The sequence below is a fragment of the Vigna umbellata genome, chromosome 3 (assembly GCF_029865625.1).
Source record: "Vigna umbellata cultivar VRB3 chromosome 3, Vumbellata_1.0, whole genome shotgun sequence".
Taxonomy (NCBI): Eukaryota; Viridiplantae; Streptophyta; class Magnoliopsida; order Fabales; family Fabaceae; genus Vigna; species Vigna umbellata.
The window spans coordinates 30608492-30680580 of NC_142167.1; the positions used below are offsets into that span (position 1 = coordinate 30608492).

Sequence of the window (72089 nt, forward strand, 5' to 3'; positions counted from 1 at the left end):
TTTTAGTTCAGGGTCAGCGTTCGTCCTTCAATCCTGTATAGCGTTCGGTTTTGTTCTGTTGAGCATTCGGTTGTAGTTTTCAATCTGATTGTGAGCGTTCGGCCTTAATTCAATTTCCAATCTTAAACGCTCGTCCAATCGGCCTGCTATGCGTTCGTCCAAATGCCTAAGAACGTTCGTCCAAGTTGGGCGTTCGGTCTCATATTGTTAGGAGTTCGTTAGCGTTCGTTCTTGTTGAGTTTTAGTGATATTAGCGTTCGGTCTTAGTAGATTTTGTTTCTGTATGTGTAAATAGTCAGTGTTCGGTCTTGCTTTCACTGAGCGTTCGGCTTGATGAGGTTAAGTGAGTGTTCGGCCTTGGCTTCTACACGAGCGTTCGTCCAGATTACTCAATAATGAGCGTTCGACCAAACAAGCGTTCGTCCATTCGAAAATAGCGTTCGTCCTGTTCGTTTAAATAGCGTTCGTCCAACGCGCAGAGGACTGCTGTTGCGCGTTCGTCCTTTCATATGAGATTATCGTTCGTCCTTCCATTTCGAAATTAGCGTTCGTCCAAATTACTCAATAGCGTTCGTCCAGATATGTGAATAGCGTTCGTCCAGATTTGTGAATAGCGTTAGTACAGCTCGCTTAAGAGCGTTCGTCCAAAAATGGGTAGTGAATAGTGTCCGTCCAAATGCTGTTCTGCAAAGGGTGATGGGTTCTAAGTTCATTTGCTCTTGTTTTGGGTTGAATTAAATATGTAAAATGTTGAAAGTATGGTATGATGTGATTTATTTGAAAGTATTACCTTGCATAGTGTTCGGGAGTGCCAGCTGAACTATGCGAGTGTAAAGAAGAGTCGGGTGTATTTACCTTGCATAGTGTTGGGGAGTGCCAGCTGAACTATGCGAGTGTAAAGATGAGTCGTATGTATGGATTTACCTTGCATAGTGTTGGGGAGTGCCAGCTGAACTATGCGAGTGTAAAGATGAGTCTTGTGATGTCAATTTACCATGTTTGGAGGACTTTTGCATGACGTGTTAGTGTGTGATTTGTGGTTTAACGAGTATATCTTATTTGTTCTATGTATGATAACATAAATTAACTGTGCTATATGTATAACATGCTTTTTACATCTAGCTCACCCTTGCATTGTTTGTGTTGTGTGCTGTTTGGGTATGTTTCTCTGGCGATGATCATCCACTTGGATGGGAGCAAACGTTGTTGAGGAGATCTCTTTGGAGCAAGAGCTGGAGGATACTAAGGTTGACATCTTTATTATGTAATATTTGTTATTATATAATCGGGATGTTACATTTGCTCCCAATGTTGTTTCTGCACAATGAGTTTTACAGAAAATGGTTCCTTGAGCATGAAGTTTGATATAAATGTGATAATAAATGCCTGAATATCACTTGTATGTCCAATAAATCTTAAAAAAATTGGTTCACTTAAAAATCAATGTCATTTTCACAATTGACCTGTGTGTGCAAAATCTTTGCCTGAACTCCCCACTTATTTGGCCTTTGCTCCCAGTGTTGTTTCTTCATAATGAGTTTTACAAAGAGTAGTTCCTTGGACATAGATTTCAATATAAATATCATAATCATTGCCTAAACATCACTTGTATGTCCAATAACGATTAAAAAAAATTTGCACTTAAAAACTAACGGTATTTTCTTTGTTGACCTGACTATGCAAAACCTTTGCCTTAAGTCCCCAGTTATTTAGCCATTGGTACCAATGCAATTTTGCATGAAGAGTTATGCAAAAAATGGTTCCTTGGGATGAACTTCGATATAAATATCATAATATTTTTGCCTAATATTTCACATTATCATGCTTATATTTGTGATTCCATTCATCAACAGGCCGAAACACTTCTCTGACGAACGTCATAACTCGTTAATAATGCCGAACGTTATACCATTTGGAAGGACGAACGCTACACTCATAGGAAAGGACGAACGCTACACTCATAGGAAAGGACGAACGTTACAGTCATAGGAAAGGACGAACGCTACACTCATAGGAAAGGACGAACGCTACACTTTAAGGACGAACGCACATACAGTCAAAAACCGTACGTTCATAGACGATTACAATCGAAACAAGATATATAAGCACCGTCTGGAACGAACGTACATAGATAACGAAACTCAATAGGTAAACAGTGTTTGGGACGAACGCACATACAGTCAATATTGAGAAACCGAACGCTCATCATTTCTCTTACATCAAAACCGAACGTTTAAAAGGCTGAGGTGGAGTACTGTTTGGACGAGCGCTAACACACACGAAACCGAACGTCTAATATTACTATTTCTCAAAAGACCGAACGCTCTTAGCGAATGGGACGAACGTCCCATTTTCACTCCAAAAATTTTAACGAACGCGCGAATCTGCAGAATTCTGCAGATTTCGCAGGTTTTCCAGAAATCCAGAAAATCCCAACTTTCAAAATGACATTCATTTTTTAATGAATTTTTTTTAACACTTATTGGACATGCAAATGATCTTCAACCATTGATTATGTCATTTATTGAACATTTCTTTGATGATTTGTAACAAAAAATATGTACATTCAAACCTAATCATCACAATTTCAAAGAGTGATAAGAAATCCATAAATGACATTCGTACTATCCATTTTGTAACAACCCTAAATGTTGCAACACTTCATTCCTCCACACAATATGGCGTCCGATGAAGATTGACTAACTGTATTATTTTCATCTGTAGATGGCTTACTGTTATCATCCTCGTCAGCAAACATATCATAATCACCTTCACCAGTGCTAGAGGCTTCTCCACTAGCCAAATGTTGATTTGATGGGCCTTCTTTTGCCCGGGCTAACTTCTCATATCCTTCTGAAAAGGGGAGAATGTAGAAGGCATAAGCATTAAGCAGTTAATACCACGAAACAGGCACCCTTCACTCCTTCTCATAAACCTAAATATCGACAACATCATAGAAAGAAGAAAGAAGAGCCAAGGAAAAATTGACAATTAATAACCTGCCCCAAAATCCAACACTTAACTAATATGGAGGCCCAAAGATAGTTTCTCCAAACACTAAGAATAAACAAACACCATGTATGATATTGATAATAGAACAATAAGTTCTATCTTGCATCATGACCATAATAACAACATAAGTTGAACAGTATTATAATAGTAAAACCAAGTAGTTAAATCAAATAAATTATAAAATCAAACAGCATATTACATCATGTTGTTAACAATGTAAACATAATGAAACAACAAAACATAATATAAGTAGAATAAAGCATAGTGTATAACACTAACCCGCTTCACGATCAAAAACCTCTCGCTTTTCATGATAAACATCTGCGAAAAAGGTCAAGGAGCCAAAGTTAAGCATAATGTAGGCATAGCAACTAAAGAAACAGTGAATCAAAACAAGCCGCATGACATAGAGTCTCATCAGCCTATCTAAATGATTACATGTTTACACAATGCATAATATCTACAAAGCCCGGAGGGATTAACTCAACTGTATTCAACATTCTCCATCAGCTTCATAGCATCCTCAGTTAGCTGGTCAAATACAACCTTAGTCTCAGCAGACATTTTTGCCTTTCTGTCACTGTTACCTTTTAGCCTTCTCAAGGCTTGCAAAACCTATTGGAAGAATATCGGTTAATACTACCCAACTAATGAACCTCAAAAAACTCTTAACGAAGTAGATATATGATATATAATTCCAGCCTAGTCAAGTATAAAGATTTACAAGATATAAAGAGAACATGTAAATGAACATGATATAAAATTAATAATTGCAGTTAGATACAAGCCAAATATAACTTTAAATATTGTTTCTTATATTTTTATCTTTATGAACACCATTAATCCTTTATTTTGAAAAAATGGCAATTAACAGGCTTTCTCTGATAACGGTTTAGGGTTGCCATACTCAACTCAAGTTAAAAGTAAATTTGCATACGCAACTATGGAGTCAACAGCAGATTCGGGTTCTCTTATTTTCTGTATTTATTTGTTCCAACTTGAAAAGCACAATGTCAAAATTACACATTCCTTACACGTTCAGATTTGAGAGTAAAATATTTTTAACTGGATAATATTTTTTAAGGATATGAACTACCCTTAGCAAGAAATTCCACAACTCCTTGGCCACATAAAAAACCAATGATTGCCTAAACAAATGGATGATCTACAACTACTCTGGAGTGAATTGGAAAATAAATATTGTATTTTACAATGATACTTCAGTAGAACAAAGAAATAAAAAATCAGAAAATTAAGAATGATAAAATACATACATACCGTTTCCCCAAGTTCAAGAACATTTGCAATCCGCCTCTTCATGACGGCAATATCTTTAGAAGAAAGGTCCGGCGCCAGCTGGGACGAAGCGACACCTTCAACGCCTCCCTAAGTCGCTGGGCCGGAACGGACGGAACATGATGTCGTGTTCGCTTCGACCGGTCGACGTCGGACCTGCGGCGCCCCTGAAACGGAACGGGCTGGAGGCGTTCGATCTCTCCGACACGGCCTTCGACAGTGAACGGCGGCACTCCGGCAAGCACTCCGTCTCTCTCTCGCTCGTGAACCCTTTCTCCAACTCTCTCGTCTCTCTGTCTAGGTCACAGCATCCGTCCCCAATGTTCGCGCGGCTTCTCTCTACGAAGTTCGAAAATGAATTTCAAATTTGAAACGCAACTTTTACTCTGCCCGTGCCCGTCCCTCGCCACGTCACAATTGAAGCAGGTTTTCTCAGATTTCAGCAGCTTTTTCCCTCAAAACGTGGACCGCTCATATGCTGACACGTAGGCTGTGTCGAAATGTTGTCAAAATTTGTTGTCTGAGTATCGTTTTCCTTTTTATTTTATTGGAAACTTTAGATGTCGAAAATCACTTCCCCTTGTTACGGCAAAACCACTAGAATCAGCTTACTGAAAATTCTAGCTAATATTCGTTATTGTTGTCATGGTACAAAGATAAAATTGCGAAAACCCAGATTTAGGTTAAGAAAAGAAATTGCACACTTGGACAAACTTGAATTTAATTACACGTTGGTTAAAAACAAGGGTCCCCCAATTCAACGGAAACTACAATCATGAGTGAGATGCCCCATTTCCAGGACCACATTTGTCAGCAAACTAGCTTATGTAATCTGACAAAAAAATTTACAAAAGGTGGGAATAGCACGCAAAACAGGAATAGAAAATAATTATGGAGAAAATGATATTTACACACATTTACGACGATTGACATTATTTGCCGAAGCCTCCAATCAATAAGCATGATTTTCTTCCAGTCGAGTGCAACCCTCTAACCATGGAGGCTAATGAATATCTTGCATACACTATCAGCAGAATATACCCCTACCAATATTTTCAGATGTATTCACAGCGGAGAGGGATTAAAGCATCATGACAGGATTACCCAACTGCAAGAAATATGCGTGGCGTTCCTGAGTGATGTTTGATGCACTCTTCTGAGCTGGAGACAACCGATGAAATCATGGGAAAAAAATGCAGATTCATCTTGCTTGAGTGTTGTCGTCAGCATAGATACAAACGCATGCATCTGCAGCACCAGCAGCAAGTAACACCTGGTATGGATGGAAATTTAGACAACTTACAGAACCAATTTTCTGGGCCATTAGTGTAGGATAGTAACGAATGGTGCCTAGTTGATCACCCTCCAGACTAAAAACTTTAATGAGTTGTTTCGCTGAACCACTAGCAATAATTGGAGCATGTCTATGTACAGCTAATGCTGTGAGTGATCCCCTATGAGCTTCGATTGTAAGATAGGTGCTCCTAACATTTCTTATATCAAGAAATTGGATGTCCCCAGCCTGAGAAGCACTGATAATCTGAAGAAAACCAACAGTGTGACATAATTGATTAATCAACTTCAAATCAAATTCACAAATTTAAGAATGACAACTCAAAAGAAAAAACATATCAAACTATGAAGATGCTCTTTTTACCTTTCCTTGGTCTAATCCAGGTTGAAAGCCAATCCCCACAACTTTTTCTACTCTTTGCGTATGAGGTCTTAACTCACAGACGAGCCTAAGAAGCATTATTGCCATTAGTGATTACAGAGACAGAGACTTCTAAATTGGACCTTAAAAGCTTTATACTTACGATAAAACTTAAAACACTAGTATTGATTGAGGAAATTAAATCATAAATTCATTATTAGATGCATGCATGACCATATCAAAACATGTAGGTGATAAACAACAATGATGCTGGATTCAATCACATCAATAAAAGTTAACAAAGAACCATGCTATTATTTGCATCATGATGGAAGAAATTCATCTGAGGTGCTTACATTTCAGGTATTCTGACATCATAAAGTCTGACAGAACCATCAACAAAACCAGCAGCAAAATGTCCCCCGTGAACTTGAGATGCAGCCTGAACCACATGACAAAATGTGTAAAAATCAAAGGACAATTGCTTTGTTACGTAGTTAAGGAACGAGTAAAATAATACTAAAAGGGGGCAGTCATGATTGATGATTCGTGCATATCATCAATATGGGGAATCAATATCGGTTAGGTTTAATTATTATTTAATGTTTGACAAAACTTGAGAATAGTGAAAATAACACTAGCCCTTAGCAGATTCGGGGGCGGCCACTGCATTATTATTTGAGATAGACAACTATCTATGGCAAAGGCAAATACAATAAGATCAACAAAGGTGCTTCAGTCTTCACGTTCAAAAACAATCATGTACCTTGAAGAGGCCCCAGAAAAAGGGGCACGGGGGCATTTCAACAGTAAGAAGCCATCGATCATTATTAAAAAAAAGGCTTTATAAAACACGACTTATCAGTAAAGAAACCTGTTCTAAATGAGGTTGGCAAGCAAAAACTCACGAATTCAGCTCAATTACCTTGGAAAATTTAGTAAATCCTCATAAGGTAAAACAACTGCTTAACTGTCTATATCAAGCAAAATTACTGACAAAGCATTCTCGCATAGCTGAAGCTTACCAACGCTGAGACACTGCAATCTGATGATGAAGGTATAGTATTAACAAGCTGCTCTTTATCAACATCCCATAACAAAGTAGATGATATCTCACCCGATGCATACTGTTAAATGTAAAAATGTAACAAAGAACACCATAAGAAAATCATTAGCTTCACAATACGAGGAAATAATTAGATATTCAATTTAACACATGGGGGAAGAGAAATATTTCCAACACTTCCAAGAATGATTAAAAAAATAATCTTACCAGATAACCACATTGTTGTTGCCAATCAACAACTGCATTGAGACTCCTCACACCAGGTTTATGACCATGAATTGAAGAGAATGCAGTGACAAGTTTTTGTTTACCCTTCAGAGTATAATCTTTCCAAATCCGTATGTTTCCATCAGCTGTACCATAAGATTCACCGATAAGATTAAAGTACTAACAAGTAGAGAATGAAATGTATAATAATATTAAACAGGCGAGAAAAGTACATGAAGCAGCAAGGAGCAAACTATCATCAAGCTCATTTACAAGGCAGAGCTTAGAAATCCCTTTGTCAGGAAAATCATGATTATCAAAACTGTTAAGCAGTGCTGCCTCCTCATGGTTCCATATCCTGCAGAGAACTCCAAAGATCATTATACTCTAACCAGGTTAAAAGTCTGAATTCCTACTGTGTATAAATTATGCTAGGTAATTGTCATTCAGTTGTCAAGTCCTCATAACTAATAAACGTCACTCAGTCTTCCAAGTGCTACCAACCCTGAATATATTTGGAAATATATTACTTCTAGAAATTCACCACAGATGATTTTTATAGGCCTGTAAACAATTGTCCTAACATTACCTAAACTAAAAAAGCTATGCCCAGCTTCATAACAGTCCCAGTTTAACTTATAAAGTTATGGATTAGCTTCACATACCTGATACGTTCATTCTCATCAGCAGCTATTACTATAGGGGAGAAAGGTTGCAGCAATGCTGTTTGTGTACCCTTGATGTCCCACTTAGCAATTGGATTTGTAAGCCTGCTAACATCTGCAACGAAAAAATAGAATGTCAGCCATACATCTGTAAGCAACACACCTAATAAAAATAAAAAGAGAAATCCAAACCAGAGTGCTGGCATTTTGCTATGTGCTCCAGTGCAAGCTTTTCCTTCTCCTCTCTTCTGGCCGATACTTCTTCACTATCATCTGCAGCAGTTAATAGTGGTTTGGAAAAGTGCCCACAACTCCAACTATAGATAGTTGACTGTGGAAGAAAGCTTCTATCTGAAGTTCCAGAAGCTCCACCAGAACCTAAAAGTGGATCAGCCAATCCAGAGTCCGGAGAATTCATTAGGTGGGGCCTAAACTCCAATGAACAGACTCTACGCATTCCAGTTATATAACTTGGGCGAGGAGGACTGACCGGAGGAGTTCTGAAGGTCAGTGGTAAATGTCCTGTCAGAGCAACAAGCAATAATTAGCAGAAAGGCTTGCAACAATGCAGCAGGGATTATAACAAATAAAATTGGAGATAAACTTCATGAAACTGCTTTGGAAGTTATTATCCAAGAGGATCAACCATTAAGTAAAACTGAAAAAGAGATCTACCTCCATTCATATCAAACCAAGATGAGGATCGAGCCAGTCCAGCAAGAGCTGGAGAAGCTGTAGATTCAGCAGTTCGAACACCACTAGACTTCATTGGTTTTGCAACCACTTGTTCAATACCTATGATGGACAGTACTCGACGACCAAGATTTGCAATGCGTGGAGATGGATCTTTGGCTAAAGTACACATAGCAAGTACACATTGTGAATACAATGCATTGTCCAAGGGCTTTGGTCCAGTGTGGTTAACCACTCCATTGCTGAAACCATCATTTAGAATTCCTGAATCAGAATGATGAGATGAATCATCAGACAATGGGGACCCATGCATGATTCCCGAACTAGTAAGAGGACTGCTAGAAGAGACCCGTCCATCTCGAACCACAGGAGAATTGTCACTTCCAACCCTGATAGGACCAATTTGAGGGGAAACAATACTTCCATGAGGTATATGTTGGTTCTGTTTAGGATATCCACCAACTGAACCTTTTATATTAGCCAATGAAGGTAAGGAATTAATCAAAGAATTAGGTTGGGGCTTCCAATATGCAGCAGCAATAGACTTCAGGTGCTTGTTGTGGCCAAAAGCAAATCGTGCTAAAGCTGACAGTTGAAAAAAAAAAAGTCAGCAACATGCCTCAGATCCATTTCTAAAGTATAGCAGCTCTCCTATACTCTATTGACAACATTAAGTTGTCTTAGACTACAAACTGATTAACAGCATTGCAATAAAATTAGAAGCTACAATAGAAACACAAATAAAAATATGTTTTTAGATGCAAGTTTGATGACTTTTTCTGCAGATATTTTCTTTCTTATTCACCAGTAACAGTTACTTTGTTTTAAGGCTTGTCATCTTTCTCTAAGTTCAAAAACAACCAGCTGTTAGGAACTTGTTTGCAAATAATTAAAAAATTGCAATGATGATATATATTAAAAACAACAACCTCCTGTCTGAGCTCTACCAATCTAATCACAAGAAAATTAAATGTATTCACAAATTCAAAACAAAAAATAGGATCAGATGCTTAATCACCTACCTACTGCTACCTCTGCCCTCACCAATGGACTCCCATCTGAAGCAACACCTAACATACTCTTAACTATACTAACTTCAGCCCTAAACTTTTCATCATCGTCGCATTCTTCATCGCCACCAACACTTCTACATGTATCAAATCCCACATCAAGAAGGGTACCCAGTGCAAAAACAGCAGATGCCCTAACCTGTAAAACAATAAATTGAATGACTGAATTTATTTGATTAATTCATCAAAAATTGTAATCATCTGGCAACTGGAAATAGAACCAATAAGTAGGGCATAAACCTCTGGCTGGGGTTCAGACAATAGAGGAGCAAATATAGTAGTTGCATCGTCCTGTAAACCAATTGTTTGTGCCTCTGAGAAGTCTTCCCACAATTTCCCCAGACACAGGCAAAGCCACTGAAGGAAAAGGGGTTCAGTTTGTGAATCAATAGGACATGAACTCTGAAGGTGCTTTAAGCAGACATGAATCAAACCAGCTTCCATACAAGCTTCTTGGCCGCGTCTATGACCGTCCACAATCACAGCCAAAACAAAAGCAGCCATTGCCCGTTGCTCTGGATATGCTTCCATGCTATCAAGAAACTTAATGAAATAGATATGACCACCATCCTTCACTAGATCAACCTGACATGACTACAACACAGAAAATGGAACAAAGTCATACCAGACACAGCAGACATTAAATAAGGTCAGCAAAAAACAGAATATTCATAACTATGATAATGGAGTTTATTGAGCTGAAACTGTATGTTTCTAAGACAATAAGGATGCCTCATTCATATTGAGAAAAAGGAATCAATACAAAAGAAACAGAGATTCAATATCCTCTCCAATAAAGAATGATAGGATATACACTTTATTTTTACAATTATAACCCTCCCCTTAAAGCTGAAGCATATAAGGATATATGAGAATAAATAAAGACACTGTTGATATATATATATATATATATATATATATATATATATATATATATATATAAAGAGAGAGAGAGAGAGAGAGAGAGAGAGAGAATTTATTTCTTATTCTATAATTATAACATTCTCCCTCAAGTTGGAGCTTATAAATCACATGTGCATGGCTTGATGCAATTTTGATCAATCTTTGGTCCTCTTAACCACGTGGTGAATATGCTAGCCTACTGTTCACTACAGCTGAAAAATTTAGGGGTGATATTTTCACACTTCACTTATTCCCTTTTGAAATGACAATTTACTTCAATGAATTTGGTCCTCTCATGAAAGACAAGATTAGAAGCATTGTGTAATGGTGCCCAGTTGTCACATATAAGGTGCATTTGGGAATCTTCTCCAAATTCAAGCTGAGTTTTTTTAGCTATATGAGCTCATAAATGACTAATGTCATTATTATCTTGTATTATGCTTCTAAACTTCATCTTGCCATGACATTTCGTTTCTTACTTTTCCATGATATTAAATTGCCTCCAACAAGAACACAATATATTGAAGTAAAGTGTCTATCACACGGTGACCCTACCAAGTTAGCATCATAATAACCAACAACTTGACTAGGAAGAGTTGAAAAATTAATTTACTACACTCACTACAAAGGCAATGTTAGGACAAGTTACAACAAAATAATTTAGCTTACCAACTAACTTGTATCTCCCAAGATCAAAATACGGTTCTCCCTAATCAGGTACAAGTTTGACACTGAGATCCATTGATATCCCATAAGCTTAGCATTTAACATCCCTGTTTCTTCCAAAATGTCGGCAGCATATTCTTTTTGTTAGTTTGATCAAACCATCCTTGGACTATACAACCTCTAGACCAAGTCAAGATCTTTTGAATGAAACTTTTAAGATATCGTTTTAGTTGGACAATACCCTTTTTATCACCACTACCTATGATAACAATGTTGTCCATGAGAAATACATACATCCTTAGGGAGAATGACAATAAAACATTGAATGATCAACATCACTACGTCATTCCAAATTTTTGGATGATAATTCAAAACTGCCCAAACTGTGCATGGGATGATTGCTTTAGGCCATATCACTCCCCTTGAGCACCAAATCCAAAAGGTTTCTCATGTTGCTATCAAGATCACCATGCAAAAATGTATTCTTGATGTCAAGCCGAGACATAGTCCAATGGTGAATATTTGAATTATAAAAAAGATGTCTCATATATGTCATTTTTGCAACAAGAGAAGTGCTAAAATAACCTTGCCCATAGATTTTTGTGTATTCTTTGGCAAGCAAGAAATCTTTGTAGCAATCAAATTCGCCATTAAGTTATACTTTAAGAGTGTATAACAAATAACACGCAACAGAAAATAATAAAAACAATTTAAATCAGAAAACAAATATATGTATATAATATGTATCTGACATTGCGCGGAGGGAGAAAGAAAAGGCTACGAGAGAGTGAGTGAGCCCACTCAAACCAAAGAAGAGGAAGCGAAAGTCTGCATCGGCGAACTGGACCAGGCACTCACCATAGAACTGGACCCAGGTACATTTGTAATAATCATCAATAAAGCAATAAGATATTTAGAACCAAAAGGAACAACAATACAAGATGAACTAGAAAAAAATGAGATGAATCTTGTTTAATGGGACTATCATGAAACAACCAACAAACATGTTTTCTTAAATGACATGACTCGTATATCTAACGCCAATCATCATGCCAAATATTTGGCCTTACAAGGTAACATTAATTTTAGTGAAAGTGAAGATGATGTCATGGGATTTCGATTTCAGTGAAAGTAAACTAAAAGGGAATTTAGGAACACAAAGAACAATGTTAGCAATGGATGAGAGGGGTTGGATATTACCCATGCTGCAAGCTTGTGTTTGTGAACCATTGCTAGTAGTTATAAAAGGAAAATTGGCCGTAGTTGTAAAGGATAAGAAAAAAAACGGTTATCAGATATATGAACATTTACACTAGTGTCAATGACCCGAATACTGGAGATTGATATGGACAAGCAGATTAATGCCAATATGCCACCAAAATATTGTTACTAGTAGATTGAGGTGTCTCTCACCATTCAATTAAGTCTTCATATGTTGTCAAAGACATACAAGATAAACCAATTGGTAGTGTAGGAGCAACAGGTGGCTCAACATTAGATGCATGGGTAATATTGGTTGAACAATGTGGTTCCCATGTAGCTTCCAACACTTATCACTGTTATGTCTATTGAATATAGTAAAAACTATATGGGATTAATCTCCCTTGTGTAGAAAAATCCACCTAAGGTACTGTATTTATAATAAGAAAAATATGAACTAAACCCAAAATACAAATAAAGAATAATAACAAAATAACTAAAAATAAAAGATAAAGATAAGATATCTATCTAGGATATCTAATAATATAATATATTGAACAATATCCATTGTGAAATATGTATGTATGTTTATTTTATAAGACATGGGGAACCGGAAATGATGTAGAAGTCATAGTAGGGTATATCATGATCCCAAAATCAAATCATGTGTACCAAAATACTCTTGTGGCAAACCTTACAAGCCTAAGGTCATAAACATTGTGATTCTTAAATTCCTTCTTTAAATATGCATATGGGGGAAGGAGCTCGCTAAAATCATGTAAGGCAGCATGAAGTTGCATAACACAGACATAGGGCTCTTTGCACACTTTGTATGGGCAGAGTGTCGTTGCTATAAAGGGAAGCACAATCCTCACTCCAAATAGAAGTGCACATATCATGGGGACAAAAAAAATAGGTTTAAGCGAAGTGTGAATTATAGATGTAATACGCTACATAGTTGAGCATGGATTTATCCATTGTTTACACTGTTCTATAGGAACAAATTCAGGAATTGTCGTACGATAGGATTTGTTGTGCAACCTACTTAATCATAACCCAATTTTGGAAGCCTAAGTTGAATAGTTAAACTCATCTATCTTTTCAATACTAACAATATGGTTAGGAAAAGATATGAAAATTTGTTCTAAATGATGATATGGAGCTGGAAGACATTTTTTTCCTTGGTGAAGAAGTAGACTGGACCAGCAAACCAACTCTAATGGATCTGCCACTACTATAGGTAGGAGCACATAAAGGACGTGACCTGGGCACAGGTTGGTCAACTGTCTGGCACCACTACACATGCTGCCATGCACCAACAGGAGTTGTGGTCAGAACAAGAGATAAGACGCTCGTCTAAGCATGTTCATGGGTGGTTTGCATCGGCTTTAGGATGGTTGGATAGGTTGGCACAGCGCAATCCCAACCTTATGTTTGCCAAAGCTAAATGATGGTCATCAAAAACTCATCAGAGGCAGCACTAGAATAGTGCAAGCTAACCTAAGAAAAAGGTTTCCCCAAGAAAGTATCATTATAAGGCACAGTGCAATCCCAACCTTATGTTTGCTGAAGCTAATGATGGTCATCAAAAACTCATCAGAGGCAGCACTAGAATAGTGCATGCAAACCTAAGAAAAAGGTTTCCCCAAGAAATTACCATCCTAAGGCAGGGGGTCAAGCCAACATAGTTTTGAAAAAGACTCTAGATACCATATTAAACTATAGGAAAGAAAGAAATATTGATCTGAAATGGTATGATTTTTAGACATGGATGTTTTATTTATATTGAACGTGATATATCCTCTAAAAATAAAGACATGATATAGATATATATTATAACGTCCCTAATAATATATATATGTGTGTGTGTGTGATCTATATATTCTTCATTATATAGGTTTTGTTCCTTATTCTATAGTTATAACAAGTAGGATATGGGATGATTGAGTAATAGCATTATGGCCATACATATGTTTGGTTTGAAAAAAAAAAAGTATGACGTGTATTTAAATTTGAAAGTTTTATTGCAGAAGATAAAAATAGGGTTTAGAGGGCGCAAATAAAGTTCATGAAAAAGAACTTCAAGAAACCAAAATCTTCCAAAGTTTTCCCTCAATTAAAATTTTTAAAACTTCCTCCTCCCTTAATTTATCCTCTTTTCTAGTCAAAACAAAGGTTAAATGCTTCTTTCCCTATTTTCCTTATCTTCTTCTTCCTCAATCTTTCTACTTTTCTTGGCTTGTCCAGCCCCATGCAAAGCTAATGTATATAGTGCAATACTAGATTAAAAACCTTCAGTGAGTAAGACAAAATTTCAACCTGATTTAATGCATGCTTGGTTCAGATTAATTTTGGATAAAAAAAAAACTATATCTTTTTCAAATGTTCTCATATTCAACTTTTCTTGGCACATCCAGCACCATGCAAAGCAAGCGAATATACTGCAATAACTACCACAGTAAAAGTAACCTTCACTGACCAAGACAAAATTTCAACATGATTTAACACATGTTTGGTCGAATATAATATTGAAAAAAAAAATCACATACTTTTCAATGCCTACCATAATAAACAACTACTTCTCTAAAATAACTAAAAACCAACATGTAATTGACATTTACATCAAGAATTTATTTTCCACCGAATCTACCTTGTCAAGTGCAAGAATCTTTGTCCATATGAATACAAGGATCTGACGTAGTTCTGGTGTTGTTGTTTGTAATAGCTTTAGAACATAAGGAAATATTCCAACAGATAATGCCTACATTAAAAACTAGGTATTAAGTTCTCGTAAACCTTTACAGATAAATAAATAAATAAATAGGTAAAACAAATGGAACAATAGTTAATGAATCTAGAGAAAAACTACCAGATCAACCGCCCATGGCCCCATATCAAGGAACCTTCCAAGCAGCACTAAGGCCCGATAGCGATGGCATTGACTAAGTAAAACCTGATACAGGAACAATGCATGGAAAAGGTATAAACATCTGGCAATCGATTTTCCCAGAAGTATAAAGTATACTTATTGTGAAAAAAAGGAAAAACTAATTCAAGTCAATAGCGTGTAAGAAAGATTGAAAGGTGATTTTGCAAATGATCCAAGGGTGAAATTTCTGAACCTACATAGAATCAAGAAATAGGAAGATGATTGCCAAGTCAAACAAATTGCAAGAAAGTTCCTTAAATAAATGAATAGTAAATAATTGAGACAAGAATTGACCATAACACACTTTCAGAAAAACATTTTAGGACAATTAGAGTAATGTATGTTGAATGAACAAAACAGAAAATGTCCATTGCTATTACAGCTAGATATGGCTAGACCCATTGTTAAGAGAGTGGATGCTCACTACAAATACATCATTTAGACAAATGTCTATCATAAGGATAATAATAAGAAACACTTACCCATCAAAAGGTTAATAAGGAACAGGAACAGACAGTTGATTTCATAAAAATCAAGTAACATACCTAACAAGAGTATTATAAAGCAACACAATGGCTCGAAAAGAAACAAAGACAAAAACATAAATCGCACCTGAAGAACTATAGGCAACTGCTCTGGTGGTTTCTTATGTTCAGAACCATGGTCAAGCCATACCTCAAATGCTGTCAACTGCTCAGTGAAAAATGTACTAGGCTGATAGAGAACAATAACATACTTCGTCAGGTAAGCTCAAAACTCATACATAATCCTTCGTATTGCAATTATTCCTTGACAAATCAGAATACCTTAGCTAATTGTTACTAGTTAATATTCAATACCAGAACGAACTCTACATTAAAGCTATTACAAAAAATAAATCCAGAATTCAAGATACCTGAAATTCAGCATTAGGATCCTCAACTAAAGATGGAAGTTGAGAGAGGCACAGCTCAGCAGCCATGTCCCATGCATCCCTGAAGTATGGAGAAAAAACATAAACTGTCTAAAAAATTTCGCAACACAAAAAAATATCATAACAATAATCACCAACAATACCACATATGATGCTGGTGGGTTGGAGGTAACATTGGGTGAGAAACAGGAGAACAATTTGCAGATCGCATGATTCTCTCAGCAAGTAGAAAATTTCGAAACAGACTAGCAACAAGCAAATCCTGTCTGAACAGTCTTTGAAAAAGATCTGCAGGACAAAATAATTATCAATATAAGATAAAAAGATACCAACTAAAATTGCTTGCTAAATAACTGGAATTTAGAAAGAAACTGTTGCAATTTAGTAAGTCAGAGAAAATGAAAATGAGGGTTGAGACCCACCATGGGGAAGAACATTCCAGGCAATCGTATCAGTTACTGCTGTAAAGATCCAATTCAATTCACCTAGAAGTGTCTTTCGATCATTAGGACGGCCAGGTATCTTGTCTATAAGTGAATAATCAAGTGATTCACGAAGTAATGATCGCGTACAAAACCTAGAGAAAATTTACATCACACAAAAGGTATCAAGAGCCAGTTTGCTGAGATATACAATTGTCACTTGCCAACACTTGAAAGTTCAGGAGCTAGAGAAAATGAGGACAGTTAAGTTAGTAATGCAAATGTAGATGTTGGGCATATAATCAATTTCATAGTAAAAATAAACATTTTTATCACTGGCTTTTTTCTCCTATAACTAATGTACTGCAAAAGTTACATTGAAGATAATAAATCAGTTAAACGCAATAATACTCCTAAGGAGAAACTGTATGATAAAAACTGACATTTATGATTCTGGATTATGATGAATACAATCTGCCATCATGAAATGCTATTAGATAAAAGTAGTTAAGTAAGGGTCACATATAGGAAAGTATAATCAGATTAAAGATTGGGAGGGTAATGTAAAACAATTCATGTAACAAAAATGTTCATTATTTAGAACTCCATGCACAATGCATTCAAAATTCATGCATAATGCTAATGTTTAAACAAAAATAATAATAATGTATGCTAAACCTACGTCAATGTTTCATATTAAACATTCTAAACAAGATAAACTAAGTAGGAATTAATGAGAAGTTTCACCATCGTAATGCCATCTTTATAGGCGTTGTAAGGCATGATGTAAACACATCAGCAGGGAATTCTGCACTCTGAGGCAAAGTCTCGTGTGCTTCACATGCTGCAAGCAGAATGCAATCCCTTTGGGACACAGTGGAGTTGGAAGCACTCCACTCATGAAGCTTATCAATAACAAGTCCAGTAACAAATTTGGCAGTCCAAAAAAGACAAAATCAGTAGCAATACATTTGGGTTTTTTTTATAAGTATTTAATAACATGGTTTTGTGTGGATACCTCAATGAAGGAATTCACAATCAACCCAGCTGCAGAGCAATCAAAAACATAAATTGATGGGGTCTTCAGCCAAGAATCAAGTTCATTGATGGGTAATGGGATATACTGCGTATAACTCTGCATAACATATGATGAAAATGAGAATAGGAATGCCTTATAGTTATTCTCATCATGATATTGTAACTGAGGGCTTTATACTCAATTGGAACCCATGATATCTAGTAGCAAAAGTTAAACTAATAAGGCATTTGCGATAGGATACAATTCCAGTTTAGTTTTAACCTTTTATCAGTTATTATCGATGTAAGGTCAGGAGTAAAAACTTTTGCCTTTTCTAACAAAATGATTATTGTGAACTCTTCTCATGTACAAAATAAATACCATTTATATTTATTTACTTTTTTTATGAATACTTAATATACCCCTTGTTGCACTTGCTGACAAAAATCTGAGCAAAGGCATGAAAGTAAAATAAGTAAAATACAATATATTCATCATGCCTAAATAGTGAATGGCTTTGTTACCCATTTTATTCTCATACTTTTGCCACCTTATTTTGCTTCTATTCATGGCTTTGTCTCATACATACAGAATCATTCATTTTCCATTCTCCCATTTTTATCTTTTATACTATTTTCTCTATTGGTAACGGCATATTTTTAAAGAGGTGAGAACCTATACACACAAGGTAGTCAAACTCCAAAGTTTATGTAAACTCACGAAAGCTTCACAAAGTAGCAAGATTTTACTTCAAGCAATAAAAAACTTACAAATAACATAATAATTCAATATTATATGATGTTATAAATAACGCTTTTATATTTTTACTGTAATATTATCATTAGTTGATCATATTACATACTTTTTTAAAGTTTTTTATACTTTTTCAATATTATTGTCCTTTATCCTTCTCTAGTTGATTATATAAGATCCTATGCTTTACATAAAAAATAAGTTGATGGTCTTAAACTGAGGTCCAATTGTCCAAAATAGCAAGAGAGGACCAAAAAAATCAAGCCCTAATGACACAACCCACTAATTTGTAGTTTGCACCAGCCCTGTATATGAAACTGAACAAGGGAAAGAAAATGGTACAGAAGTGAGATTGCAAAGTGTCCAGGAGAATCAGAAACACAAAATGGAGCAGAGCTGAGCAAGACACCAAGAGAGATTTGTTCTTGCAATAGAACACAACATCAGCACCTAAAACAGGCAGAAACTTGCAAGAGAGAACCAGTGAACCATAAAATTGTTCCATAGATGCGTTTAGCATAAAATATGACCTAGAAACAAACAAATCCAGTGTCATTATGGCTTTTTTCTAATGTTCAACTATCTTGCTGAATCAACTCTAAACTCATGATTTTACACTAGTTTGAGCAAGTATGCTCGTGTTTACATGAGTTAACTAGGTTTGAGGGTGTAGGAAAATAAATTCAGATGAGTTAACAAGTTGACTGGCAATTTTTGTAACCAACCACGCCAACTTTTTTTCAACTAGGCTTACATTGCTAGGATGAAGAGAACAATATCTGATTTATCAAGTAACTACCTTGCATCAAGAACTAAAAATACAACATTGACCTTATTGAAGACCCATATTTCACCATTAGCTGTTGGTTTTGGGACACCATGCCCATTGTAATGGAATAAAACCCTTTCTGACTTTGCATATCTCCGACAAGTAGTACAAAGTTTCTTCACCTCATCCACTGTCGGGTCAAGTTGACATTTATAGCGAGCCTATAAAGATCCCAAAAAGGTTAACTACAAAACAATTTCAAACATAACATGAGAACAAGCAGTTTAAACATTCCCACCTTTGGTTGCCATCTTTCATACTGACTGCTCAAAGTTTTTCCAATTGATTCCAATGCCTTTTGTGGTGCCATAGAAAATGGGTCTGCGGTATTGAACAAGGTAAGCATCAAAAACTGTTTGCAGCTTAATCATGGTCGCAAGCCTCCAAAGTTTTGATGTATCACAAAGATTCTACTCAACCCATTCAGCTACATTTTTTATCAACAAGTTGCAAACAACTCTAAATAACAAGGCTGGGGATCAAAAAGTTAATGGCTGGATAAAAAGCTGAAGACAAGAATGAATCAAAGAGTTCATCCATAAAATATAAATGCAAAACAGCACACATCAGAAATACGAACTTGTAAAAACAAATAGTTAATAACAAAAACAAGTCATATAATATTATTAAGAAGCCCGATGCTATTTCCAAACATGAAATGAGCAAAGTAATGCAAAAGATATCAAATCCAGGAAACAACTTGAGAGTACAAACTACAGAAAACAATTAAATAAAATGAGATGAAAGGTAACAAGAGACCTATCCAGCACTCCATTCTAGCACAAGGAGATATCTTTATTACATCTGGTGGGTCCACACTAATGTTCAAACATAATACTAGAGCTACACATCCTGTCTTCATCTGCACCACAAAATTAGAGTTAAAATGGAGCATAAATCTTACAACAGATATAACATAAACATCTTCAAGAAGTATTTAAAACATCTGAGAGAAAGAAACAGACAATTCGATAAAAAATATATTTTGATTATGAAGAAAAATGTTAAAATATCAATATAATTTACACCAGAAATCCATTGCAAAGGTAGACTACTATTCAAGAAATCCTATATAAATAGAAGAAATGTTATCTTTAAAAATAAGCTCCACCCGACCCTCTCCCCAAAAAAGTATCGAACCAACAGTATAAAACTTATCAAAAAAGTAAACCACATTTATACATTTCACACTTCGTCATGCCTTATTTCAAATGCAGAAAGAAATTATATGTTATTGAGTAGAGCACAACCCCTTCGTTCAATCTTCATTCCAAAGTTATATCCACAGCTGTAATAAGACAGATTGAAAAATAGCAAATGCCGGACAGCCAGAATATCCAAAATTGACATGCTATCTATACCTTTAGAAGATTAATTGTCAAGCAACTACTCATGTTGAAGAAGCTTCGACTTTTTCTTTTAACAAAATGCAATTGCACTAGTTGCCAAAAACGAACAAGAAGGGAATAATTAAAGATCATTGGCAAACTGCTAACACAATTTAAAATTGAAAGAATCAGACTACGCAAAAGGTGACCTGCTTATTTCACACTTTTAAAAAGGGTTGGAATTTAACAATGCTCCTTATAAAAAATCATATACTTAATTTTACATGCGTACACTTAGACCAAAATCCACCTCTGTCAAGAGTAAAGCAATTTCAACCAATATAAGAAGCTAGCAACCTTCATTTAATGTAAACAAGCCACTTCATAATGCAAGCTACCAGGATTTACACAAGTCCCCTAAAAAGAGACATGTAAACAATCTTCCCCACCTCCATTAGGAAATCATTAATTCAGTCAAGCAAATTCCAGGATAGTTCATCCACTTTTACAGCCAAATCTTTAGCAAAATAAGAATTCATCAAACACCAAGCACACAAGTAATAGAAGAAATTTCCCCAATGCAAGTATCAATTAGGTCCACTACAATAACGTTATCATTATTTTGAATTGATCAAATTCAAGATCCGCTGAAGTACACAGTGCACTCTGGGTAGTAAAGAAAGAAGCCGCATCAAAACCCACAAACATCACAGAACTCACTCGATTTTCTCATTAATCATTGGTTCTTTTTCACTCAGCATTTCACTTTTGCACTTCAAAGGATCTAGACCTGTCTTAACAAGACTGAATGTTTAACAGGTCAAACATTTTACGTCCTTGACAAGTCCCGAACAACATTATCACATACACAAACATAGTAAAACAAAGCCATCCATTCACACTCACCAATGCTGCCACTGCATTGACCTACACGCCCTTTTTCTCTACATTTCCCAAATTTATGTACGCAGTACGACACACTACTCACAATTTTCCAATATCTATTTAACGAAAATCGTAAATCACCGATTCATCATAACAAAATGCATATAATACAAACAAGGTTAACAAACAACAACTGAATCCAACTTTTCAGAGCGATTGAACTGACCCTATCCTTGGGTCGCCACTTGGAGACTAGGCCGCTGTCGGCGGGGCCGGCGGGGACGGCGGCCTCGAAGGCTTCGTGGCGGAGCTCGCAGAGGACCACAGTCTGCGGCAGGTAGGCCATGCTGGTGGCGCCATTCCCGGTGTAATTGCCGCTGCTGCTAGCGATGGCGGCTTCAGAGTCGCCGCGGTTCGCGAAATCGGCATCTTCAGTGTTGTTACTGGCTGTGACGACGGCGACGGAGGAGGAGGAAGAGGAGGCGGTGGAATCGTCGTGGTGGTTTTGGCTGGGAACGACGAGAACAGTGGATTGTGAAAAGCGAGAGGCCATCAAATCTCCCAATGCCATCCAAATCAGAAACCCTCCTCAGTGATCGTACATGGAATAGCGGAGGGTTTTGACACGGAGGGAACCCTAGCTTTTCGCAGGATGAAGAATATGAAGATGGTGATGGTGACGTTGAAGACTATGATAGTGATGGTTATGGTGGCGGTGGTGTTGATGATGATGGTAGAGAAGGTGATGATGGCGATGATGAAGAAGAAGGGGGCGCATAGAACAGTGGCGGCAGGCACTGTCTCTCCACGAAGGGAAACGGAAACGAGTGATACAAATTGCGATTTTGTGAAACCAAACCGAGAAAAAAAATATTGGGGGAATTTAATAAACTTTTCTTTTTTGGAACGGGAAAAAAAATAAATTGAAAATTTGCATGAGACAGCCTATTCTTCCCTTTATTTTAAAAACAACAGTTAACTATATTGTAATATTTTATTACATAAGCCTAACGTCACTAATGATGATAATAGAAAAATAATTGGATGTGGGAGCATTACAATTAGAATCACGGAAAAATATGGTGTGATTTATCAGCATTTTACAAATTAATGTAACACTGATGGCTGTTATAAAAAGTTAAAAAAAATAATATAATATATATATATATATATATATATATATATATATGTTTGTATCAAGTTATCTGACATTTCATTTTTAAAATACTTTTTATTATTTCTACTTTATTAAGGTTATTCTTTAAATCGGTGATATATTTTGAATTTGGTGATGATACATGTGTAATGTAATACAAATACAGTGGGAGAAAGCCGTTGGAATTTGGTCATGTATGCTATAATACAAGAAGATGGAACAATTTCAATGTAATGTAAAAATAGGATAAAACCTCTTATTACAATTATATGTTATTTCGGTAGTGGATAGATGTCAATTGTCTTTAACATTAAAATCTAAATAACATTTCATTGTTTAGCAATCTAAGTCTTTACTCAAATACTTCTTCATAGCATGGAAGGACACTTTAATACTTAAATTAGTAGATGATTGTTTGATTATCAAAGTCAATTCTCAACCGTGTAATAAATATGATTACGTACTTTTTTTACTTTAAACTTGTATTTATAAGTTTCGGAATGGGCTATTAATTAACATCGACATAATCACGTCCCAATAGTTGATAAACATGTTTTACCTATAAACGTATTTAATTTGCATCCCTGGTCAACCATTAGGTGACTTATTGATCGGTGACTGACTCTCCAATAAAGATCGTTCGAATTTTGGAAGCTAACTAAAAATGTTAGGAAGTTGACCACCCAGTCAACCACTGATCAGACATTCATACGACACACAGGCCCCTCAAGCCCAAGCTTGGAATAATTGGCAAAGGGGTTTGTGAAAATGGGCGACCACAAGTACTTGATCTAGTGTGTATTAGTGGCGTTTAAGATCGTTCGTCCTTTTGTAGAAAATGATCGTTGGAAAAGAGGCCTGAAACACTTCTTGATTCGCGCTTGGCAGAATGCATAGGGTTGCATGATTTGGGTCGTGGGATCTCACTTTATTTAACGACGGATATCGCTCGAGGGTAGGAGGTGGTTGGTTATAAATAGGGGTGGGTCTTCCCTGTCATTTTCATCATTCTCTTCAACCTTCTCTACCTACCGAGCGGTATTCTTTCCTTCATGTAATAATATCAATTGTTAACTTGTATTTGTCTGAGGAGTTTTTGGGGAGGGGCGATCGGGGATGATGATGCCTCATCTTCATTGGTGTCGAGATCTATTTCTTCGTCTATCTTTGGGTTAACCAAGTGGGATGAGGGTCTAGTTGATAGCAATGTCAACATAGATGATAATAAGACCACTTGATTTGGGGTTAAAAGTTTCATTTTTGGTGGCGTGGAGATCGATGCAACCAATCAGGGTGTGGAGCTTGTCCAAACTCTCCCCATTATCTCTAGTTATGAATGGGCGTCCCACGAAATAGGTGATTTCTTGACATTCTTCCACATGAAGAACCAACTAGAGTATTGGGTCGAACAAAGTTGCATCTTAAAGGCTTTTGGGGATGGCTCCTTCATAAGTTGATGGTGTACAAGGGGAACGAACGAGTGTTCCAAGGGAAGGGAGACAATCATGATGACTTCTTTATCATGTTTAACTTTCTGTTCAACAAGATGTACATTCAAATCTCACTCAAAGACTTTCAGAGGGGTGTGCTAAGGGAGTTGAACATGGCATCATCACAACTTCACCTGAACGGGTGGGCATACACACAAGCATTCGCGATTATTTGCGTCACCCTCGACCTCACTCCCACTCCAACCATCTTTCTTCACTATTTCTGCACACGCCCGAATATCAAGCGGGGGTGGACCTCCTTGATATTCGAGTAGGGGAAGTGGTTGTTCAAGTTGTTCTCGGTCTCCTATAAGGAGTTTAAGAATAAATTTTTTATTTAATCATTCTTGTAGTCCTTATTTATGTTGGATTTTTTCAAATAGATCTCTTTCTTATCTTTTTTTTTCCAGTTGGGTCCCTAAAAGTGAAAAAATGAAGTAATTGGCTCCTTACCGTTAAATTGGGCTAACGGAGTTAACTTTCAGGTGAAGTGTTAGTGTGAGGTGGATTAATTTAAAGACGTGGCATATGCAGAGCGTCTTAGGTGAAAAATGTTTAATTAAAAGATTAAAAAAAGGTTATGCAATTAAGCTTGCATCTTCTTCCTGCAAAGAAGACTTGATGGTTTTGGATGAGCAAAATCCAAAGGGAAAACCTGCACATTCAAGCTCCCTCAAATTGAGGAGTAAGTAGAGCATAATGACGACAAAAAACCCTAAAGCAACATTTGAACTAGTGAGTGAAACAGCAGCACAAATGAGCATAACGAAGGACTCTTTTTTAGTCTTCATGTCTCTTGCATGATGGTTAATTCAATCCATGCAAACAACAAAAGCACCCAAGAATCTCAATCGGAACCAACTTTAAAATCGTCTTCAGTAATCTTAACCAAGGAAATCTTCGAAGGCCCAACCCTAAGATCTTCGAAAATGGAAGGGTCGTGAATGAAAGAGAAGATGATGGCCATGGAAGATGGTCGTGTGAATTGGATTTCGCAATTAGGGTTCATCCCGATAGAGGTTGTGATTTTAATATGGGTTTCTATTTTGATATTTTGTAGGTTGCTTGCGATTGACAAAGGAGGAGAAGATGCAGCATCACACATCATGGTGAAGTTGGTTCGTGAATCGCAACGACGCTAATGGGTTTACATCGCAAAGATGGTGGAGGTGCGAATCAGTAAGGTTGAAGGCGAATGCGAATTTGGGTTTTCTGTTGGGCAAATCGCAATGGCTCGCGTCTAGGTTTCGCAATGGTGCATGGAGATTCAAATTAGGTGATTTGGGGTAGATTGCGATTAGGGTTCCAAAGTTTGTGAAATTTGGGATTTCTCTATAGTTTTGTTGTGAGGTGCGATTCATCGTAATTTGGGGTTGATTTTTGGGTTTCCTTTTACAAGCTTGATGCACATGGAAAAAGATTTTTGGGTGATGCACAGGAAAGAAGATTTCTGGGTGGTGCTTCATCGTAATGGATGATAATTCTTTTTTTAATCTTTTTTTATTAAACATTTTCCATCTAAGAGGCTCTACTTATTAAATTAATTCACCTCACACTGACACGTCACTTGAAAGTTAACCTTGTTAACCCAATTTAACTGCAAGGAGCCAATTGTTACAATTTTTCACTTTTAGGGACCCAATTGGAAAACAAATATTAAAGTGACCTATTTGAAAAAACCCAACATAAATAGGAATTACGAGAATGATTAAACTTAAGTTTTTCAAGGTTCTAATAATGGAAGCCGATTGGTCAAAGTTTTTCAATGAGGATGATCGATTTAAGTTTCCTCTGTATTGGACCAAAGATCTCGTAAGGTTAACCTCGTGGCATAAGACTCGAATAACGTCGGCTGAGTTGGAGGTGATGGCGTGATCAACAACCAGATCGACCATGACCACTCTAACCATTTGACCTTCCTCAATGGAACATAAGGTTCCATTCTCAGCCCAACTACATAACATGTTTTGGTAGTCTTATGGTCCACGTGGACCATATAGACCGTTCCTCTCTCTGTAGGGAACTTCATGGCGAGGTGGGGGTGAAGATGATTGCCTTGAAAGCGTTGAGGCATAACTGTCTGATCAACATGTTGTAGAAGGTATTCGCCTCCACAAGAAGGAACCTTACCTTGAGCTCCTTGTTGTCCCGTTCAGTACCCATCTTGGTTCGTAAATCTGCGTACCTTCGGGTGTCAACCCGTTCGGAAGCAAACCTTACAATCTGCTCATTGTATGGATCACATACTCCTCAATGTTGTCTTTAGGGTCACATACTCATCGATGTTGTGTCTCATGTTCTTATAATATAATCAATGTTTATTGTCATCGACTCCGTGAGGGGTTGGTCTTCTCTTGGGAGCAGGGATCAGATCTGCGCTCAAGACTTCTTGCAAAATCTTCGCCCGTGGTGCATTAAGCGAGGTATACTAATGGAAACATGGACCACGTGGGAGGTCCTTAGGGCACGAGCCACTCGGCTTGTTATTGTTGTTGCTTGGCTTCTTCAACTCTTTCTTCTCACTATTGGCAGCCTCCTCATACTACTTCCTGCAAAACTCTCGCATGTCTTCCATCCTCATATCCTCGACTGCCAGCTTTCTCAACTCCTCTACTGACTTGAGCGAATTTTGACATAAACTATCGGCAAACAACCTTAGCTTTAGGGTCGTCATGACATGTTGTAGGGCGAAGTCATGATACAAATTCTTAATTCGTCGAACGATTTGCCTATAATGTCTCATGAAAGCCCACAACTATTTTTCCTTCTCTTGCTTCATACTCGTCAAGGCTAGGGTTGTTAGGTCCTGTACCCGGCTTGCCATAAACTACTAACCGAATAGCATGCAGATGATGTTGAAATTCTCTATAGAGTTGAGTTGTAAAGAGTTAAACCATTCTAGTGCTTCTCCTTGAAGAGATAAGGAGAAAGCTCTACACCATATTGTGTCATTAGTAGTGTGAAAAGCCATATGGTTTATAAACATCTTTAGGTGGTCATATGGATCTGATTATCCATCATACATGTTGAAAGTTGGCAAAACCAACTGTTCAAGGATGTGCGTCTCCATGATGGCACTAACGAACGACAATAGGCCAATTGTGTTCACCGTCTGCACGAAGTAATGCTCTTTACTCGCTCTCGTTCTTGCCTCTACACGGGATTGGTGTTTTCTTCAGCCTTAGCCGGGGTAAGGCGATTAACCGTTCCACGGGTGGAATGCTGGGCGGTTTGCTCTTGCCGAATAGCCACATGTTTGGCTTTCAAGGTCGTCAACTCTTCTTAATGCCTATTCTGCATGTCCAACATTTATTGCTATAACATTCTAGTAATCTCCATTGGGTCTTGGTGGTTCTCTTATCCTCCTTGCACCACATTACTCACATTCCTTGTGTTCACCATTAGGGTGTTACTTAGTCTTCTCGGGTCCCACGGCGGGCGCTAAAATATTTCAACAGTGGGGTCGAGGTCAATTGTCTTCAACACTAAACTCCAAACAACCTTTCAGTTGTCTAGAAACCCAAGTCTTTACTCCAACACTCCATGGTACCGTGTGGGGGTTACCTACAAAAGGCACTTCAATGCTTAAGTTAATAGATGATTGTTCGGTGATCATAATCATTTCTCAATAGTGCTAGAAATGTAATCATCTACCTCCTTAGCTTAAACTTGTATTTATAAGTTTCAGAATGAGCTTTCAATTAACATCGGCCTAATCACGACCCAATAGTCGATAAACATACTTTACTTATAAATATGTTTAATTTGCATCCCTGGTCAACCACTGGGTGACTTATGATCAGGTACAGACTCTTCAATAAAGACTGTCCAGTTTTTTATAACTAACTAAGAATGTGAGGAACTTGACCGCCCAATTAATCACTGATCGGCAGTCATAGGGTATATTATTCATTTCATTTAATTACTCATTTCATTTTAGAAAATAATATATAATACATAATAATATATAAGAAGTATCAATTTTCTCACTATAAACATGTAACGAATAATAAAAATATCAATAAATAAAACAAATTCACATCAATAACACTTTTGCTTAATTATAACACTTGTTAAACCAAAATTACTCATGCAATAAAGAAAACATAAATAATAATAGTAAACTTAAAAGTATATCACCACATATGTTTCTTTCTTTCCATATACATCATGTAATTTCATACCACATAGTAACTTATAGCTCTTTGTTTAATATGTTTTCGTGACAATGTTGTCGAAAGTTATATTATCTTGCTTATTTTAAAATTATTTAATACAAAAGTGTGGTTAGAGTAGATTGTAACTCATGGTAATTATGATATGTTATGAGACATATTTTGTTAATGGGAAATGTTTATTCATAAACATATATAATCCTTCTACTTATTATGATAAAATTAATTACTGATTCTCTTTAAGATGATTTCTAAATATTGTTTGCACTATTCAAAATTATAAAGAGGGATTTGCTCAACTTGAATATAACAAACTATTTTTATTGTGACAGACAATTTTAATTACGAGCTTTCAAAATCATTTATAATATCGAGAAGGACATATAATGAAGAATAATGTATTAAACCATAAAATACAATAATATGTTTATGTTTGATTGCAACTAATGACAAAAGTAAATGCATTAGGGATATTAGAGTAAAGAACATAAAAGTTAAATAACTTCAAAATAAAAAATCAAAGTATGTATAGTTTACTTATAATTATATATCTTTTAGACACTTATCTTGTATGAATTTGACATAAAACTTAATAAAACAACCCTTTTTGCATTCAATTACACAATGAGGAGTGAAAAAGTTATAAAAATGTGAAAATTGATATGTTTGTACTATTTTGCAATTAAAATGAAGGAAATTAAGAAGATGACAACGAGCCCCAAAGTTGATGTTGAGTCCCATAAGGCGATTTACAAAAATTTAAATATGAGTCATGCTGCTAAGCAGCGATTTTGGTGCTAAGCCATACGTGAAGAAACCTTCACTACAAGAAAACCTTAAGTTCCAGAATGGCAGATGAGACTCATAATAGGAAAGATGTTGTTTAATAATGAGACTCATGATAGGAAAGATGTTGTTTAATAATAATTGACATATGGCATTCTAGGTACATGAAAAATGGCTTGATACATTTTCACTATTGTTATTCACGCTATAAATAATGTTTGTAATATTTATAATAATTATTACTCATAATTACAAAATATTCTACAAAATATTCTATAGTCTAAAATTAGGAAGAACAAATCAATCTATGAATTTCGTAGCTTATTCTTAAGAAACCATATCAAAATATTTAAGGAGACAAATTAATTCATGATTTACATCCCCCTCAAATTGATGGGGCTAGTCAAGCAACATCAATTTGCTAGCAAGAAACTGATGACACAGGTAAGGAACAACCTTGGTAAGAATATCCGCAACTTGAAGCTGAGTAGTGACACGAGGGAGTAAAATAACATGATTATCATAAGCTTCACAAATAAAGTGACAACATGCTTCAATATGCTTGGTGTGCTCATGAAACACTAGATTTGTAATAATCTGAATGATACTTGTATTGTCAATAGAAAGAGATGTTAGATCGTGTTGAGGAAACCAATGTTAAACCAAAAGACTATAAAGCCAAATTATTTCAGAACAAGTAGTAGATGTGGCACGTTACCCAAATCAGTATATGATTTAGATATAGATGGTTACTTCTTATTTTTCCATGAGATCAATGAAGAACCTAGAAACATGCACCAACTAGTGACTGATCAATGAATGTCAGGACAACCAGCCCAATTGGCATCACTATAAGCAATTATTTAGGAGGTGTGCCAATGGGAAAAAAATGAGACTTGCTAAGAAGTACCTTTCAAATAACAAATTATGTGATGAAATATTGCCAAATGGAGATGGCGATGAGAGTTCATGAATTGATTCACTAGCTGAACAACAAAGGAGATGTCAAGGCATGTAATGGCCAAGTAATTAAGATTACCTAATAATTGTTGGTATAATAAAGGATCAAGCAAAAGGTCACCCTCATCGTAATGATATTTAAAATTAACTTCAAGAGGAGTATCCACCAAAGTAGCTGATTAAAGGCTAACTATATAAATGAGATATATCGTATACTTGTGTTGATGGAGAAATGTACCATTGAAGGTGGATTGAACTTTAAGGCCAAGGAAATGGTACAAGTGTATAAGATCTTTCATATGAAATAAAGCTTGTAATTGTTGTTTAAGTTTCTTGATGGGTGCTTGATTAGAGCCAATAATAACCATATCATCAACATAAAGAAGTAGAAGAACAATGCTTGTTAGTGTGCAATGGATGAACAAAGAGGAATCATATTTACTCCATGTAAAGGATAACCTAAGGAGAGTGGAACAAAACATGTCCTACCATGCTCGGGGAGCCTGCTTCAGACCATATAAAGAATGATTGAGCTTGCACATGTCTGTAGATGAAGAGAAAAGGCCTTAAGGAGGAAACATGTAAATATGTTCAATGAACTCATGAAAAAACACATTCTTCACACCTATTTGATGAAAGGACCAACCCTTAGAGGTGGCTATAAAAAGGGAGGTTCTTAAAGTTGTCATTTTGGCAACAAGTGTAAATGTCTCATCATAATCAATGTCATATTCCTATATGTTTCCTAAGGAAACTAATCTTGCCCTATAATGATTAAGAGAACCATAATAATTTAATTTCACAAAATACACCCATTTGCAACCTATGGGTTTAATATTAGAGGGCAAGAATCAATATCCCATGTAAAGTTTTCTTGTAAAGCTTGAAGTTCATCATTCGTTACTTTTACCCAATGTATATTATTAAAAACTACTGAGTAACAAGTATGAACAAATGTTCTAGAAAGAGAACTTGCTAGAGAAGTATGCGAAGAAGCATACCTATATGAAGAATACCTATCAAAAGCTGGAGATATTAGACTAGATCCTCGTGGTTCGACTGTTCAGACACATGTAATAGATCATAGTTAGAAGGGAAAATGGAAACTTGTTGATGACGTTCTCCTAACATGTGAAGCGAGGTTGGAAAAGTTATATAGATAGGGATAGTGTAGAAAAGATGGGAAGAATAACAACATCATTTGATATAGGAGAAAGACAAGGAAACATAAATTGGCTATAAAAACTGTCAAATTCTTGGACATCTGAAAATGATGATTAGAAGTATCATAACACAAAAGATCCTTATGAAAGGGACTATACCCCAAAAAAGCACACTGGACTGAGTGTGCCCCAAGCTTATGCCTTTTAAGAAAAGGAAAATGAAAAAACATACACATATAATAGTATGTAAAATATTATAATCAATGCGAGTTTTAAAAAAGACAAAAGAAACAATGTGACAAAATGTTTATAAGGAGCATGAAAAGCAATAAAAGACATACCCCAAACATCATTATGAATTATTTAAAAGCAAGATGAAGCACGATGAATACTAGTTGGAATAAGAAGCATTTTACTTTTAAGCAATTTCCAAACAGAACAAAAAATAGGTGTACAAGGAAAAAAAATTTATTTCCCAACAATCAAGTTCTAAGCAAGTGAGACAAAATAATAAAATTTAGATGACCCAATTATCTATGCCAAACCTCATAGAGATTCAAAACATTATTAAAAGCAAAATATAAATTATTATAAAGAAATTTGAGCATAAATAATTATCCCACTTTAGGCCCCTTCATCATCAAATTTGATAATAGTGTCATTGATGCAATCAAATTAATACTAATAAACTATAACAACTTCAGTATTGCTAAGATAGTAGCTAGCAAAACAGAATGGGTAAAGTCAACCTAAAGTCATTTCCCAACAAACACGAAATTGATTTCTAACAAATTAGTGCTTATGTAATCTATAAACTGAAAGGCTTAGTCTAATATAATAAAAATAATACCATAAATTAAAGATAAATAAAAGATTATATCACAAAAAGAATAAATGTAATAAAAAATAAAATTAAAAAAGATAAAAATAATAATAAAGAAAATAGTTTATTTCACTATTCATTATTTGTTTTTTAATATTATTGTTATTTATTTATTGTCTAAGCTTTCAAACTAATCAATGTAAGTTCTCAATTAATTTATTAGAGTCCTTATTTTTAGCCAAAGTAACTTCTCAATCTAAAGCAAGAACTTTTTAGATTAATCATAACAAATTTAATCAAAGTAACTTCTTAATTAAATAGTAGGTTCTTGATTAATTTTAATCAAAGTTTTCACCTTTAATCATGTCTATTATTTTACCACTTATATATAGTAAAAACACTAATTAACCAAAGTAATTTCTTGATTAATTCTAAAGATTATTGTTATTGATTTTTTTGTCTAAGATTTCAAATTAATCAATGTAAATTTCCAACTAATTTGTTGGCGTCTTCACTTTTAACCAAAGAAACTTCTCAATCAAAAGTAAGAGCTTTTTAGATTAATCATAGCAAAGTAATTTCTCAATTAAATATTAGTATGCTTAATCATGTCTATTATTTTACCTTTTATATCTAGTAAAAAAATAATTAACCAAAGAAGTTGATTAATTCTAATCACCTTTAATCAGAGTAACTTCTCAATTATTGTCAAAAGTTCATCCAATCATATGAAAGTTTCTAACATTAATCAAAGTAACTTCTTAATTAAAATTAAAAACCTAGAACTCATAATTGTTATATTATGTAGATTTAACTTCGTGCTAATGTGCTACAATGAAAAAATCATTACTTTTACTTGATCAAGAGACAAAAAGACACAAATGAAAATAAATCACAATAAGAATCAAAGGAACAAAAAAAACATAATCATCTAACCTCAAAATTCAGTTAAGATATTACAGCAGAATCAACCTTAGAGGCTTAACACTCCATGAAATGTAAAAATATAAGAAGAGAGGGTGTAGAACATGAAAGATGGTGGAGAGAAAGAAATTAGGTCCCTCAAAGGTTTCATTAGCTTTCTTAATGTGTTTTCTATTGTTGTAATATTTTTTCTGATAATGTAATCTCCTTTAACTATCTTTTAAATAATTCAACATCTTTAAGATATATTTGATTGTTGTGGAGATCTAAAAATATTTAAGAAGATCTTGTTAGATTCAAAAAGATTTGACAAATATTATCTTTTAATATTTACTAATGTAGTCAAATAAGGTAGTTATTTAATTACATCAAATAAAATATCTAATGAAATATTTCCTCAAATTATTTGTTATCATAAATATTTATCAATTATGAAAGCCCTTTTTTATGGAAAAAGATAGAGAAAACTACAAGGTTCAACTTTTGTTGCCCGTTCCCTTTTCTTAACTTAGCCAAACTTCTTTACTTTGTCATGCTTTTCTAGCCTTCTTCATGCAATGTTTAACTTGACTTTTTTATAATTTTGATTATTTTCTATTCTTGGATTTATATTTAAGGTGTTTTGAAGCTTTAATTAATTTATTTTCATACCTCTATGAGTTCAACTTAGCTACAACAAGACTAAAATACCTCAAAAATATTCCAAGAATATTTATGCAGCTAAAAAAATATTTTTAACATATTTTTGTATCTCATGCTTAATAAACCCGATTATGACAAATCATGATTAAAAAAATCTTTTAAAGAACACAAATTAATTAAAAATTCAAGATTAAAGGCTAAATAAGGACATAATTATGCACTCATCAAGCGAAAACAATCATCTCACTTTAGGCCCCTTGGCGATCACCTTCCCCGATTTCTACTCCTGCACAAGACAACCAGTTCGAGAAAATTTAACATCAATTATTGTCCTCTAATTTACCAACAAACAATAAATTTGAAGCAAGTTCAAGTGAGACAAGCACATTCTGAAAATCAGGGTTTAGATCACCAATATTAGTGATAAAAAGAGTATTTCCATCAATAATTTGTATTTTCAGAGTACCATTATAAGAGTGTACATTATGCAAATTTTCAAAAGGAAATTTTCATGTGATTGGATGCACCAGAATCAAGAAACCATGGGTGAGAAACACTAAAGGACTTACCCTGAATACCTAAGGTTGAGAGAGTGGAAAACACCATTTATTAAATCATTTCAGGCTCGAGGAGCACCATCATCAAATGGACATTGGGCAAGAGGATAAATGAGTGCATTATTAATGGCATGGAATGCTTATACAGGACGTTGTGTTGGTCGTGGAGGATGTGTGGGATAATCAGCAGTGATATGACCCTGTTGTTTGTAATAATCGCAAAACTTCTTATGACTCTATTGCATGTAATAATTGTAATTTTTTTATGATAATTACAAGCAACATGACCAAATTGTTTGCAAGAAAAGTATTGGACTTGTTGCATATAACGACTTTTACTTGTATTATGGGCAACATATGCAACTAGAGCAGGTTTGAAACAGAGTAACATGATTAGTCATGGATCCTTGGGTAAGTAAACGTTGTCCTTCCCTAAGAAGTTCATCAACCCATGTATCTAAAGATGGAACAAGACTCTTATTAAGCAAAACACTTCTGACAACCTTAAATTCAAAATGAAGTTTCATGAGAAATTGATCAAACTTACTAGTGTCACAGACTTCTTAAACAATCAAGAGTAAAGTTTGGGGAGACATCATATAAAATGGTAGAATGCTCTATCCATAAATTCAGAAAACTATAATAACACTCTTGAATAGACAAATTACCTTGGGTGTAATTGCCTATCTCTCGGTCCAATTAAAATGCTTGGTCATATTGTCTTAGTTGTAAATATGCTTCAAATAATTCCACATTTGTTGAGCAATTGTAAAAAAGCACAAATTATTGATCACTTAAGATCAATAATGCTAAGGACACAAGAAATAATTTAAGCATCTTTTACCTTTCATGTAGGAAACTTCCTCCTTTGATGACAACGTTATCCCATCTAAGTGACTCTTAATCCTTTCCTTTTGACATACATCTTGAATTAAAATTCACAAGCAAAATAATTCTTGCCAGTGAAGTGAACATAAGAATTGTCTTTATTTGAGGTAGCCATGGTGACCGTCAAAAGAATGAGCAACAACGTTATTGGAGCACAAAGTAAGAAGCTTGAAATCACAAATAATACTACAACAAAGAACGAGGCTTAAAATCATGAACAAATCATAATAGAAACAAGAGTATAGAAATCATGAACAAATCATGATATACAAAGTCTCTTTTTTGTGTCGTTTATAATGTCAATTGGTTGCGTAGGTGGTTGTAAATGCTAAATTGAAACATATTAAAATAAAACCTCAATGGCAAAAAGATTATAAATGCTAAATTGAAACAAAACAAGAATTCAAGTGGAAACAAGGGTTAGGCATTATGTTACATTGTAATTATAAGGTTTATGACACCAAAAGAAATCTTCAACATCTTTATCCACCCAGGCTTACAATATACCACAAACATGGTATTGGTAAAAAATGCATGAGATATAGTGACAAACACTCCAAGATGCATACTCTAGCTTGAAATCATAGAAGAAGGCATATGACTTCTTTGTCGTGCTACATGCTTCACACCAACTCTCAATTTGCCATTCTCTCTTTTGTAACCATGTGATTGTTACTTCATAGACTAAATCAAATCAAATAAAGCATATGATATTAATTTATGAATATTGTGCACAAACAATCAATGAAAGGTGTCAACTTTAAATAATGAACAATGAACATGGGAGGAAGAAAAATATTATAATCAAATCTGAATAATAATTGTTTTGTGGAGATTTGAAAATATTTTGGTGGTTAAAGCCTTGGCCGAAGCCGAAGCCAACACCAACTCCACAACCTATTCCCATGTTGAAAACCAAGCCGAGGTGGTTGAAGGACGACCAACTTTTGAACCCAAACCTACCAACCAAACCCAAACATATTTCAGTGTTGCATCTAATGCCAACTCTGAAGCCAGGACCCAATACTTTGAGCTTTTAAAGAATTGTTTTTAGTCAGTGATGGCTCTGGAGGTAATCATTTAGGCGACGACCATGGTTTGACGAAGGAGTGGAACAATGACGAGAGATTAATTTCGGGCAGAGAAGAGAGATAGGGAGAGAAGAAGAAGTAGAATTTGTGTTGGTGAAGATAGTCACCAAAGTTAGCGTCATTGTGGTGGTGACCTGTTAGTGACATGGTTGTGTGAAGGTGGCTTGACCAAGGAAAAAAGGAATCACGATTGAAGTGTGTGTGGTTATGTAGCTAGGGTGTCAAAAGTGGAGGGTTTGTAGGTTGATGTCCGTAAATAAAAAAAAACAAGAAACTACTTTTTATACTAATTATAATTAAAACTGATCACTAGTGCATCAAAGGGAAATAACAACGACTGTTTTTAAAAATATGCTTCAGTTTTCGAATCGAGGCCTATACTGGCGAGGTAAAAAAGTGGGGACTTTTGGCATCGGTTCCAAGGAGAACCGAGGCCAAAACCTTTTATAATTTTAATGAACCTTTTTACCTCGGTTCCAAGGAGAACCGAGGCCAAAACCCCTGCACAAAACTAATTACCTTTTGTGAAAATTTAAACGTTACAATTGCCTAACTTAATGAAAGGAGGATATGGCCTCGGCTTCAAAAAGTCTGTCAGTTCAAACGTTAGTGTACAGAGCGGGAATGTTAGTGGAGTAGATGGGTTTTGACCTCGGTTCTGAGGATAACCGAGGCCAAAAACCCTGAAAAGAGATATTTATCAACTGAAAAGTCTTTTCTTGGCATCTTTCGCGGGTTTTATGGCTTCGGTTAAGATAGAACCGATGCATATACTTACCAATAATTTCAAAAATGCCACCGCCCCATTTTATGCTTCGGTTTCTGACCAACCGAAGCATAATGAGCGCGTTAGTAGCCTCATTTTTTACTAGTGGATATAGAATGTTTTCTTATTTATTACAAAAATGTCATTGTATCCACTTTTTATATGGGTTATAACTACAACCAGTATAGAAATTATTATTTTATTTACAATTATGCTACCATACCACTTTTTATACCTGGTGAATTACAACCGATATAAAAAATTGTTATAAAATGTGTTTTTGCACTAAACTAACAAATTGAGTTTGTGCAAACAAAATTAAATGTTGAAGTTAAATTTCACTAAGCACCATTCTTTCTTTCTTATGTGACACTTAATTATACACTTTGAATTTCAACATTAGTATCTATTGTCAAATTTATGCCAAATCATAATTCCTTATTTGAAAAGAACCTAGGTTCTTTTATTAAGCATTAATCCCCTCCGTAACTTGGCAACAAAAAAACTTGTTTTAAGCTCAATGACTAAAAGACGACGAATGAACCATAATCATATCTAAATACATGGTTCACTAGATGATTTACCTCAATTCAAGATAATCAGCAAGAGTATTTCCAATATCAAAGCCCTAGAAAAAAAAAGCTTTAACTACTTATAGATGAAAGAGATGAAAAAGTTGATACAATTAATAATAAATAAACTTAGTTGAAGATCGATGTAAGCACAAAGAGAGCTTTTGAGTTGTCACCCACCATGTGGGAAGCCTCTTTTCTCTTTAAAACCCAATTCTTATTTCTCTTTAAAATCCAATTCTTATCCCAAATGCACAAATTACACTCAATAAACATGACAGTCTTTCTTAAAAGCCACTTCTCATGCTAAACCTTAGAAAGATGACACTCATGCTTAGGAATTCTTCAACTATTTTGAGGGTTTTTCTACCAATTTCTTCAATTATTTATTTTTCTAAAAAAAATATAGATTTATAGTAAAATGTTTAAGGAGATAAGGAATTAAACCTACTCATCTTTAATAGTTAGGTTAATAGTCATGTTTGATTAAAACAAAATTTCAAGTAAGAAAATGCAAGATGAATGCTATAAATGTAACTATATAAAGCATTTTCTGTTTGACATTTTTGTATCTAGTCTTAGAAAACTTAAACTTATTTCTTAGAAGTTTAAGTTTTATTTTTTATATTTATTTTCTTTACTTTCAAAAATGTATTTTAGATGTGAAGTTTTTTAAATGAACTTAATGGATGATAGTCTTAAATTTGCAAAAGTTTTGATATCACAATTAAATTCCCTTTTGTTTGATATTTCAACCAAATTTAATGTTGTTTACATGTTAAAGAAACATTTCTAAGCATAAAACATTTTCTTTCATTGTGTCTTAATCTCAAAGCTTTTGCAAATACGTATAACTAGATAAAAATGACAAGTTCTTTTATGCTTACTTATACATATTGTCATGCTAACAGAAAAATGAGTCTAAGGTGCACAAAATTAGAATGACTTGATCAAATAACTAGTTTCTACCAGTGATTTTTATAAAAGAGTTTTCTGATATTAAAATTAAAAGAAGCACGTGGAAAATTGGTTGAGATTGATTAGATACACCACAAAAATATTTAATTATGGTAGAGTTTGTTTTTTGTGGTTTTCAAAACTGTCTCTAGTTTTCGGAGCTTTTAAAAAACAACCCACGAAGTTTTAATTTTTCTATTCAAAATTTTTTTCCAGTGGATTTAGTAAACATAACCGTAGTTAAGTTTTTTGTTTTAAAATTTTTAAATTAATTTTTTGGCGGTTTTTCTCCAAACTGCCAGTAAGCACTAGTATATATTCAGAATTCTTAGTTTTTCTCATTTGTTGGGTTGCTGTTTTCTTTTTTCATCTTCTGGTTTCACTCCTTCTTCTCCACTACTTCATATTCGTTTTTCTTCCCTTCTCAGCTTCCCTTCTTCTTATTCAAACTTCTCACCATCTTCTAGGTTCTCTCAATCCTTCTCCAATTGTTATTGGAAGCTCTTACTCACTACTTTCCTTCGTCGCTTCTTACTACAAAAATATTTAATTATAGTAGGGGTTTTCTTTTTCGCGGTTTTCAAAATTGCCTCAACTTTCCGGAGCTTTTAAAAAACAATCCACAAAGTTTTAATTTTTCTATTCAAAACACTTTTTCCAGCGGGTTTAGTAAACATAACCGCAATTAAGTTTTCTATTTTAATTTTTTGGCGGTTTTTCTACAAACCGCCGGTAAGCACTAGTATATATTCGCAATCCCTAGTTTTCCCCATTTGTTGCGTCGCTGTTTTCTTTTTCATCTTCTGGTTTCACTCCTTCTTCTCCACCACTTCACATTCACTTTTCCTTCTTCCCTTCTCATTTCCCTTCTTAGCTTCCCTTCTCCTTATTCAAACTTCTGACCATCTTTTAGGTTCTCTCAATCCTTCTCCAATTGTTATTGCAATCCTTCTCCAATTGTTATTGCAAGCTCTCACTCACTACTTTCCTTCGTCACTTTTCATTACAAAAATATTTAATTATAGTAGGGTTTCTTTTTGTGGTTTTCAAAACTGTCTCTAGTTTCTGGAGCTTTTAAAAAACAATCCACAAAGTTTTAACTTTTCTATTCAAAACTTTTTTTAAACATAACCGCAGTTAAGTTTTCTATTTTAAATTTTTTAAATTAATTTTTTGGCGATTTTTCTGCAAACCGCCAGTAAGCACTAGTATATATTCACAATCCCTAGTTTTCCCCATTTACTGCGTCACTGTTTTCTTTTTTCATCTTCTGGTTTCACTCCTTCTTCTCCACCACTTCACATTCGCTTTTCCTTCTTCCCTTCTCATTTTCCCTTCTTAGCTTCCCTTCTTCTTATTCAAACATCTCACCATCTTCTAAGTTCTTTCAATCCTTCTCCAATCGTTATTGTCGGCTCTCACTCACTACCTTCCTTCGTCACTTCTTTAGGTTAGATCACTCTTTTTCTTTTTTTTTTATCTCTTTGTAGTTTGTATCGCTTGTTTGTTCTTTCACACATGCGAATCAAATTTGTATGAACTTAATCGATAGCCACAAAAAGCACAACCCTATGTCTTGCACGAAACCACCCGCGGCGGTGAATCCAGTGTTGGCAGAGCTGCCAACAACGTAACCCGTAAGCTATTGATGAAATTTAATTTGTTTCTATTGATGAAACTTAATTTGTTTTTTTAAAGCATTTCTAACACTTCCGATTTCTATAATGATAAGGGTTTCTCTACTAGAATCTCAAATAGCACTACTCTAGAAGGAGCAAGCAATGGTTTATTTAGGTGGTATAATTGTTGGATTTGAAATTGAAAGCATTGATGATCTAATATACTTTGCAAATGCATTTGGAGCAATCCAATTAAGGTATGAACTGGAACTACTTCTTACTTGTACACTGTTGCCTCTGATTTTTTTCATTATTATTTTGTTGTTGTGAAAGCATTATATGGCTTGATTCAAGATTCACGACCATTCATGTGATGCTATTGTAATGATTTCTTAAAGTATGAGTTCTTTGATATTTAGGAAATTTTTTTATAGGATGTACTTGCAGTTCTTGATAGATGATGGAGCACTCTGCCTCCATTACATTTTCCTACCATGTCAACATCAATCTTTCCTTTATTACAAGAATTGCTACACGAAATTATTTACCGTTTTTCTTTTCATTTAGTTTTTTGTTGGGTTTCTGTGCTTTTGATCGACTGAGTGGATTCCACAATTTAGGTTACAAATTTTGAGTATGTTGTTAAGGCTGAAGCTGCAACAGAGGAGGTTGTAGGAGTTTAGTGTCATGGGAAAAGGGAAGCGTAACCAGAAGCTGGTATCTAATCCTATTATTTATGCCATTGTTTTCTTTAATTTATTTATGCTTCTTTTATTCTATTTTCTAGCTAAGCATTAATATTATTGATATATTGTGATTTATGTAGCTAACTTATAATGGAATAAACTTATTAATATGCTTCATACTTTGAAAGTATCACCCTTATGTTTGCAAATAATGTTTTTAGTGTGACAAATTTCTTATATTATTTGTGAAAAAGAGAAATGAAGATAGAAACTTTTTTATCAAGAAAGATTGTATCTAAGGATTCTACTACCAAATTGGTGTTTGTCAGGTAAACCAATGCTGAATTGGGGCACTAGGAAGCACATTTCTTTGGGAGCAGCAAGAGGACTATTCACTAGTGCAGAAACGGCTTTTTACGTCCGATATTTTGGCCTTTTGACGTCCGGCGTACGCCGGACGGACGTCTAGATGTCCACTTATTTACTATTATGCCACCGGTCACATATATACGTTGGGGATTCGTGGGACGGACGTCTATTGGGTGACGTGAAAAGCCGTTTCTGCACTAGTGATTGTACCTTCATGAGCAATTTCCATAGTGAGGGGCACAAGACAACACATTGCTTTGGGAGCAGCAAGAGGACTATTATACCTTCATGAGCAATTTCCACATTGAGGGGCACAATGGGTCATATTATTTGAATATTGTTGTCTAGTAAGAAAGGATATCAAGAGTGAATCCTTAATGTTACTAACCTTGAATGCGATAAGAAGAATTATGTGAGACATCATTTGATTATTATCTATGATTACATAATGGATATGTAAATGGTTCACAGTCTTGGTCATATGGTTTAGGTAGCTATAAGAAATGTGGAAACTATTTCGTGTGAGAGTAAATATTTTATATGCTTGTTTTTCTTTAATATAAGTGGGATTTAATTTAATATATTGCCTACTGATGTAGCTGGTTATCTTCACATAATCAATCAAATGAAGGAGCTCATAACTGGAGCAGGCAAGAAGGCCTATACTTTGCTTATGGGAAAGCCAAACCCAGCTAAACTTGCTAACTTTCCTGAGGTAAAATTTACTACATCCGTAGTATATATTTCAGTTTGTCTTTTTGTAAAAACTTTCTAACATTTATATATTAACAATTAGAAAATTATTTTCTCACTTATATATATACTTTATGATATTTTCTCACTGATGTAGATATTTTATGATATTTTTCTCATTCGAATAAAATTACTTTACTTAGGAGTGGAACACATATTGATCACTTTGTCTTAATAAAGCTAATGCATACCATTAATATATTAACAACTAATTATTATTTTATATTGTAGGTATCTAAACAAATAAGTATATTAAATGATGAAGTGTACCCAATGATGAAGGTAATGAAGATCATGAACAACATCAAAATTGATGATTATAATTTAGAAAATGTTTATTGCAATTTTTAAGATTGAACATGTTATTTCTTAAGTTAATTGTATTTCTAACATTTACTATTTATTTTATGTAATAATATTTAATTTTGGTTTCAGATTCTGATTTATTATTAAAACATTTTTTATGATCATTAAATTCATTTAAATAATAAAAAAAATTAAATTATATACATTACCGACAGTTTTGGAAATCCCAACTACGAAATTCAGTAATTACCGACAGTTTTGGGGAACCCTCACAAGTACCAGCGAATTTGCTGAATCTCAGCAACTATCGACAGTTTTCATAAAAACCCTGCAAATAGCAACGATTTTCAGAAAACCCCCGTAAATAGCGGCGGTTTTCAGAAAACCCCGCTAATAGCGGCAATTTTCACACAGAGCTACCAGAAAATATTTGTGACAGTGCTTTTCCATGTGATTTTCCCAACCATGAGAAATGTATTTACCAGAGGTTAAACCGCCGAAAATATAAAAAAAACCTTGGTAAAATTTTACATTTTTGTAGAGATACAAGAGTAAAATAAATAATTTGATGATAAATAACTTAACATCTATCAAAATTTTACATCATTATAAAATGTTTTCTCGCATAATTCTTAATTAACACTTGTTTTCCTAGTGCATACACACATTAAGGACATTATCAAAGTATCAAGTGTTTTGGAATTGAGAATTTCTTTTGGCAATTCTTTCATTTATTTTTCGTTTAATGTTATTGCATGCTTTTCATTGAATTTTTAAATTTGTGCGAATTTAATATTTCTATCATTCTTGGTGTTGAGTTTTCATGACTTAGGAATTGAGTCATTCTTGCTTATTTTGTGTAATGACTAGCATTTGCTTAAAAAGTATTCTTTATTATATTTCACCATTTTACCTAGGCATGGCCAAAATTATAATTAATGAATATTTTTTTTTATATTTCACGACATGCAGTTTCAAGAGGCATGTCAAAATTATGTAATGCTAAAAAATATCAAACCTCAGAAAGGCTTTGAGTCAATAATTATATAGAATTTCTAAAATCATTGATGCAGTTTATTTTTGCCTTTCTAAAGAGAGCATTTCTATACATAAGTCATGTTAAATTAAGATTCTTCACCAGAATTTTGAGCACTAGATGTCAACCACACTACACATGAAAACTTATTTTCATTGATATATCGAAGTGAAATTATCACTCATTTTTTTTATATTTGAATTTTGTGAGAAAGTTCATCCCTGAAAAATTGAACTTATTTTAACAAAGTGTATATTTTTCAAAATATGAATAAACATTTCATTTATCATCATTTACACAAACTTCACAATCTACAAAACTCTTAAATTAATATACCTAGATACATTCTTCACTACACATGAAACATTAATGGTATTTTCTATAATTTATCATTTCATCAAACTAAAGTGATGCCTAAGTAAAACTAGGAATTAGAATTAGGAAGACATTGCCTCAATATTTTCTTCTGCAGGTGGTGGTGGTAGCGTGTTAGATGACGCAGAACCATCAGCTTTTGTAGCTGCTAAAGTACTATATTTCCTAAGCACCCTATCTTTGTTTTTATTCCACCATTCTTCTGCTTGATGTTCATGGAACCTTCGTTTACTACACAAAAGATATGTATAAATATATCTTCAAAAACTAATTAAGAACGTGAAGATAGGAATAATTACAAAAAAAAAAACAATATCATGTCACATAAAAGAATTCTCATAATCAACTAAGAACTTATGTAAACATGATAACATGGAAGAATGAAAACTATTTATTACTTAGTGACAAGAAAAACATAAAATTTATCAAATTTTGTGAATTTTATTATGAAATGAAGATCACATATATAGTTGATGGGTTGCTTGCAAACCTAATAACGTATTCATCATTCATGCAATGTATTTATTAATCATTAACATATATAGATGCTATTATTGTCTTAGTTTACTCACAAGAACACAAACAAACTGAGTATACATACCCACATTTTCATATAAAGATAAAACTATTGCTAAATTTATAAAGTTAATGGTTGTATAACAATTCAAACATAACCAGAATGCATGTTGAGAAAGAAATTGAAAATTGTTGCAATAAAAACTAAATAACGACAGTACCTGAATCTAACTCGTTTGAAAGCCTTGATACCATTAGGCTTTACTATTAATGTTACATATACACCAGGTTCAAACTGTTCAATGACTTGTGTTTCTCCTTCTCTCATTGATCTTGAAGGTTCTCTTAGAGAGTTTTGTAAAGACATGGATGCTTCATTATTTGATAAATATGAGTTGTTACTTTCTTGAAGAACATTTCCTTCATCTCGTGATGATGATTCAACTCCTTCAGTTTCACTATTTTCGTCTTGCAATTTAGAAGAACTATCATTTGAGTCAAGTTTATTAGGAACATTTTGTTGTTGAGAATTGTTACTTGGGGATATGGAGGGCATTTCAGATTCTGAACTAACTCTCAGAAAATCTTCAGCTCCAGTAAGTATGGTTTTCCAATTTTCACTTTCTAAAGTTTCTGGTGGCAACTTCTCCACCATTTCCTTCAACTGGATAAAAGGAAAAACAGATAAACTAAGTCAAGATTATATAAGAAAAGTTGAGGAGTTGACTTATGTTTTTGTTGCTTTTCATCCTCTTTTCTAACTGAAATATTCTTATTAAATGACATGATTAAGAGGGTAAACCTAAAAACAATTTCAAATTATGCATTTAAGTATGTTTATAATTTACATGATAAACAAATAAACAAGTTATCTAAATCATCTACGTTTATTACTTTTGTCATAAGCATCTATGCAAAAAACAAGTACATTAATAAAGGATTGGACGTAAATTGCAGAACATGTATATGATTCAAAATTCATGTTGATCTGTTTATTTATCACGAGGCAACATTTGGAGCAATGAAAATAAAGTTTAATAAATCCTCAAGTTTAAATACAACCTTGGAATATACAAAGCAAAAAATACCTGATCTACGGTAGAGTTAAAAAACTCTTTCGTAGTTTTATGTTTGGAAGATTCGTCTAGAGCTAAGGAAGTAGCTTCCCTAACATTTTTCTGAAGCTTTGCAATTTCCATTACTTGTTTTTGCTTCAAAGTTCGTAACTGAATGAAAAGAATATCCATAAAAACATGTTAATGATGTCATGTATGTATTCTTTCAGTGATATTCAAAGACAGTGCAGTAAATTTACCTGGTTTTGCAGCGTTGAAACTTGTTGATTTAGAAGTTCATTTGACTTGTTCAAACTTTCAATGAGACTTCTAGAAAATCCTGTTCGAGAACGTGGTGAGCTTGACCTTCTTGTATGAGGAGACGATGGTCTTGCAGGTGAAATTGGTGGTGGATTAGGAGATAAAGCAGACTTCATAACGTTTTGAGAGGAATTCATTGAATTTGAAAATGTAATCTCATTCAATTGTAGAAGTGTTGGAATTTGGGAAGATGCAGACATGGAAGGATAACTGCTTCCCAGCTTATTAGTCAATATTTGATGATATTTTACTGGTTCTGTGATTGGAGGCAAAATGAGTCTTGAAGACTTAATTTCTCCAGTGCCAAATCTTTCCCTTGAATCCATGGAAGAGCGAGGTGCAGAAGTAGTAGCAGTAATTTTTCTATTGAGATTTGCACTAGCACATGCCTCAACAGCTTTGAGTTTATTATAACAAGAGTCACACACACGATGTGGTTTTCCTGGTGTTGGAGCCAAGGCTGCTTTTAGTACTTTTCTTGAACTGCAACCATGACAATGCACTAATCCACAATTATAACAATTATGTCTCTTTCTAGTGAAACCAAATGGTTGTCTACAACCAGTGCAAATAGATTGGTCAACTCCAGACACCCATTTATGAATGCATATGCAAGATGTAAAGTTTGAGCCACATGAAATATTCTTCACATGTCTATCTTTCAAGGATTCCACTAATGTTGGAGACTTTCTATCTTCTATGTCTCCATGTCCCAATCTTCCATTAGCACCTTTACCCCATGTATATAGTTCACTTCTTGATGTTAAGGCTGCAACATGATGTGACCCACATGATATTTCCTCAACAAATTCACCCACTAACTTATCTTGTACTAGGATAGGTACTTTTCCATCAGCTAAAGGATTTCCCAATTGACCATTTTCAGTGTTTCCCATGGTGAAGACATGACCAGATGTAGTGAGGGCAACAGTCATTGTGTGCCCACAAGCTATTTGATGGAAGTTGTATTCAATAAGTGTAGAGACACAAGTTGGTTGAAGGTATGTTTCCTTATTTCCATGTCCCAAACGATATTTGTCACCATCTCCCCAAGTGAAAAGCTTTCTGGATAAAACATTTGAACCAGATTGAAAAGTAACCTCTACAATGGCTGCAGTATGCCATACTCCACATGAAACCTTAATAGTTTTCAATCCACTTAACAATTGCACCTCTTTTGGATATGATACACTTTGTCTATTTCCATGACCCAATACACCAAATGTTCCATCACCAAAGGTAAAGAGTTTCCCGTTAGAAGTTGCTAATGCAGAATGCCATGTGCCACATGATATAGATATAACTTGAAGCCCTTCTAGAGGACCACTAACCTTCTTTGGTATCCAATGGCTGACATCAGTTCCATGTCCAAGAAGTCCAACATTATATGTACCATCACCCCATGAGAAAAGATCATCAGAAGTAGACACGGCGCATGTATGATTCTCTCCACAAGCAACAAAATCCATGTTGGTAACTGCCAAAAACTCAACAAGATGAGGACGACTAAAATCTTTATCAATTCCATGACCAAGTCTGCCCCCAGATTCTTCTCCCCATGTAAAAACCTCTCCTTGTCGTGTTACTAAAGCAATGTGTCGCATTCCAGATGCAATCTGTTGAACATCAAGAACAACACTTGACTCCAATGGTTTGGGAATCAAGACATCTGTTGTAGCAGGGGGTTGAGTAACGAAAACATCATGTGAAATCCCATCTGCCCAAACCTCTCCCCATACATAAACATCACCAAGTGATTCTATGTCATCTGGTCCTGATCCTGAACTTGAAACACTAGGTGTACTTGACACACTGATACGAAAACCATCTCCAATACTTGTTCTTGGTTGCATATTAGCACGCTCTAACCCCACATCTGTACTTGCCAAATTCAATGAAGACTCATGACTATCAAAACCAAAAGGGACCTTGTTACCAGCAAAGCTTATAGCATATTGTAGTGTTGCAGCAAAACGATTACCATTTGGGATAACATTAACACCATCCTGTTAAAATTTCACAATTACTTAATTAACACCCTCGCCAACTAAACATTTCCATGACAAATTATTACTACATGAAACAAAAGAAATGTTTATGATGCATTTTGATTTGAATCAAGCAGAAAGAATACACACATTTCACTTAGCCTTGATCCTTTCCATGGATTAGGAATGAAAACAAGAGAGAAAAGAAAAAAAAAAAGATTGAATAGTTAAATTATTTGGATGAAAAGAGAATAAGTAAAGAATCAATGAATAATGAACATAAATGAATAACTCTCCCTCGTTTCTTTCTATTTTTTACTTAATTTTATCTTAAACAATTCGATTTTTCATTTTCTTTTTTCCTTTTTCACTCTTTTATTTTCACTTCTCAATCCAAAAAATGTTTCAATGCATTCATGTTAGTATATATAAAATAAAATTAGTAAAATCTTAAAAGAACAATTATTTAGCTCATTTTTAGTATATTCATGCTTATTTTTTTCAAAATTCAATCATTAATGTGTCATGTAACATATAAATATTGATACTTAACATTTGATAATTTATCAAATATGTTATCCTAAAAATGTCTTGTCTTGCCTTGTGCGCTACATAAACTATTTTAAGCATAATACATCACTATGTATTTTTAACTTACTTCGTTAAAGTTTTAATATATATATATATATATATATATATATATATATTATATATTATATAATATATATTTTAAAATTTACAGTATAAATATGGTTTAAATAAAATTTTCGTCATTTGTAATTTTTCTCCTACATCCAATTTTAAATTATAGACAATTGTTCCCGTGTTTCAGAAAACTTGCAATTTTGCTTCAACTCACTTTTTTTTTACATTTCCTTTTATTTCTTATATTTTGGTTAACTGAATCATTTTATAATGATATATTAAGTAAACATATTAGGTCTAGGATTCAATTGCTGTAAAATATAGCATATACTCACTCAAGGATTAAATTAAAAATATTACAATAAAAGTTGCATACTTTCTAAAACAAGGGGACGAAATGTCTATATCTAAAATATGAAGACTAAATTTATGAATTAATCAAATAAGTGAAAAAATGTGTTTTATACTTAAAATATTGTAAAAGTAATTTAATGCCAAAGTCTTTTAAATAAAATATTATACTAAAGTATAATGAATATATTCATTCTAAATTTAATAAACTTATGAGTATGTTATATTTTGTAATACTTTTAATTCAAATCTAATTAGATTTTAATAATTGTAATTATGAATTTATTATATATACTGTCATTAAATTATTTTCAAAGTATATTTTTTCTCAAATAATTGTTAACAAGCATCATTGTTACCAAGTAATATCAGTAGTAATATTTAAAAAAAACATAAATTGTTAGTGATTATAATAAATATGATTAATAAATGGTATTTTATATTCTTGTAAAGTTATTACACACATTTCATACTTTTGTTAAGAGTTTAATAAAGTCATGTACATGAAGCCTACACTTGAATGGATGTGAAAAATAAAATAAAATCAACATTTAATTTCACATAATTACAACCTTGCTTCAAACTTGAGAATTAAAAAAATTAGTCTCTGGTTGAAAATACACAAATAATAGTCCTTCAAAAAGAACAAACATAAAGTATAAAATATAAAGTGAACTGCATTAAGATTTCTTCTTGAAATATATACATTTATACATAATTTTTAAAAATTTTGTAAAAAACTTTTAATTAGTGTTAAAAACATTTCATTGTCAATTTTAATGCACCTTTGATCAGGGAAATCACTGTAATTGTAAAAAATTAAAGTTAAATAATGTAAATGGAATAGAAAAATATAATTATAATTTACTCTATATTATCGCATAAATAAAAAAACTCACATAAGAAAATCCACTTCCAAGGCTCCTATTTAACTTTTCCGATGAAATTAATGTATTAAGGCCTCTAAACCATGTCTCTGTCTCATCTTTGTCCTTGCATATCTATAAATAAATAAGAACAATATAATCATTTTATTAAAATTTAACATTAAATTCAAAATCAGAATGCAGTGTTAGGTTTTTTTCTGACCAAATCAAGTGTTCGCTCCCCATTATTATAAACAAGTGAAAATGAAAGATGATTCTTTTCTGGTTGCAAATATCTTCTAAAAACAGCCTACAAAGAAATTGTAATATAATTAAATGAGACATCTTTAAAAGATTGTTAACATGAACACAAATGTCACAACATTTATAATACTTACAGTTCTTTGTCCAGAGATAATATGTGAAACTGAAGATAATTTCAAATGCCTTTCCTTCTTATGAGAAATCCAAATCAACGTTTTCTCATCCTGTTAATTTCACTAGATATGAAATTATTTAGAGATATCAAAATCATCATACACAACTTCACTTTACAAATTAGAATAATCATGTTTATAATACTATATCTAAATTTAATATAATACAAAAATCTCACCAGAGAAAGTTTGAATGAACGAACTTTTGGCTTCGTTTTTCGACTGTACTTTATCAATTGAGTTCCTTTCTTCAAAGCAGTGAGTGTCTTCGTAAAATAATAATAAAAAAAATTAAATCCATATTAGTGATGCATAATAATCCTTATAACAAAATGTTGAATGAATTAACAAAACATGTCTTATTTTAAATAATTTCTATTCAAAAGAAGAATAAGAACACATCTTAGAGAAAATAACTTAAAGAAAAATTGAGGTGAAACTAACTTGCTCAATATCACGTTCAAGACTCCCATGACTAGCAGGATCTGCCATTCCATCTGAGAGAATTTGTAAGGAAATGGCCAAAGACAAAGCTCGAGCGATAACAATGGCGTCAAAATCTCCATAGATAGGTAAACTTTGTGCTTTGATCTTTCATCAAAATTGTAATACTGTGGGTGAAAATTTGAAATGAAAACAAAACAAAAAAGGTGGATATGATGTATTTTGAAGGTTGAAATCTGAAATAACTTCCACTATAGCCTTGTATGTGAATGTATGGGATCCAAAGATAAGGATGACCATGAACGAAAATTTCTTACCATTACCAAAAAATGGGAATGAAAATGTGGATAGGGGTTGTGAAATTAGCATCAAATGTCTTAAGTTGTGGAAAATTAGATTTAAGCAAAGAAATCATAATAAAAATTGCACATCAATGATAGAGAAAAACGATAAAGAGAGGGAAGAGGCGAAATGAGTGGGAAGTAAATGGTCAAATTTTGAGGAAGTGGGATACTTGCATTGTGTCCATGCCCACTAATAAACTAAACATCTTTTGCCACTTGGCTTCTTAAATACCCACACACATACATGTAAAGTAATTCAAATTATGTTGTAATTAAAATTATCATTTATTTTTTATTTACATAATTTAACTTTAGAACGATACAACATTTCATTATTTAATAATTATTTTTTTAATTATAAAATTATTATGCCATTTGGGGTTTTTCCATGATCTGTAATTCATGGTTAAGTTTTGATTTGATATACAATAAATCAATATTATTATATATGAATGCAAATATAACATTGCAGCCTTTTTGTTTTTCTCAAGATATTTATATTTTTTACTTATTAATTTTAAAAATCTTTTATTTTTTTTCAAAGATTAAAATGGGTTACTTTTAAAGTTATAATACTATTTTTTTTCTTGTGCAGGTGCAATAATATCACATTATTTAGTCTGAGACCAATAATAATTTAAATAATTCTATTAATCTATTAGAACAAATTTGTGATGAAAATTTGAGTTTTACAACGAACAATACCTCTGAATTAGGTTGGAACATTGAGATCACTTATGAGACAAAAAAGAGGTTCAAAACACAAGCTCTAATGAAACCCTCATTTTCTTAGCCATCAACTAAGAAAAATGGAAAAATGGTTTTAAAGTTGAATCTCATTCTCCTTAGACCTTAACCTTGATTGTGAACTTATTCCAGTATTTTGGTATGTCTAATAGTTTCACATTGTTTAAGAATTGAAACCAATAACAATTTAAATACACCTTATTCCCATAATATAAAATAATGGCAAAACTCTGAAGGAGAATATCAAAGAAGTGGTTCCACACAAATCAATTGAGCTATCTCTTTTCAGAACTGAAGGCTTCACATTTCCAAAAAAACTTGATAATCAAGGTTTACGCACCTTTGTTCAAATGAAGGGTGACTGCTACACGAATCTGGTAAATGTGTTTTATAACAATCTGAAAGTTGTCAACGGGGATATCCACTCAAGAATAAAAGGAGTAGACATTGTTATCAACCATGATACTTTGTTACAAGTTGCCAATCTAAAAAATGAAGGACACATGTCACATCTACTTGATTGCTTACAAAATAGATGGACTAGTAAGATGCAAATGTTCAAAGACTGCATGAGGTATCCAGGAAGATATAAGAAGGAAAAAGGATTTCTTCATAGATGGATTGATGGAATCAGCCTCCACGTTCAAGAATGGAGCGGCTCCTTGGACAAAATGAAGAATGGTTTGAAGGTGTTCGACGCATGCAAGGTGTTTGTCAGAATGCGTGACAGTGTTTGGATGTGTGTGTGAGGTAGAGTTCTAACTCAAAGGGCCTTCCAACGGGGAAGAGAGCTAGAGGAAGACAAGCTAAAACAATTTTAAGCAATGAACTTGAGAGAATGGCTGGACTTTAGTAGTATTTCACTATCAAACTCAAGTTAAGTTTTACATTGGATCAAGCTCTCTTTTATAGATGAAGAGAAGCTTGAGTACGTGCAAGGAAAGTTGCAAATTACAATATGCATGAAGCAAAGTGAAATGTGCAGGAGCTGCTTCCAAAGGTGGTCGTGTGTTCCATGTGGTAAATGTTGAAAACGTGTGCAAGTGAATAAGCTCACGACTGATGTGTTCCATGTGGTAAATGTGCTTCATGGTTGGCATGTGTTCCACATGGAAATTATGTCAAATGTGCTCCAAAGAAAGAAGATGCACAACTGTATGTGCTTCTCATGGAAAACGTGAAAAGTGTGCTCCAAAGAGAAGAGACTTTACGGCTTTACTTGTTTCCTTTGTACTCCTTTGCTTGGTAAGCTTCCTAGGATTCTCCCAACCTTATTAATGTCCTATAAAACATTGTAAATGGAATTAGTTAAAGAGAATCTATCTAAGACTTAGATAAGGAAAGAGCTTTAGCAATCTTTATTCTACTTCCCTTTCTTTAGTCTTAGTTTTAGTTGATACTTCTTTGGATGGGAAGTCCCTAAAGGGGTTGCCATTATTCCTCCCTTTTAAAATGATTTGTCCTCAAATCGGGAAGAAAGTAAGAAGCACAACTTTGGTTTTTGTTGTCCTCCTGGATAAAAAATATATCTACAAAAGATAGCAAAAATGAGTATGATGAAGAAGATGTAAGCAAAGACAAGAAGACAAAAGAAGAGTATTGTTTGAAAATGATTTTATGAAAATTAGTCTTGGAAAAATGAAGAATTCCATATTCCCAAGTTATTTGATTTTTATCTTGAGTTACTTGTTTACACAAGGGTAACATTAATTCAAGTGCTGAATTGCCATAATTTGAAAAGGATTGCACAAAATATGGGATGACAATTGATTTAAAAGAAAAATTAATAATGGAAGAGTGCACAATAATTGGAAAAGAAGTAAAGAATGAGAAACCTTCACTTTTAGGTTCCATGGTTATGGTAAGGGTAGGAGTTGCTATCATTAGCAAGAGCTCATTCTCTTTACTTTCCGCTTCTTTCATCTTTTCTTTTCCTCTTTTTCTCTTCTCTCTTCTCTCTTCTTCTTTCCTCTCTCTTTCTTGTACCTCTTTTTCCTTTTGCTCTTCTTCTTTCTCTCTTTTTTCTTCTTCTCTTTCTCTTTCTTCTCTCTCTCTTCTCTTCGGCTTGTCTTATTTCCTCTTGTTGTCTCTCAAAATATCTTTGTAGTCTCTTAACCTTCAAATCTAGTTTCTTAGCTTTTAACTCCTTAAGCCTAATTTCAAATTCTAGTTCTCTAAGAAGGAACCCATTTTCGTTTAAGATTTCAAGAAATGTTTTTCCTTCTTCAATGTAATCTCTCAAGAATTTGAGGTTTTTCTTAATATGTGAAGGCACAAACTCCTTTCTCATGCAAGATTTTAATTCATACCAATCACGAATGAGGGACTTTCTTCCTATCCTAACATGATATTGTCTTTCATCCCACCACTCTCTTGCATGCACTTCAAATCTAGATGTGTAGAGACTAAGGACATAAGATGTACTATTGATAAAATGGAAAGAGGATTCAAGTTTACCTTTTCTAGCAATGAATGGATGCATGTCATCAATATCTCTTTCCCAAGCTAGGTATGTTAATGCACAAATATCCTTACCAAAGAATGGAATATTTGCCCTAGCTTGTTTATACAACTCATCCTCAATTCGATCAAATTCATGAAAGGAACAAGTTCTTCTTCTAGCTTCATCAAGTTTTCTTTTAATTTCTTTGAAACTAATGGATTGATCAAAACTAGAAGACTGAGAGGACCTATATTAAGAAGAAGACCTATAGGGATCATAACAAGACATCAAACTCTTTAGATTTTGGTGAAGGATTTCTAGACAGATTCTAGAGGTAAAATGAACCAAATAGCTCCCAGGAAGGAGAGGTGAGTCACAATGGACAGGCTTAAGAACCTTGTCCTTCCTTAGCCAGAGCTTCTTTGGTTGTTTCTTACCTTAGCGTCTAGGTAGAAATCTTTCAAAAACTTTTTGAATGAAAAGATGAGATGGGCCTAGAAACCAAAAGAAGGTTTATCTATATGAGCACGAACCTAGATATCACGGAGACGTAAAACAGAAATAACAACAAGCAAAAATATTAAAGAAAAAATGTAATGGAATGAAAGAGTGAGACACGACCCTAAGTGAAAGTGCAAGTGACACTTGGAGCCACTTGACATACTTTCACACTAAGAAGTGGAAACTAAGCTATTACAATGTTTGATTGTGCACTTGAAATTGCTTAAAGCATTTTTCCAAGCCACTTAAGCTGCAAAAAAATGAAAAGCCAAATAAACTTCAAATGTTCTGTGATATAAAGCCAAAATACAATGAAAAAAAATGTACAATTGAACAAGGCTAAGAGTGGATGCAGTTTCAGATTTATTGAATGCCAACAATGGTGTATTTCTGCTGCTGAAATGGTGCTGGACAGCAAGAAGAAAATTCACTTTGGAGTCCAAGCTTGTAGCCACTTTAACAAGTCTTCCACTCCCTAATATGCTACCCCTTTGGAGAAGCAATCTGGATGTTTAAGACTTCACCACAGCATCACAAAATCATACAAAACCAACAAAAACAGTAAGCATCAACACACTTTACTGCACCATAATTTTTCAGTGAAAACCAATTTTATAGCACAATGGAAAGCCAATAAAGTTGAAGTCTATTGATTTTTGGGTTGGAATAACAGGTGGCACACAAAAAGAACCTAAGAAAGGGTCTAGAACAGACCACAAAAGCAATAAAAACTCAACAAGAGTGAGGAAACCGTGTGCAATGAAACTGTTTTATGGAAATACAAAACTGTTTGATGAAATGCCACAAAGAGATGCAGAAATTGGGTTTTTCTGATTTTTTTATTCTTCAAAACTGGATTGCAGGGGTTTATGTGCTTTATGATTTGTTTACATTGATATAAGCATTGAAATGTGTTTGGAAGCAGAATCCCCATCTCTTGCCAATCCAAATTGAAATTCTAAGTATGGATAATATCAAACAACACCAAAAAGTGAATTCTACACCAGAAAAATGGGCTGGAAAATGGAACAACTGTGGCCAAAAATTGAATGGCAGTGTTTAAAATCTCAATTGATGTTTCAAGCAACTTTATATCATCAAATTGAAGATGTTTAAACACTGAAACAACCAATGAACACTCTACAACAAAATGTCACTAGTGCACTTCCAATTTTAGGCAAAATGGATGGTCTAGGAAGTGATTTTGCATATGAACTGAAAAATGAGGAAATGAACAGTGCATACAGGTTCCAAATGACAAAATAAACCTGCACTAATGGTAAGAATGCACTAAAACAATCATATTCATCAAATCACAGCAGTTGTAGCAAAAAATGCAGCAAAATGTGGTGGTTTATAGGGAATTCTGCATATAGGCTTCTTAATGACCATTTGAACACTGCACACAAGTTTCAAATGACAAAATACACTTGCTCAATTGTTCAGAATGCATATAAACAAATGAATGCAGCAATTGACAGTGGCAATTGTTAATTATGCAGAATAAATGCACTAAATTGCACCAGAATGAGAAATGTGACAAAAAATGGTAATTGCAGTGGGGAAAATGAACAACAGTGATTCAAATGTTCAAATGAAACTTCAAACAAGTTTGTATCATCAAATGTAATATGTTGAAACACTTAAACAACCAAAGCAAAGTCCATATCAGTTTTTCAATGGTTGACTTCCAAGTTAAACAAAATTTGGTGGTTTGGCTGGTGTATTTTCGGATAGGTTCAAAAATGACCATATGAAAAGTAAGAACAAGTTTGAAATGGTCAATTGTATGTGCACAAGCGTTCAAACACCACAGAAGCACACAAAATCTGAAAATCACAGTAGCAATTGCTTACAAAATGCAGAAAAGTGAAGCAAACTGCATTAGAATTGAAAAATGTAATGGATGCAAAGCTGGCTGGTTCAATCAAAGCAGAAGAATGTCCTAAATGACTAGATCTAGTATGAGCTAGAAGAATTTAAAGGGCCTAAACTCAAACAAGGACAACAAGCACGGTGCAAACACTTGATTTAAAACTTGTGACAATTTTGGAATTCAGATTTTGGAGCAACTCAAACACTGAATTTGCATTTCTGGGATTAACATGAGGTGCTATCATTTGAGACATGTTTACAAACATTAAACAAACTTATACAAAGCTTTAGACATAGAAAATCTGGACAAACTTTGGAAAATTGTGACCACTGTTTTATTGAAATTTGAATCAACTCAATTTTGATTTTCACAAAGTAGCGGTTAATCTGAGTTGATACAACTTACATTTTAGAAACTTCAAATAAACTTGCACCAAGGTTCAGAGGCACAAAATCTGGTTAGAAACAGTTTGCACCATATCAAACCAGAAATGAATTTTGGTGTAGTTTTGCAACTGGAAACAAAGTTTGCACAACTAGTAGCTCAACTGATCAAAGCTGAACATGATGCCATTGCTTTATATGATCAACATATAGCTAGCAAATGCATTGGACACAATCAAAAATAAAAAATGCAAAGGTAGAACAAATTCAAAACCTAATGACAAAAGTAAAACTGCATATAAAGAACATGACTGAGACAAAATTGGAAAAAAAAAATTAACGATGGACTTTGACTCAAACAAACAAAGTGCACCGATTAAAATGATGATTTAATGCTATGGAGTAGTGAATGGAATCAAACATCCACAGAAAACACGAAATCGAAACTGGAAAACAATGAAACAATGATAAATGAGAACAACATAATACACAAATGGAGAAATTGAAGGAACGAGCAACTTAGCTCTTGTAGTGGCAGCGTGGACAACTGGCTCTTGCAGTGGCATCGTGGACGACTGGTTGTGGATGCCAAATGATGGAATCAGCCTCCACGTTCAAGACTGGAGCGACTCCTTGGACAGAATGACGCAGCGGAATGAAGAATGGTTTGAAGGTGTTCGACGCATGCAAGGTGTTTGTCAGAATGTGTGACAGTGTTTGGATGTGCGTGTGAGGTAGAGTTCTAACTCAGAGGGCCTTCCAACGGGGAAGGGAGCTAGAGGCAGACAAGCTAAAACAACTTTAAGCAATGAACTTGAGAGAATGGCTGGATTTCAGCAACATTTCATTATCAAACTCAAGTTAAGTTTTACATTGGATCAAGCTCTCTTTTATAGATGAAGAGAAGCTTGAGTACGTGTAAGGAAAGTTGCAAATTATAATGTGCATGAAGCAAAGTGAAATGTGCAGGAGCTGCTTCCATAGGTGGCCATGTGTTCCATGTGGTAAATGTTGAAAACGTGTGCAAGTGAATAAGCTCACGGCTGGTGTGTTCCATGTGGTAAATGTGCTTCATGGTTGGCATGTGTTCCACATGGAAATTATGTTAAATGTGCTCCAAAGAAAGAAGATTCACGGCTATATGTACTTCTCATGGAAAACGTGGAAAGTGTGCTCCAAAGAGGAAAGACTTTACGGCTTTACTTATTTCCTTTGTACTCCCTTGCTTGGTAAGCTTCCTAGGATTCTTCCAACCTTATTAATGTTCTACAAAACAATGTAAATGGAATTAGTTAAAGAGAATCTATCTAAGACTTAGATAAGGAAAGAGCTTTAGCAATCTTTATTCTACTGCCCTTTCTTTAGTCTTAGTTTTAGTTGATACTTCTTTGGATGGGAAGTCCCTAAAGGGGTTGCCATCATGGCTAGACAAAGAAGAGAAAATAATTGCTTTTATCATTTGTCATGTTTTGTTACCTTGAAGATCTAATTATGAAAAATTGACTTCAGATGATCTATATTTGCTAAATGCTGTAATGTTCCGAATACTAACAAATTGGGTAGCTATCTTAAAGTGGCATATTACTGATGTCACTATCAATTACTGGTGTGATTTACCTTATGATGTGTTCATAAGCAAAATATTGTCTCTTAGTTACATTAATCTCACTAGTGAAACCAAAGTCACATGCAACAAAGCCAATCAAATTGGAAAGGCGGCTCTAACATGTATTGGTTTGAAGAAAACTGCTCTAGGACGAATTTTTAATAATGAATAGGACTCAACCAAGAATCAAGATGAGTTACATGATTCCGACAGTAAACAAATATTACCATCTCCTATGTCTGAATTTGAAAAGTTTGTGGCAAATAGATTTGAGAAGGTTTCCAAAAAAGAGCTAACTTGATGAAGAAATCTCTTATGAAAATGAATGAGAAGATGGATGAAATTATAGAGAATTATGTGGAAAGTTCTACATCAACAAAAGAATCAATAGATAAAGATGGTGAGACTAGTGAAGAAAATTATGTGGAGTCATCTGAAACAGAATAGGGTCTTGTGTTTACAGTCTAGTGTCATGTGTGTTGCTTGTTTGTTTGAGGTTTGAGTGTTTCTATTGTAGTAGGCTTTATAAGACACTTATTCTGGTCTATCTGATTGTAATTCCAGTATAAAATCAATGAAATCATATTTTCAAGTTTAATTCGATCAATATTGACTTTAAAATTGTATTTGTTCATATATGATTGAAGTTTATTCTATGTTGGATGAAAGTGATTATGCTGTTGTTTACTTTTACATTAATACTTTTGCATATTCATTTCTCACCTATAATAATTCTTGCATTACAATGATTCTAAAATGCTTGATCTGGAAAAGATCTTGAAAGGTTTTGTAGGAACATTGCTTCTGGATGAACTACTGGAGATACAACTCAAATGAAAAACAATGAAGTCGATTGCAATAGTGGATCAATCAATTACTATTTAAGAGGGGTTAAGAGGGGTTAAAAATTCAAGATTTTGAATTTTGTTATCTTTTCTATATGTTGTTAACCTTTTTCTTTTCAATATATCTCTGTTCAATAATTGATTGAAATTACTTGAGATCTTATTGAGATTGTTAATTGATAATGTATTTATGCTTCAATGATGTGTTTGCATAATTTCATATATGATACAATACTGTCACATGCTTATACATGCTATGAAATGTTCTGTGAAAACTTCATTATGCATTTGGATTTTGATTATAAAACATGCATAATGGCAGGGGGAGCATTGCATAGGATCTTAGATTATTTCACATGCATACACTTTAGGTTGAGATTATATCTTTATCATGTGATTATCTGTGACAAGGGGAGCATCTTTGTTTGATTAATTTGATTTACTGATGCATCTCTGACTAACTGTTTATCAGCATATCAATATCATCAAGCATACCCTTTTTGCTAATGCACAAAGGGGGAGAATGCTAGAGAATTGCTCTGATTTTGTTTGCTCTGATATGAACTAATATTTTTTGCTTTGAATCAAAATGAGATATTTCAACGTTTGCTCTGATACATTTTGATCGTTTGCTCTGATACATTTTGACATGATATGATTTGGTTTGTACAATATGGTTGTTTATTAATCATGGTTGTGCATCATCAAAAAAGGGGGAGATTGTTGAGATTGTTGATAGGGGAGCACTTGTTTAGCTGAACCTACAATCTCAAAGCTTCTGATATTTTATGATGACAACATAATTTATAACACACGTGATGTTTATGTGTTACATGTTCTATTGCTTACATGCTATATGTTTTAATCAATGTGTAAATCTGTTTAAAGCATTAAGAACATGATTGTGTTGATACATTGCATTTCACTGTGCTATATAATTGATTTTATTGGTGAATGCATGTATGATGTTTTATAGAAGGAAAACCACAAGCACTTATGTTGAACTTTTAATTGTGTGGCAAAACAATAGTTTTAGGTCACTGTAAAAGTCTTGTTATAAAAACATTGATCATTATAGTGCATTGACTTCGTGTGGTTGGAAGGACACTAGATGTAGGCTTGGCCGAACCAGTATAAAAACTCAGCGTTTGATCTTTCTATCCCTTCGTTTGGTAATTAAAGACAAAAAGTAAAATGAAAATTTTGTAGCTAACCATCTGTCTCGATTGGTAAATACTAAATCAGAGGTGCAGGATGAGTTTCCTGATGACAAACTAATGATGGTGCAAGAAAGGCCATGGTTTGCTGACATGACTAATTTCAAAGCTGTAGGGGTCATACCTGATGATTTTAATTGGCAACAAAAGAATAAATTCTTGAGAGATGCACAACAATATGTGTGGGATGATCCTTATTTATTCAAAATTGGAATTGATCAACTATTAAGAAGGTGTGTCTAATGAAGAAGCTAAAAGTATTTTGTGGCATTGTCACAATTCTCCCCATGGTGGACATTTTAATGGAGAGAGGACAACTACAAAAATCCTCCAATATGGTTTTTATTGGCCTACCTTGTTCAAGGATGCACATAAATATGTTCAGCAATGCAATAGTTGTCAAAGAATAGGGGGAATCTCAAAAAGACATGAAATGCCTCTGAATATTATTTTGGAAGTAGAAGATTTTGATTGTTGGGGAATCGATTTTGTAGGACCACTACCATCTTCTTTCTCCAATGAATATATTTTGGTTGTAGTTGATTATGTGACAAAATGGGTTGAAGCAGCGACAACTTGTAAGGCTGATGCCAAAGCAGTAATCAAATTTCTCAAGAGAAATATCTTCTACAGGTTTGGTTCCCTAAAAGTGTTGATTAGTGATGGAGGTTCACACTTTTGCAATTCTCAACTTAAAAAATGTTTGGAGCATTATGGAGTTCAACATAAAATTGCATCACCTTATCATCCACATACCAATGGACAAGAATAGGTGTCAAATAAGGACTATGGGCGTATCCTAGAGAAAACTGTGACATCTTCAAGAAAGGAATTGTCAATGAAGTTGGATGACGCACTGTGGGCGTACAGAACTGCTTATAAGTCTCCTAATGGTTTATCCCCATTTTAGTTGGTATATGCTAAGTCATGTCACTTACCAGTCGAGTTGGAGTACAAGGCATTCTAGGCCTTGAAATTTCTAAATTTTGATTCAAAGGCACCAGGGGAGAAAAGAAGATTACAGTTGCAGGAATTGAAAGAAATGAGACTTAGTGCTTATGAATCCTCTAAGCTTTAGAAGGAAAGGATGAAAGCTTATCATGACAAGAAATTTCTCAAGAGAGAATTCTACCCAAGCCAATCAGTGGTACTGTTCAATTCCAGGTTAAGGTTATTTCCTGGAAAACTCAAATTAAAGTGGTCAAGACTTAAAGTGGTCAAGACTGTTTCTTGTCAAGGTTGTCAAACTTTATGGAGCTATTGAGTTAGAGGATCCTAAATCCAAAAGAAGTTGGGTTGTAAATGGGCAAAGATTGAAGCCCTACTTTGATGGTGACGTTGATAGACTTGCCACAATCATCCAATTGGACGAACTGTAATGGTACAGGCGTTAGACTCGTGCATTAAACAAACGCTTCCTGGGAGGCAACCTAGTGTTTAATTATGTTTTCGCATTTTAATTTTATCTTGTGTGTTAATTGTGTTTGTGTATATATTACGTGTTTGTATGTAAAAGGATGAGTTTTAACATTTAAATGTCTCGATGGGGGAAAACTATGCATGCTTAAGTGTTTCTTTTAACCAAAATATGTGTCATGCATGATAATAAGTTTTGGTGCCAAAATTGAGTTCACTGAATGTTAAAAAGTGCCTTGTTTTGGCCAAATTGTGAAATTTCAATTTGAGAGTTTGAATTTCCATTTGATGATGTGAAACTTCTTGGAATGATAGATAATTGGTTGAGGAATAGATTGATATGTGTCTCTGGATTAATTAGGCTGAATTCATCATGAATTGGGTGAGTAAAAGTTGAATTTTTTTCAAAACTGGCAAAAAATGCATTATTTTCACCTAAGCTAAACCTTCTCGCCTAGACGAGATATGCAAAAAACTGAAACACAAGTTTTCCTGATATTTTTGCTTAGGCGAACGAAGACTCGCCTAGGCGATAATTGAATTCTAAACAACAGTGCTCATTGGAACATTTTCGCTTAAGCTAAAACTAAGTTGCTTGAGCGAGATTTAGGCTAAAACTTGGGGTGCCCATTAGAACATTTTCGCCTACACGAAAGGCGAAACTGTTAGCAAAATGATGAAGATGAAGTTTTGCTGATGTCCAAATCAAGTCAAGAAATATCAAGTTTCAAGAAGATCATTTGAAGACTTGTATTATTATAAAAAGCTTTTGTAATAATTGTAATTAAGTGTTTAGGACTTAGATTCCTAGTAGTTTTTGGTTCCATGTAATTTCATTTTTCAAATTTGATGTTTAGAGTAAAAAACGTACCGTATTAATCGATTAAATATAGTGATAATGGATTACTTTGATTGGAGCTGAAAAACTTCAACTGACTCTGTAATAATCGATTAAAACTTGCTTTAATCAATTAGCTAATCGATTAAAATGTGAATTAATCGATTAAAGGTGACCGTTGGAGTTTTCTAGCCGTTAAAACTAGTTGTTTTACTCGTCTTAATCGATTAACAATAATATTAATTGATTAAAAGCATTAAATGCTGGAAATGAAGAACGAAAGAGTATTTGCTTGAGTATATAAATAGTCTCTCATTTTCCATCAACAACAACTCTTCTCTTGTGCTCTAGTACTCATAAATCATTGAGAATCGTGTGATCGTTCTCATCTAAAGAAATTGTTGTCTATGGAGCTGTTGAAGTGTTACTACGATGACAGAGAAATAGTTGGTTCATCCTTGGTGCATCTAGGGAAGTGCTTGGAAGAGAAAGTCATCCTTCGTGAAGTATTCAAAGGAGGTGTTTCATCCTTTGTGAAGACTTAAAGGAGGTGCAAGTTCACCTCTTGTGGTAATTGTTTCTTTTTTATTGTAATTGTTTTGTGAGCAGTGAACTGTTTATCTTGATTTGAGATAAGCGACTTGATGTAGGATTGGTAAGATCAACACAAGGGGAAATTTTTCTGTGCAAATTTCTCTCAACCTTACTCTTTTATTTATCGTTAATATTTGCTTGGTAAGTTAAATTGAGTAGAAATTTTAAAAGGCACACATTATTATTAAAAACCAATTCACCCCCCCTCTTGGTTTGTTATTTCACTCTAACCATTCCGCTGTAGCTGCTCTAACATAAACTTTTCTCGCATGGGCGAAAATGTCCTGCAACTAAGGTTAACCCACTAGAGCTTTTTCGCTTAGGCAAAACTTGGGTCACTTGGGTGAAACCTTTTAAAACTATTGCCTTGTCAATCTAGCTTAATTGAATTTTTTTAGCTTAAGTGAGACCACAAGACCCTGTGTTAAAACTCCAAAAAAGAAGGACTGGTTCATAACCACTTTCTTTCCAACACAGTGCTTTCTTTCCTCAAATTATAGGGCGCTAGTTTCTTGGTCCAATGACGCTCAATTAATTCACCAATCCCTTCCTCCCTTTGTTAATTTCCCTTGAAGGTAAGTTCTACTTCACTAACTTCCATTTTCACAGAACAAATTTGGGGTTTTTCTCTGTATGTTTAGTGGAACCCTAAGGTAGTTAGTACCCATGCGGGTTGTTGTTGTCCATGAATTGTTGTGAATGTTTAAATGTGAGTTGTTGGTATAACTGACTAGTGTAGATTGTTTGTGCATGGATTAATTCATGAAAATTTGATTTATGAAAGTGCACATGAACGGTTCGATGAAATGCCTAACTTAGTTGATGAAATGCACACACCATTTGATGAAATACACACATTGTATTTGTACATGTGATGACATGGACCTTTAGAAATGACTACTTGAATTAAAGCAACTAACTTGGGATACATTTAATGGGTTATTTTTTTCTTCGTAGGAAAATGGCTAGAACAAGGACAACCCCTAAACTTCTCTAAGCTAAATTTTTATTCTCAAGCTAGATTGACGAGACAACAGTTTTAAAGGGTTTCGCCTAGGTGACCCATGTTTAGCCTAAGTGAAAAAGCTCCAGTGGATCAACCTTAGTTGCAGGACATTTTCGCCCAGGAGAGAAAAGTTTCGCGTAAGCAAAAATTTTCCAGTGGGCACCCCAAGTTTTAGCCTAAATCTCGCCCAGATAACTTAGTTTTAACTTAAGTGAAAATGTTCTATTGAACACTGGAATTTGAAATTCAATTCTCATCCAAACGAATCTTCTTTCGCCTAAGCAAAAATTAGCAAAACTTGTGTTTCAGTTTTCTGCATAATTAATTCAGTCTAATTAATCTAGAGACACATATCAATCTATTCCTCAACTAGTTATTTGTCATTCCAAGAAGTTTCACAACATCCAAAAAAAAATCAAACTCTCAAATTGAAATTTCACAATTTGGCCAAAACAAGGCAAATTTTAACATTCAATGAACTCAATTTTGGCACATAAAAAAGGAAAATTTTTGTTGAATCCGTAATTAAATGGGTTTAGGTTTGTGTGCTGGATAATTGGTTAAGACAATCAATTGTAACAACAATTGATATACCAAGGAAAGAAAAAAAAACCCAATAAGTATGTGAATTCTTAAACAGTTTGAGAATTTCCACTTTTTACTATCGTGTTGATATTGCTTGAGTTTTCATTTGGATAACATCACACTTGAAGCATGGAAATGATCAAGGCAGTTTTGTTGAATTTAAATAACCTAGTGCCAAACATCCAACCTAGGATTAATCATCCTTTTGTGATAGCCCATTTGAGCCTAATTGCTATAAATTATGCACCGTAACCTTAACTTGAATTAGTATCCTTTCCCTTTGTACACTTTAGGGATAGAAAGCATAGGTGCATTTTATTCAACTTTAAAATGGGAATTGGTTGGTGGAATTATACTTAGAAAAGAAAGGGGCTAAGTATTTTGTACTATAATTCACTCCTTAGTATTATATAGAAATGTATCTATTAAAAAAAGAAAAAAAACAAGAGAGGGAAAGAAGAAAAATAAATTTTGAAAGAAAGAAAGGAAAGAAGAAAAAGAAGGAGTGAATAATGAATGAAAAAGAAGCATTGGATTTTGAGGCATGAGATGTGATGAATTAAGAGTAGAAGTGGAAGTGGGTTTAAAGTGTAGTTATGCTCTCTTTTCTAAAGTTGTGCTTTTGTTATCTTGAAAAACCATAATTCTTGGAAGCTCAGTCTCATTACAATCCTTAAAAGACCTTGAGATAAATTTTGATTGTGTGTGGTTTGATTGAAAATGATTGACAATTTTAATTTTTTCAATTTCAGTGAAAAATGAGAGAAACACATCCTTGTAAGATTCAAGAGAGAATTTCCTTCATTAGAATCAATGGTCCTTACAATTGACTGTCTTGAAAAACTTGCTGCACTTTTATCCTTTTATTTGATAATTGGTTTCACCATTTGCTTCTGATTTTGAATCTGTAGTTTGGAATGCAAAAGTTGTCTTGTAAGGGCTATGAAATTGATTTCTCAAATATCCTTGTATATATGTTGTTTGAGATAAAATTATCTATTTCATTGAAGTTGTTCCTCGTGGGATTGATACTTTCACTTAAAAATCATTATACTACAATTGACTACTGGTATTCTTGCAAAAATATTCAACAATTCTCTCTAAACCTTGATCTGTGAAGTGTTGCAATATGTCTTATAGTTCTACATTACTTATAAGTGAAAGTCAATAACAATTTAAGTCGATATTAATGACAATTTAAATACACATTTGTTTTGACCGTTTAAACTCCAAAGCTAATAATCCTCAAATATGGTAATTGACCATAATAATGTTATCTCAATGCACTTGAGATTGGAACATTGATCTCGTCTATGACAAAAGTGAGTTCTCAAACACAAACCCCCATTCTCCAAGAGAATATAAACCCTTGGTCCCATAACCCTCATTTAAGGAGAATGAACAACTGATTCCAAAGATGAATCCTCTTTCTTCTTAGAGCTTAATTGATGGACGTGTCCCAATATGTCCAATAATCCCAAATCAATTAGGAATCAAAACCAATGACAATTTAAATACATTGTCCCTCTTAACCCTCTAAGACATCTTTTAAGGATAAAATCGTAATACAATTTTGAGTTCTACAATAGACAATATCTCGAATGTGGTAATCAACCATTATTCTTACTTCTATGATCTTTCCATCTTTTGTTTCCTCTAAAGGTCTCCATATATCGTATTCAAGGACAAGAACACACCATTCTTGTCCATTATATGTTTTAAGGATCTATTATCCAAACATTGTGGCAACTATATTAATGTAATGATTAAAAAGATTTAGAATAAGAATTATTTTTCTTTTTAAGTACCCATATTTTTTTTGGTCATCTTTTGTTAATTTTCTTGGTTTTGGATGTATTATTTTTGGGTTATTGCCTATATTGATGTCTTCTTTTACCAAATTTTCAACATATATTCCATTTCTTGACAAACTAATTAAACTTTGCTATTATACCACAATAATTTGTTTAGTTTTCTACAGTCTTTGACATTTTTCATCATTGTTAAGTCGTTCAACTTCTAAAAGTTGTTCATTTAGGAAATTCATCTCTTTCAGTTTCATCTTTAACTTTCTAATATTATTTATAAATATATTGTTTTATTTATAGAAAACCTTTTTTTAATTGCTTGCATTCATATATTCTTTTCAAAGTTCACTTTGATTCATTCAAAGCTCAAATTTTCCTCTTAAAAGTTTTCTTTAAAGATGCATAAGTTTTAGAAAAATAGATGGAGGAAACAATAATTCATAATATACTTATGAAATCGAGTTCAAGTTAGATAATTTTACACCTTCCTCTTGGTCTAAATTAGACTCACTAAAGGCACCCTAAGTAACGGTTGACTTTTTTAGATAAATTTTGGACAATTGAAGAAAAGTTAGCTATAAACTTCAAAGTGTTTCTTTTACAAAATGATAAACTTTAGGATAGATCATATTTTAAGTCACAACTAATTTAAAAGAGACAATTAATACCGTTTTTAATACTCGCATAATTTATTAGAATAGCATTTAGTATCTATTTAACTAAAAATGCATAAAGAATGTAAGTTGAAGCTAAATTAAATCTCATATTAACCTAAAATATTAGGTTAGTATTGTAGATTAGGTCTTGAATAATTTTCTTCTAGAAGTAATGTAGAAGAAGAGAAAATGAAATGATTTTTTATATGTTAAAATAATTTATGTATTTGTTAATTTTTAGAAATTATCTCATATTAACTAATGAAAAATACTACAAGAATGTAAGTGATGAGAGATTTCTTAGAACTTTAAAGATCTATTAACTCTTTGAATGATTTGGATTAAAGAAGTCAATAATACTCATGAATATAACTCATTCAACCATACAGAAACAAAAAGAGAAAATTACAAAACTATAAAGAGAAGGAATTTCTTAAAACACATCAGCTTGAGTGATATACGAAGGATAAGTGCATTATTAATTTACTAATTGAAAAAACTCTTCAAAATAAAAATACAAAGTAATGTCACTTTTTATACCGATTAAAGGTATAACCACCAGTATAGAAAAATTTCCCACTAGCAAAAATTATCGGACCTCTTTCTTGTCTCATCGAGGAAGGAAATTTTGAAGGTATGTCACCACAAAACACCACCATTGAATCGTGCGCCAACAAACATGAACATCTCTATCACAACATTGATCAAACTTCAAATATGCAAAAAGCACATGTAGTTGCAAATTATGCCTATCTCCATTGCATATCTGAAACTACGAGCAACTATGAACACCACTGTGTGCGTCACCTGAAAAAACAAAACCAGACCAAAAAACATAAGTTCCTTGCAATCTAGGAAAACGACGCCAAAACGTTGTCATCACTACTACGAAAGAGAGAAACCTCCGTGAAGCTGTCACAAACCACCATTGGTGTTATCATAAACCATTGCCACTCCTTCACCAACACGTCAGCACCATATGTCGTGCCTGAGCTGTCGCCACAGATCCAATGTCGCACGCCTCCAACACAAACCACTATCGCTTACCACTGTGAGGATAGGGAAGAAGAAATTGGTTGTGCTAGCGGTTAAGTCGAGGAGATTGGGGATTTTGGTATCAATTGTTAGAGTTAGGTCATGCATTCAAAATTTTCTTAATTAGAATGCACCAATTAAAATTGGATTGGCCACACGAGATGCACACAAATGTTCACTTCTAAAACCAATTCAACATGCATCATACACGGCCACAATCACATATCTTTGTGGCGCCACCACTCATTAATGAAGAGTTTGCAGATCTCCAACAACCATTGCATAAGAGATCACAAAAAGGAGAAGAGAACTGGAAACTGCTTTCTATACCGATTATAATTAAAACTTGTATAATTTTTTTTGTTTATTACACTTATGCCACTGCGTCAACTTTTCATACTGGTTATTGTCAGAGCGACGTAGCGGAATGGTTAATGCATTCAACAAACCAAAATGGGGGTGAATTGGTTTCTTATCACAAATCGTTCTTTTAATAATTTTCTCACATAAATATAAATTCCTTAAAACAATTTAAACAAATTAAAAGAGTAAGGAAGAGAGAAAATTGCACAGGTAATTTTTATCCTGGTTTGGATCAAACAGATCCTACATCCAATTGTTAATCTCAACTGAGAATTAACGCTTCACTAGCACAAACCAACAAACTATTACAATCACAATGAAAATAAACAAGTTGAAGGTTAGAACACCTCTCTTGTTACCCCAAGAGATGAAAGTCACTTCCCCTGTAACCCACAAGGGATAAACACCTCCTCTGAATCTTCACAAAGGATGAACACCTTCTCCGAATGCTTCACGAAGATGATACGCTTTTAACTCAGCAACAACAACAACACTCAATCACACTCCCTGTGAAAGTTCTCGCTCTATGCCAACAACAACAACAACATTCAATCACACTCGTTATGGAAGTTCTCGCTCTATGCCAACAACAACAACACTCAATCACACTCCCTATGAAAGTTCTCGCTCTATGTCAACACGTCAAGTTCTCAAAGCCACAATACAAGAGTTCAACAAACCCTAGAACACGTATCACCGCAACCTGTAGATAAGAATTTTGAAATACATTTTTTTGTATGTTTTGTATTTCGTATTTTAGAATGAGAGTCTCAATATAATTTATAGAGATCTCACTCAAGGATACCTCCAAAAATTCGTTGTCAACTAATGAATGTGTGATACTCAATTATTCAATTATGGTAATTGATTATGTATTTAATGAATGCACAACGGTAAAAAACTTGCTTAAAAATTCTCATAATTGCTTGTGATAATTATGAAGAGACATAATTGATGATAATAAATTATTATAAGTTGATAATTAATTATCTTGAGTATAAAATGAGGTTTTCTTATCCAAAATGAAATTTAACGCAACCTAAGGCAAACGATACATAGAATCAAAGATAAACCACATCATATACATCAATCTACTAAATTACAAAAGCTTTAATATAAAAAACAAGTCTTCATGAAGATCTTCCTACAATAAGAGCACTTGAGATTTAACTTTAAGACATCATCAAAATTTTTGCTCTTCAGCTTTATGCTAACAGTTGTAATTAGAACCAGTGTAAAAATTTTCTTATTTATTACAAAAGTGTCACCACATCCACTTTCTATACCGATTATAGTTATAACTAGTATATAAAGTTTTCTTCTTTATTACAAAATATCACCGCATCCACTTTACATACTTGTTATAGCTACAACTGTTATAAATAATGTTATTTTATTTACAATTATGTCATCGCGTCACTTTTGATACCTAGTAAATTATAATCGATATAGAAAGTCGCTATAAAAAGGTTTTTTTGTACTAGTGTTAACTACCATGGTTTATGTTAATTCATTAGTAAGTGTAGCAAATCCTACAACTAATAATTTAGAAATAAATATTGTTTCATTCAAATTCTGCAAATGGTGATAATTCAAAATTTAAAGCATGTAGAACCATTATATTAAATTTATATAACTCAATCGAAGAAAAGATTCATCGTGATTGGATTTCATGAACTCAACCTAATGCAATGACTATAGGAAATATAAATACCTCTAACATAGCCTAAACATTCACACCACAAATTCACTAGTTCTAGTTCTTTAGAGACAAGTTATAAATTTCAATGTGAAAATATTAATCCCTTAGTTGTTTTAACATAAGATTTGGATTAATAATATGTATTTAGAATGACTAAGAGATAATAATCATGTCTAAAGTCAAACCTCTAAGTTGTTCAACTTAACAAAGTTGTAAACCAATTTTCAATATTTAAGATACAATAAATAGAATAGATGATTAGTCATGCACATGAAACACAAGGAAAGACTACAAGAGTTATGAAAGAGATTTATATTATAAAGATAAAACTACATCAAACTGAGATACATTACATCCAACCCCAATGAATAAGGGAACTACATCAAATTGAGATACATTACATCCAACCCCAATGAATAAGGGAGTTAGCAAAAGAGAGTGGTAAGATTGAAGATGGAAGGGGGTATAGAGTTCTCATCACCTCTTCCTTTCCTTAGTCTCTAGTTTATTTTACCTCTTCCAAAAACTTTCTCTTTTAGTCTACAACTTAACATTTAAACAATTATTAGAAGGTAGTTTTTTCTAGGTGATGATTTCGTTTTTGTCAAAACAAACTTTTTTCACTCATTGAACAAATTGTTGGGTGAATATGTTGACTTCTCGCTAGGTGAGAATCAAATACTTCTTATTGGGTAAGGGAACTGCTAGTTGAATAAGAAAATCTTGGAAAGCCTTCCGCTAGTCTTCTTCAATCTTCCACTTCTCTAAAAATAATTCAACAAAAAGGTATTTACTTCTACCTCTAAAAGAAAATATTTAAATCCTAATTCGTTTTCATAAAAAGAACAAAAATTCATGGCACAAAGACAATTAAACAGTCAAACAAACATGAGAAATATAAATTAGACTTATATGTCAGGTCTACGAATACTTGTGATTATAAGTGACTTAGTATAACAAGTTTATGAATATCTATTATAGTAAGTTTATGATAGGTCTATCAATATCAATGTATATCAAATATTTGGATTACTATGTCATGTATATTAACATTGAGAGTGTAAACTTTCTATATTGTCCTCATTTATAATGTTAACAAAACTTTCATTGCAAAAATATCATAGAATCCTTATAAAAAGTCTCATTTTAACAATGTATAATATGTTAACACATGTTTAAAACTTTTAGAAGTAATATTTCTTTTGAATGAATTATGTTGGAATACTATAGAAAATGTTGAGTTCCAACATATTTTAAAACATAAAACAGTTATCTTTTGTTAAAGATATTTCTATTCCAAAATATTTTCCTTTAACTTCCTCTTTATCACATCCATCTTTGCCTTAATCATCATTTATTATAAAGTTTTTCGTGTCCAGTTATTCTTCTAAACATTCTAGTATGTTTGATCTCCTTTTGAAGTTTTCATCACACTCCCTTTCATGAGAAAAATTCAACCTCAAATTTGTGTTCAACTTATATATAAAAGAAATTCAATAATTATTTCAAAAGAAAAAAGAAAAGGCTTATTAATCTTTGTATTTTTTTTCTTCTTGTCATCTCTGGTCTTAATAATTATATTAAAACTTATGGGAAAAAAATCATATTCTAAAAATCCCTTGCAAGAGATAATGAATTTTCAAATCCCCATTTCAAAGCTTCAAATGTATTTTTCTTTAGCAAAAAGTTCAAATTATTACTCATTTTTCAAGTATTAAAATTTAAAACATACACGAGATGATTAGTAAAATTATCACATGTATGATAAAAAAATGCACCATCATAAAAATACCTTTTGATAGTTGTAGATTATTATTTTTACAAAGTAGTGGTTTATAAAGAGTCTTTCGCTTTTGTTTGAAGACTGTATATTCAATTAAACTCCTTCTATTATTGTT

The 72089-nt window shown here is 33.7% G+C and overlaps 2 protein-coding genes and 1 long non-coding RNA gene across 4 annotated transcripts; 1 reads left to right on the forward strand and 2 right to left on the reverse strand.

Annotated features, from left to right (window-relative positions):
- Positions 1–5012: 5012 nt before the first annotated feature.
- Positions 5013–22367, reverse strand: LOC124835729 (regulatory-associated protein of TOR 1-like). Its single transcript, XM_088109817.1, has 23 exons — positions 21736–22367; positions 20056–20158; positions 19535–19617; positions 19299–19457; positions 17715–17831; positions 17444–17601; positions 16697–16851; positions 16418–16562; positions 16257–16335; positions 15974–16075; positions 15302–15385; positions 15083–15193; positions 9904–10257; positions 9616–9802; positions 8576–9178; positions 8093–8422; positions 7901–8015; positions 7469–7593; positions 7236–7381; positions 6988–7089; positions 6319–6404; positions 5966–6050; positions 5013–5848 (listed from the first exon to the last, which is right to left on the reverse strand). The coding sequence occupies exons 1-23, from the start codon at positions 22078–22080 to the stop codon at positions 5510–5512; spliced, it is 4113 nt and encodes a 1370-aa protein (XP_087965943.1). The 5' UTR covers positions 22081–22367; the 3' UTR covers positions 5013–5509.
- A 17350-nt stretch (positions 22368–39717) lies between these two features.
- LOC124831980 (uncharacterized) lies at positions 39718–41135 on the forward strand. The gene is made up of 4 exons (XR_015785328.1): positions 39718–40096; positions 40192–40335; positions 40699–40795; positions 41094–41135. It is a non-coding gene; the product is annotated as an uncharacterized LOC124831980 (long non-coding RNA).
- Positions 41136–43665: 2530 nt separating this feature from the next.
- On the reverse strand, positions 43666–50283 carry LOC148202234 (PH, RCC1 and FYVE domains-containing protein 1-like). 2 transcript variants are annotated; one of them, XM_088110072.1, is made up of 9 exons: positions 50227–50283; positions 49962–50048; positions 49744–49833; positions 49569–49655; positions 49379–49480; positions 45435–47501; positions 45208–45345; positions 44341–44783; positions 43666–43834 (listed from the first exon to the last, which is right to left on the reverse strand). In XM_088110072.1, the coding sequence occupies exons 1-9, from the start codon at positions 50272–50274 to the stop codon at positions 43666–43668; spliced, it is 3231 nt and encodes a 1076-aa protein (XP_087966198.1). In that variant the 5' UTR covers positions 50275–50283. The 2 variants fall into 2 exon arrangements, with proteins under 2 accessions (XP_087966198.1, XP_087966197.1); XM_088110071.1 differs by lacking the exons at positions 49569–49655; positions 49744–49833; positions 49962–50048 and having other exon boundaries at positions 45435–47503; positions 49456–49480; positions 50227–50274.
- Between the last annotated feature and the right edge of the window lie 21806 nt (positions 50284–72089).

Bases quoted from the DNA above. Each gene is read 5' to 3' on its own strand.
- LOC124835729 (XM_088109817.1), bottom strand. From the start codon at position 22,080: ATGGCATTGGGAGATTTGATGGCCTCTCGCTTTTCACAATCCACTGTT. The intron at 19,458-19,534 runs GTGGGAATGTTT...GGATCTTTATAG, and splicing joins ATGAAAGATGGCAACCAAAG to GCTCGCTATAAATGTCAACT. The intron at 16,076-16,256 runs GTATCTTGAATT...GTTCTCTATCAG, and splicing joins ATCCTAATGCTGAATTTCAG to CCTAGTACATTTTTCACTGA.
- LOC148202234 (XM_088110072.1), bottom strand. From the start codon at position 50,274: ATGGCAGATCCTGCTAGTCATGGGAGTCTTGAACGTGATATTGAGCAA. The intron at 50,049-50,226 runs GTTAGTTTCACC...TATTTTACGAAG, and splicing joins TTGAACGTGATATTGAGCAA to ACACTCACTGCTTTGAAGAA. The intron at 49,481-49,568 runs GTCAGAAAAAAA...ATTTATTTATAG, and splicing joins GGGAGCGAACACTTGATTTG to ATATGCAAGGACAAAGATGA.